At 36.8% G+C, this 72,089-nt stretch overlaps 2 protein-coding genes across 4 annotated transcripts; one reads left to right on the top strand and one right to left on the bottom strand.

Moving 5' to 3' along the window:
• Positions 1 to 14,525: 14,525 nt before the first annotated feature.
• On the top strand, positions 14,526 to 50,593 carry LOC120539277 (histone acetyltransferase KAT5). 3 transcript variants are annotated; one of them, XM_039769198.1, is made up of 15 exons: positions 14,526 to 14,627; positions 14,739 to 14,808; positions 20,707 to 20,775; positions 22,380 to 22,516; positions 33,117 to 33,191; positions 36,613 to 36,654; positions 38,624 to 38,794; positions 39,995 to 40,069; positions 40,716 to 40,964; positions 41,477 to 41,566; positions 42,219 to 42,359; positions 42,540 to 42,633; positions 47,344 to 47,503; positions 47,666 to 47,747; positions 48,850 to 50,593. In XM_039769198.1, exons 1-15 carry the CDS (start codon positions 14,616 to 14,618, stop codon positions 48,982 to 48,984), a joined length of 1,602 nt encoding a protein of 533 aa, XP_039625132.1. In that variant the 5' UTR covers positions 14,526 to 14,615; the 3' UTR covers positions 48,985 to 50,593. The 3 variants fall into 3 exon arrangements, with proteins under 3 accessions (XP_039625132.1, XP_039625130.1, XP_039625131.1); XM_039769196.1 differs by having other exon boundaries at positions 36,586 to 36,654; XM_039769197.1 differs by having other exon boundaries at positions 14,601 to 14,627; positions 14,742 to 14,808; positions 36,586 to 36,654.
• A 2,489-nt stretch (positions 50,594 to 53,082) lies between these two features.
• On the bottom strand, positions 53,083 to 67,701 carry rnaseh2c (ribonuclease H2, subunit C). Its single transcript, XM_039769194.1, has 5 exons — positions 67,594 to 67,701; positions 64,641 to 64,798; positions 63,978 to 64,090; positions 61,427 to 61,546; positions 53,083 to 53,220 (listed from the first exon to the last, which is right to left on the bottom strand). The coding sequence occupies exons 2-5, from the start codon at positions 64,789 to 64,791 to the stop codon at positions 53,197 to 53,199; spliced, it is 408 nt and encodes a 135-aa protein (XP_039625128.1). The 5' UTR covers positions 64,792 to 64,798; positions 67,594 to 67,701; the 3' UTR covers positions 53,083 to 53,196.
• Between the last annotated feature and the right edge of the window lie 4,388 nt (positions 67,702 to 72,089).

Here is a 72,089-nt window from a genome sequence, read left to right as displayed (position 1 = left end):
TCAATGAAGCCTTCGGGCTCTCCGGATGATGTGGTGCCGTCCAGACTGCTGAAAGATGTGTTTCCTGTGATTCGATATGATGTCCTAAAGATCATAACTAGTAGTCTATCCTCGGCTATAGTTCCTCGTGCTTTCAAACATGCAGTTGTACATCCAATTGTGAAAAAACCTGATCTTGACCCTGCCATTCTTTCCAATCTTCGTCCAATCTCCAAACTACCTTTCTTGTCAAAAATACTAGAAAAAGTAGTTTATGAGCAATTAACTCATCACCTACAGGACCATCAGGTAATGGATCTTTTTCAGTCAGGCTTTAGGCCCCAACACAGCACAGAAACCATGCATTTACGTGTCCTAAATGACGTCCTTTTGGCATTGGACTCAGGACTCCACGTGGTTATGGTTCTTCTCGACTTACCTGCTGCTTTCGACACAATCGACCACGACATCATGATCTCCCGACTCGAATCCTGGGTTGGTGTATCTGACTTAGCCCTTGACTGGTTCAGGTCATATTTCTGCAACAGGACTCTCAGAGTCATGCTAGACGATTTTTCATCTGAATCAGTCCCACTCCCATGTGGGGTCCCCCAGGGTTCCATTTTAGGGCCACTACTTTTTTCAATCTACATCCTGCCTTTAGGTGCAATTTTTAGAAAACATGCAATTTCATATCACCTATATACTGACGACTGCCAAATTTATTTCTCCCTCAAGCCAACTGACTCCACCAAACCTCTCCTCGACTGCCTAGCTGACATTAAGGACTGGCTGGCTGTAAACTTCCTTCACCTGAACGATTCAAAACCGAGGTCATTGTTTTAGTCCCGACTGCAAACAGGCTCCACCCCTTGGCCTCGTTTCTCTTCCCATTCCAGTAACTTCGTCTGTCTCCAATCTTGGAATCAAAATGGATACGTTCCTGAAAATGGATGCTCAAGTCAACAGCACAGTAAAATCCTGCTTTTTCCATCTAAGGCGAATCGCCAAACTCAAGCCTATTCTGTCTAACCACCTCCTGGAATCAGTAATCCATGCATTCATTACGTCCCGGCTTGACTACTCTAATTCCTGCCTTTTTGGTATCAGTAAGGCCACTCTTTATAGACTCCAACTGGCTCAAAATGCGGCTGCAAGGCTTCTAACTGGAAGTAGCAGAATCCAACACATTTCACCGATTTTAAAAACCCTACACTGGCTGCCGGTTAGATTCAGAATCGATTTTAAGATTCTCCTCCTCACCTATAAGGCATTAAACGGTCTAGCCCCCAACTATTTGAGTGTCTTGCTCCATTGTGACAATCCCCCTCGTGTTCTTAGATCCGCAGATCAGCTGCTCCTAACCGTTCCCAAGGCACGTTTTAAAGCTCGTGGTGAAATGGCTTTCTCCGTCTGTGCACCCAGGCTCTGGAACTCCCTGCCCTTAGTGGTTAGGCAAGCCGCTTCAGTTGCCACATTCAAATCTCGCCTAAAAACGCACTTCTTCACATTGGCTTTTAATTCTTAACCTGTTTCATTTTCCACTTGCCTTTTGCTATTTTCTCTATTTTATTTGGTCCCCTGACCTGTTTTTAGTATCTCTGTTTTAATTCTCTCTTAATGATTGTTTTTAATATTTTACTTTTAGTCCTGCTTGTTGTAACTGTACAGGGCTTCGGTCAGTTGTAATGCTGTGTTTTTAAGCGCTCAACAAATAAATATGGTATGGTATGGTATGGTAAGAAGATAGAAGTTTTGAGGTAAAGTAGTTCAGTTAACTAGACATAGTGCCAGAGAGTGGTGATTTGTTCCATGTAGATTAGAACATTCAAGTAAGCATTTCACCTTATTCTGTACACATGTCAACAGTGATCCTACAAATCTGTAAACCTAAAAGCAGCCCATGCCAATTATAGCCATAGCTTCACAGACTGGATTCCTTGTAAAAGATGGATGTGCACATTTTGAAAAATATGCATCTATAAACCTAATGACGGAGGCACACTGTCAGCCATACATGGAGCTTCAGTTTCAAAGATTAAGGAAAAGACCAAACTTGAAGAAGTTGCCAGTCCTTTCCTACACTGAGCCAGTTTAGGGTTGCCAGTTAACATGCACCTCTTTGGCATATGGGAGGAGACCATTGTTCTGAAGAAAATGTACACACGGGATATCATTCAGGTGCATTCGGTGACAAAATTAACTGTAATTAAAGTCGGAGCATTTCACATTTTTTTAGATAATTCATCCTAGAGTTAGTAATCATATTTTTGTTTGTTCGATATTTTTGCAACAGTATAGTAACAGCAGTAAAAGAATTGGATTGCATGTGTTAGTCGACTATAAAAAATACATGCTTTTAACAGCACTTTACAATGTCATGTAGTTAAAAAATTAGCTTAAATAGACTTCTGGCAGCTCAACATAGCAGATTCCAAGTCAAGTAGTATAAAAATGGTATCAACTGTGTGTTGTTACTGAAGGGGCTGTGACTAACTATTGTTCAATTTTCTTAAACATAACAATTTTGAGAGTATAAGCAATACAGTAGTGTCAAATAATTACCAAGTGGAAAAACAACTATTAATACAAAACGTTCAATGCTAGCATAAAATAAGTATCAATATTACCCTATGAAAGGAGAAAAGCAAATTAAATAAGTTCACCGTCTACTGTAGCTATTAATATTAGTTAAAACCAAGTAATTTATTAAAATTACAGTGGGATGTAAAAGTTTGGGCAACCTTGTTAATAGTCATTATTTTCCTGTATAACTCGTTGGTTGTTACGATAAAAAATGTCAGTTAAATATATCATATAGGAGACACACACAGTGATATTTGAGAAGTGAAATGAAGTTTATTGGATTTACAGAAAGTGTGCAATAATTGTTCAAACAAAATCAGGCAGGTGCATAAATTTGGGCACCACAAAAAAGAAATGAAATCAGTGTTTTATCTTGGTAGAGTAATATATGTATTGCTCTACTTTCCCCTATTGTATTATTAATATGTAGCCTTAGAATGCCTAATCTCACAGACTTACCACTGTATATAACTTATCCCCACCTTCCCTTCTATATCTATAACCTCAGGCAATTAGATGTAGTAAAAAGACAAGCAGGAGTTAAGTTACACATAAAATAATGTATTACTGATAATATTCATAAATAATAACAAAATGCAAAGTACATTTGAATATTGGCAACCATACAACCTGATAAAATGGTGGTGTGTAATTCAGGTGGCACACAGACTTGCAGTTACTTAAAATGTTTCTAGTTAAGGCATCGTTGGTGCTCAGCTTTCAGCCACATGTCTGTTCAATATGGCTGCTGAGCTGTGCTCTTCATTGTGTTGTCTTCATCCTCACAGGTTAGCAAGAGAGATGCTTCTTTCATCATATGTTGGTGAGAGAGAAAATGTGGTTGAGCAAGTACATTTATAGATGTTCTCTCCAATTCCTAGAACCAATAGGACATCATGGTACTTAAAGGCCTCTGAGACAAGCCAATTCCAAACAGCCATATCTCAGACCAATGAGAGAAATAGTACATTTAACACCTCAGCCCCCCCAAGACCATATGTTAAGCTAACCTGGCTTTGTGTGGGAGATCAAACTGGTTTAAGACACATCCCCCCAAATCCTGTCATAAAATTACAAAGAGACAGTCGTAAAAAGGGGGATGGGGGAAGGCAAACATGAATACCTCTCACCACTTGGTTTGCCTAAATTATAAATAAAGACATACAAAACATTTATCAAGTTATATGCAAAATCCTACATCACAACACTCCACCCCGATGAATGTTTTGTACAGTATCTTTATACACAATGTCTTTAAATTGTTTCAAGAGTCTGATGCATAACTTGTGCATTGATTTGCAGTATTTGCTCTCCCAGTGTTAAAAGTTGTCCGTGACCATTTGTCCATTACATATCTTCTTTATTTCAAAGACAATCTGAAGAACTTGGAAGCGCTCCCGATGACTTGTATCTGCTCCAGCTTGCGTCAACTCTTTCTGCAGTCTCCATATGTCATCAGATCTGGTGGTTCAAAATGAGACAAGTCCACACCTTCCACTAAACTAGCCCCCTACAATTGAGTCTATTGTGTGAATTTTTACTCTGTACTTGTTCTCTGTCTAACTGCTAATTAGACCCATGTCCCAAACTATCTAAGCATATGCAACTGTACAATTAACATCAAAATTTGAAAGGTAACATGCCACAGGTGCCAGTACAACCACTTCTGCCCAAGTGACAGCCCATGTGCCACTGCATAAGCTGTTCACAAATCAACATCTGTGGTCCGTCTGCACACATTTGGGGTTGACTTAGTTGCCTCTTGTGCTTTTCTACCCATGGTGCAACTCTTGACTGCCATCAGCCTTTACCAGTATAGGCTGGAATCACCACCATGAGACATCAAAGCTTTGCAACTCTCATCATTCCCCCCGTAGGCCACCCCTAGAGTTGTTTGCTCACCATATGCATACTCATTGTGCTAAACACCTCAGGTTAGAATTGGCCCACTGGTCCTGTGCCTGTACCACAGCCGACAATCTCAGCAGGGCTTCCGTATTTTCCCAATTAGACTATACCTAAACATCGGAGCCCATATGTCTTGCAAATGTATCAGCTGCACCTGCTTTCCTGAAAAGTTCACCAATTTTCTTAGTATACATTTTCCTTACTATTATTAATTATATTAATTATCCCACTTAATTAATTAATACCCAGGATGTATACTTTATGAGCCCAAAATGAATCCCCTTATTTTTGACATTCCTAAATGGTTTGTTCAGTTTCCACCCCTTGGAATATAAATTTGCTGCAGTATTGAACAAACCTTTCCTTTTAACATGTCTTTGTCTTTGGTCTTTGCATGTTGTCTTTTCTTCATTCTGCTATGTAGGCAGGTCTGCAAAATGGAAGGTGACAAAGCAGTTTCTGTCCATCTCATTTTCTTGGCTGTCGACCTGGTGCCAAAACTCAAACTTTGCTTCCAGGCATTCATTGGAACAGCTTGGCACTAGTGCCACGCCACTCCAATGTGCCAATGGTAACCCGATCTCCTGCATGGATTTTACTCTGCTAATTGCCTTCACTATTTATTACCTGCACCAAACCAAAGTCCGTAAAAACCTTACAATAGAAGTAGCACTATTGCACAAGGCCAGAAAATTGAAATAGAAATAACTATTTTTCCTTTCCTGTCTTCCTGCGCTACCCTTCTATTTTTTTCATTTCATTGCCCGTGTGTCCTTTTTTTATTGTATGGTAACTGCTACCTGAAAGTGTGGGCTGAAGCCTCTCCAGAATCCAAGTGCTAAATCCAGCATCGCTTCTAAAACTGACCCGTGCTTTTTACTAAAGACCAACTCACTTTTCTCCATTTTATTGCATGGAGATTCATAGGCTGTCTTTTTAAACAACTGGTCAGTCAGGTTTTGAATTACTGCTGGCCCTAGCACAGCTGTTAGGACCCTCACACCCCTGTGCATTCCTGACTTCCTGCTGAGTTTGTAAAACTTCCTGCTGCACCATCCCCAATCCTTTGTTCTTTGGCTTGTCCTGTTTCATTCAAACCAACTCCTAAACTGGTGCACTTTCTTTCCAACTCAGCCATTCTTGCACTAGCACATTCAGACCTTTCACACACAAGCACTTGAATTCCTTTCATTTCCATTGTTCTTTGTTTTAATTCCACACTTTCTTTACTCAGTATCCTTAAGCCAATATCCAGTTCATGCCCTCTAGTCAACAATTGCCATTCACACTCACCAGCTCCTCTGCCTTCTATCTGATCTCTTTGTCCTAAATCAAATTTCAATGCAGCACTGGTTACCTTTCCTAACAGTGGTGAAATATCTATCAGTGTAGCATGCTCTTTAAATACTGGACAGGCCTCAGAATTACTTGGAGATTGTGGTGCAGTGGAGAATAAAGGAAGAAAACACCCTTGCTGTTTTCCTTCCTTTCATCTCTCTCCTTTTCCTCACACTCACATTCCCACTCTTTATCTGAGCACACATCTGTCTCATGTAAGTCACCCACCCATGTTTTAGGGTTCCAGTCCGATCTGGTTACTACTGCCCTAACTTTCACCATGGGGGTTTACATTTCTTTTTCCACTTCTTTCACTGCTTTCTACTTTAGCAGTGGGTGTTCTACATGCTAACACTTCACAATTATCACACCAACTGTTACATCTTTCAAAACTCTCACTCAACATTCCATAACTTTCATTCACTTTGCTATTTTCTTCCTTATCATGATCTTCCTTATTACCAATAATACAAGCTAGTAAACCTCTTATAACAGCAGCTGTCTTCTTTAAACCTGATCTCTGTTTTCTTGCTTTTAATCCTTCCAGCCCCTTCCATTTTGTGGCACACTCAGCTCAGCTTCTGCTTTCTCTACCTGAACTACAGGTTTCCTAGCTTTAGCCTGCTTGCCTCTGCCACTCCACTGGAAGATGGCTGACTTTAAAATGAACTTAGGCATTTCTAAGTCTACAATTCTCTCTAATACAATTTGCCAAATTCGTTATGGGTTGGCCTACTTTTGCCCCTGTAAGCAAACATACACATACATACACAAAGATTCTAAACGAATAAGTACCGTATGAATGACGAATGCATGTCCCATCACTCCCTAGCACTTTAACCACTTAAATGCCGTATGAATGACGCATGCATCTTTCACCACTCCCTAGCACTTTAATTAGGGACTCACTACCACCAGTACTAACAAACATGCGGGTGTCCTTGTGACACACATGAAGTCTCTACACTTTGTTGGTTATATTCCATTCAGCAACCAAACAATGTTTTACTTCCACCGCATTTGTACACTGGGTGCCCTAAAATTCACATACATAAACAAACACATACATCAAAACAGTATTTGCAAACAGGGTGCAAAACTTGGTTACCCCAAAATCCTGCCGACTACGCCAATTGTTTTATCTTGGTAGAGTAATATATATTTGCTCTACTTTCCCTATTGTATTATTAATATGTAGCCTTAGAATGCCTAATCTCACAGACTTACCACTGTATATAACTTATCCCCACCTTCCCTTCTATATCTATAACCTCAGGCAATTAGATGTAGTAAAAAGACAAGCAGGAGTTAAGTTACACATAAAATAATGTATTACTGATAATATTCATAAATAATAACAAAATGCAAAGTACATTTGAATATTGGCAACCATACAACCTGATAAAATGGTGATGTGTAATTCAGGTGGCACACAGACTTGCAGTTACTTAAAATGTCTCTAGTTAAGGCATCGTTGGTGCTCAGCTTTCAGCCACATGTCTGTTCAATATGGCTGCTGAGCTGTGCTCTTCATTGTGTTGTCTTCATCCTCACAGGTTAGCAAGAGAGATGCTTCTTTCATCATATGTTGGTGAGAGAGAAAATGTGGTTGAGCAAGTACATTTATAGATGTTCTCTCCAATTCCTAGAACCAATAGGACATCATGGTACTTAAAGGCCTCTGAGACAAGCCAATTCCAAACAGCCATATCTCAGACCAATGAGAGAAATAGTACATTTAACACCTCAGCCCCCCCAAGACCATATGTTAAGCTAACCTGGCTTTGTGTGGGAGATCAAACTGGTTTAAGACACATCCCCCAAATCCTGTCATAAAATTACAAAGAGACAGTCGTAAAAAGGGGGATGGGGAAGGCAAACATGAATACCTCTCACCACTTGGTTTGCCTAAATTATAAATAAAGACATACAAAACATTTATCAAGTTATATGCAAAATCCTACATCACAACAATCAGTATTTAGTAGATCCGCCTTTTGCAGAAATTACAGCCTCTAAACGCTTCCTGTAGGTTCCAATGAGAGTCTGGATTGTGGTTGAAGGTATTTTGGACCATTCCTCTTTACAAAACATCTCTAGTTCATTCAGGTTTGATGGCTTCCGAGCATGGACAGCTCTCTTTAACTCACACCACAGATTTTCAATTATATTCAGGTCTGGGGACTGAGATGGCCATTCCAGAACGTTGTACTTGTTCCTCTGCATGAATGCCTTAGTGGATTTTGAGCAGTGTTTCGGGTCGTTGTCTTGTTGAAAGATCCAGCCCGGCGCAGCTTCAGCTTTGTCACTGATTCCTGGACATTGGTCTCCAGAATCTGCTGATACTGAGTGGAATCCATGCGTCCCTCAACTTTGACAAGATTCCCAGTCCCTGGACTGGCCACACAGCCCCACAGCATGATGGAACCACCACCATATTTTACTGTAGGTAGCAGGTGCTTTTCTTGGAATGCTGTGTTCTTTTCCTCCATGCATAACGCCCCTTGTTATGCCCAAATAACTCAATTTTAGTTTCATCAGTCCACAGCACCTTATTCCAAAATGAAGCTGGCTTGTCCAAATGTGCTTGAGCATACCTCAAGTGGCTCTGTTTGTGCTGTGGGCGGAGAAAAGGCTTCCTCTGCATCACTCTCGCATACAGCATCTCCTTGTGCCGAATGGCTGAACGATGCACAGTGATTACATCTGCTGCAAGATGATGTTGTAGGTCTTTGGTGCTGGTCTGTGGGTTGACTCTGACTGTTCTCACCATTCGTCGCTTCTGTCTATCTGAAATCTTTCTTGGTCTGCCACTTCGAGCCTTAACTTGAACTGAGCCTGTGGTCTTCCATTTCCTCAATATGTTCCTAACTGTGGAAACAGACAGCTTAAATCTCTGGGACAGCTTTCTGTATCCTTCCCCTAAACCATGATGGTGAACAATCTTTGTCTTCAGGTCATTTGAGAGTTGTTTTGTGACCCCCATGTTGCTACTCTTCAGAGAAAATTTAAGGAGGTGGGAAACTTACAATTGACCCCCTTAAATACTCTTTCTCATTATAGGATTCACCTGTGTATGTAGGTCAGGGGTCACTCAGCTTACCAAGCCAATTTGAGTTCCAATAACTAGTTCTAAAAGTTTTGGAATCAATAAAATGACAACGGTGCCCAAATTTATGCACCTGCCTGATTTTGTTTGAACAATTATTGCACACTTTCTGTAAATCCAATAAACTTCATTTCACTTCTCAAATATCACTGTGTGTGTCTCCTATATGATATATTTAACTGACATTTTTTATCGTAACAAACAACGATTTATACAGGAAAAAAATGACTATTAACATCAGAAAGAAACTGATTTATTGTATACTCTGAAAAAGAAAGGTGACACTTATCTTAAAGTAGCTGTCACCTGCGGCGCTGCCCATGTATTAGTGAAAAAGGACAAACTTTACAAATCAATTAAAAAAAAGTAACAAACATCTAATTCTGGCCAAGCAGAAGATAGGTACACTTCAATGTCAAACGCTGGCACCGTATCTGACTCACATGCTTCTGACTAACTTGCATTGTGCAACTGAGTGGCTGTCAGACAAGTAAATGTGGAAAATACACAAATTGACATAACTACTTTAAATTCATTAAGTTGCACAGAATGTTTCTCTGTTTTAATACAGATGAGTTTGCAGATTCACCAATGCACTTGCAAGGGATTTTGAAATTTCAAAACTTCGTACAGCACAATGTTTGAGAAATGTCAATGAAAATTGAACCATCCCATCAAATTTCTTTAAAGATGTGTGCCAAATTTCAATTAAATTGGTCAGCAAGTAGGCCGATTAGTTTCACATGTACAGACAGATAGACAGACATGGCTATCGCAGTAGATGCTTCTCACATTACTTGCAAAAGCACCTAACAAGGCAAAACTGCAATCTACACAAACACAGTGACCTGGCCAGTATCAAGTTGTAGTCTCTAGCACTGCAAGACAATTTACCACAATGCTATCCTAGCACAAAACATTTTCTTTATTACAAGTGGTTACATTGCAGGAATGTATTTTACTCTTCGAATTATTTGGGAAGGCATCATATTGAAATTTGTAAGCAACATGAAACATAAAAGCAGTGCCATTCAAGATGCAGTATGATGACGGAACTGATGATAGGCTAGAGGCAACACAAAACAAATTAAGCCTATTTTAGTTACTGGCTGTGGTATGTTTTGTGTGGAGTCAGTAAGTATTCCTATTTGCACGGGCTAAATCCAAGACGCTCCCTTGCCTCCAACAGCCCACACATCACATAGGCTAACTATTTCCCAGTTTCTCAGTGTATATAATTACGCTGGAGTGTGTCATGAGTAGTACATAGATCACTGTAAGCCCGTTTTCAGTAAGCAGTTAAGAAAGTGAAGAGCAATCTTATCTGTGTTGATACTAGCATTTTTAGTGATGTGCACCTTGGATTTTAAAGGCAACACGAACTTTGCATCTTTTCATGTTATCCAGAAGTCCTGACATCCTTGAATGTCCTATACTCGTTCCACCACCAACCTCTATCTTGGATGTTGACAAAACACTTCTTAAAAATTGTGAAATCACTTTTCAACTTTATGACCTGTGGTTTAAGCACCTTTATTATTATTTATCTATAAAGTGGCTTCAACATGTTTTAAAATAAGCACCATCTCTTTTTGTGTAGAAAACAAAAATCAACTTGTAATACGTCCATAAAACGCACTTTCAAACAAACATATGCAGTGGTCAACAAAACTGTCATAGAACAAGTTAGAGAGGTTTTAAGAGATGTATTCATGTGGATTTCAGAAATGTACTCAGAATTTTTCTATCACCCATTGTTTTTCAGTTATGTCTTTTTTAGGCTGTATATTTAATATATAAATCCTTATTAAGGTTTACAGCATTATTTTTGTTTGTGAACATTTTATAACCAAAACTGCATAATGTAAGTCTGTTGTGCCAGAGTTTTCAAGCTATAACACTTTTGGATTTGCTGAGATAAGAACCTGCTCTGTTCCCAGTCTGATGCACAGATCCATGCCAGTCGAATACCATGTCAGTATGCAAGTTTAAACATCTGTGAGTTTACATCTTTAAAAATTAATTTCTTGGATTCACATCTCAATTTATTCTCCTGGAAATCTTAAAAGCAGTCAGCAATGGGCATGGTGAATGGTTCCATCACAACTTTTCAGAAATGGAAAAGTGATACCAAGCAGAGTCCCTGTATGTTTGCTGACCACTGCTGGACCCTTAACAGGGATATTCCTGAGGTTAAATACTGCTGAAAATTCTACTCTTATTGCCCGTTAGGTGACACACTGCCAGCATGAATATAGAGTAAATACACTCACCTAAAGGATTATTAGGAACACCATACTAATACGGTGTTTGACCCCCTTTCGCCTTCAGAACTGCCTTAATTCTACGTGGCATTGATTCAAAAAGGTGCTGAAAGCATTCTTTAGAAATGTTGGCCCATATTGATAGGATAGCATCTTGCAGTTGATGGAGATTTGTGGGATGCACATCCAGGGCACGAAGCTCCCGTTCCACCACATCCCAAAGATGCTCTATTGGGTTGAGATCTGGTGACTGTGGGGGCCATTTTAGTACAGTGAACTCATTGTCATGTTCAAGAAACCAATTTGAAATGATTCAAGCTTTGTGACATGGTGCATTATCCTGCTGGAAGTAGCCATCAGAGGATGGGTACATGGTGGACATGAAGGGATGGACATGGTCAAAAACAATGCTCAGGTAGTCCGTGGCGTTTAAACGATGCCCAATTGGCACTAAGGGGCCTAAAGTGTGCCAAGAAAACATCCCCCACACCATTACACCACCACCACCAGCCTGCACAGTGGTAACAAGGCATGATGGATCCATGTTCTCATTCTGTTTACGCCAAATTCTGACTACCATTTGAATGTCTCAACAGAAATCGAGACTCATCAGACCAGGCAACATTTTTCCAGTCTTCAACTGTCCAATTTTGGTGAGCTCGTGCAAATTGTAGCCTTTTTTTCCTATTTGTAGTGGAGATGAGTGGTACCCGGTGGGGTTTTCTGCTGTTGTAGCCCATCCGCCTCAAGGTTGTGCGTGTTGTGGCTTCACAAATGCTTTGCTGCATACCTCGGTTGTAACGAGTGGTTATTTCAGTCAAAGTTGCTCTTCTATCAGCTTGAATCAGTCGGCCCATTCTCCTCTGACCTCTAGCATCAACAAGGCATTTTCGCCCACAGGACTGCCGCATACTGGATGTTTTTCCCTTTTCACACCATTCTTTGTAAACCCTAGAAATGGTTGTGCGTGAAAATCGCAGTAACTGAGCAGATTGTGAAATACTCAGACCGGCCCGTCTGGCACCAACAACCATGCCACGCTCAAAATTGCTTAAATCACCTTTCTTTCCGATTCTGACATTCAGTTTGGAGTTCAGGAGATTGTCTTGACCAGGACCACACCCCTAAATGCATTGAAGCAACTGCCATGTGATTGGTTGATTAGATAATTGCATTAATGAGAAATTGAACAGGTGTTCCTAATAATCCTTTAGGTGAGTGTATAACTTAAATTTGAATTGTGTGTCACTTAAAACCCTTGTGTGATGAAGTCTAATTATATATCAGAATTCATCATTAACAATAATTTAAGATTCACCTCCTATATATTTATTCACATGACAAAAAAGTTTTGTTGCCCAGTACTGTTACTAATACAATAGCGTTAAGAGAGGCATCCCTTAAACTGAGTTCCACACCATCTATGAGTACACACGTTCACACATAAAAAAATCATTTTAGAATGGCAAATTAAAATTACTCAATGGAAAAATGCTGAAGATGATGGATTCCAGAATAAACCATTGTGAAAGACGCTATGCTGCAGATACTTATAAATTACTGTTGTATAAATATCTACCTCTAAATGTCTGAGATGTTACTCTAATTTTGAAATATTTAAACAATTTTACAAAACGAATAGTCATATACACATTTTAATGTTTTGATACAGTAATTACTACAACAAATGGACAAATTTACTCTGCTGCAAAACAGATACAGGGCAATTTGAGTGTACAGAAATCTTTATTTTTGGGCAAGTAATAATGTTTGTTATAAATGTTTCACTTAAATGCTAGCAAAGTGGTTGTGAGCTTTAGTTAATAATGTAACAGAATACTATTTTTTCCTTCTTCCCGAAGATACCTATACCCTATAAAAAATAAAGAATAAAATTTTAATACGTCAACATTCTACAGGGTGAGCCAAAAAGAAGTATCACATTTCAAACGTTTATTCTACCAAAAAAAAAATCACAAGTAAGGGTATACAAAATATATTTAAAAATGATGTCTTCAAGGTGGTGGCCATCATTAGCGATACACACTTCGAGACGACTTCTGAACGCTCGCATGACTCGCTCGGCCATTTTCATGGGGAATAGCGTCCTTTGAGGGCTTCAAGGTTTTTAGGTCGCTGTGTATACCTTCCACTTCACAAAGCCCCACGGGAAAAAAATCGCATGGAGCGAGATCAGGCGAACATGAAAGCCACCCGACATCGCCGAGCAGGGAGATCAGCTTCCGCGGAAATATCTCCTGCAAAACTTGCATGGATCTCCGCACCATATGAGCTGTTGCTGCTTCCTGCGGAAACCAAGCATCTACCACATCCATTTCTTCCAGTTGGGGCCACAAAAAGTTCTCTAGCATTTCAATGTAAAGTAGGCCCCCCACATAAGGGCATACAATACCAAATTCTGTAACGGCGCACCAAACTATAACACGCTCACTGTGTAGGGGTCTCTGATGAAGTTCACGAGGGTCGGTTTTAGTTCAACAGCTAAAGTTTTACTTATTTACCCAACCATTCAAATAGCAACGTGCCGCGTCGGTACATATATTACGATGGCATCTCAATGAACGGTTTGCAGAACTTTCGCACACAACTCTCTACGAGTCTATTAGTTCCTGCACTACCATTATTTTGTATGGATGAAAATTAAGGTCCTCATGAAAAACATCCTCAAACACGTGTTGGAAATGCCTAAAGTAGAAGCATGTTTGCGCGCTGAACCACTAGGAGCTCGCAAAATTAATGCCCTTACAGCTTGGATGTTTTCAGGCGTTCGTACAGTCCGAGGACGGCCTGGAGATTTTCTCATCAGTGTTGTACCCATCTGTCTAAATTTAGCCGCCCATTGAATAATTGCTTTTCGACTTGGAATGTCACCGTTATGAGTAATGCTGAAGTGCGTTCGAAAGACGCGTTTCGTTGTTTTTGATGAACGCTTCAACAGCTAAAGCACGGTGCCCACCGAACCAAGCGTGTTGCCGACTTAAAGCTTAAAGGGGTCGCCGATCAAAGGACCCCCCAAACCCACTCGACTGCCTGTACCTCGCGCAATGACCTTAAGAAATACGATGCTTCATTTTGGCTCACCCTGTATAATGAATTCACCCTTTTGATTCTTCTAACCGTTGACTGCTTCGAGCTCAGAAAACAACACAATGCATTGCGCGTAACACCTTGGAAACTGTTGGGTCTTTCTGCATTAGACTATATTTATGCCAGAAAAAAAATAGAAAAAAAAAATATAATAAACAATAGACGAAATTCAGACCTTTCGCCAAAAAAATTGTATCTTTGTCTGATTTGGGAAAATGGAAATATAAAGTATATTAATACGAAAACATTTTTTAACAGGCGCGACGCGGCTGCCTCAGCTTCTTCTTGTCCGTCGGATTGTTGTTGTGAATGAAGAAGGAAATATGGCGGAGTCGGTGAGTTTTCATAATCGTGTTGTAATATGTAATGCTTGTTATAGTCAAAAACGGCATTTGGAATACATCGCCGTCGTCGTTTTTCATAAACCAAGATTATTGTTGTTTCAGCAGGTGGAAATAGGCGAGGGTTGTCGGCTCCCGGTGCTCAGAAAGAATCAGGAAAATGAAGACGAGTGGCGTGAGTATGGGAAATAAAAAACCCACCTTGTGGCTGGTAGTTAGGAGTAGCGTAGTGCTGCCGCATGGTGGCGAAAGAGTCACTGTGAGATGAAAACTCTTGAGAGTCCGTTAGATGGTGCGGACATGCACAGAAAAGGATGAACTAATTCAAAACAGTCATAATATAAGCTGAAGTCTTGTACAGCACATAGTATAAGTATGTAAAGTTAGTTTTGTTAAATGACATAAGTGTATGTATGTCAAATTGTAGAAGAGCAAATAAGTAAGTTGTTGCATTTCAGTAGTCGAAAAATAGTGTCTTAAATTAAGTAGTAATGTAATCAAATGATAAAGTGAAGTTTACCCTTAAAAAAGGAAAGCAACAACATTTTAGCAGTACTTAGAATTACTAAACATCACGCCAGGATGTTAAGTAGAGGGGATGTTTTATGAGCGCTTTGTGCCTTAATGGAAATTCATTTCAGTTAATGTTAGTAGTATATTTATATATTACATTCCTTCTGTTCTCAGCACTTCAGAGAATTTTAGGCATTTACAACATTTAATACAATTCACAAACACATAAAGCACTAAATAAAGTTAAATACAGTATACACAAAGCTTTGAATTAGATTAAGAGTCTGTGAACCAGAATAAAATACATTAATACAAATATTTATTACAAGAAAACCCTGAACTAATTACATAATTTGTGATACAAACGCAAATCATACTGAGCATCTCAACAAAGAAGGAAAACTGAAACAACAGTTAGAATGTCAAAGAATGTTAAATGCCTTCCTGAAAAAATGAGGTGTTTTTTTTTTTTTTTTAATGAATGAATGAAGTCCGCTGATCTCATTAATTTAGGGAGGTCGTCCCAAGGTCTGGGTGCAGTGGAGCTGAAGGCCCTGTCACCCACAGAGCGAAGGTTAGTTTGGGGCAGTATGAGACTGCCAGACAAACAAGAGCATAGTGATGGAGGAGGTTACTGATGTAGCCCTGTGCAAAGCCACGAAAGTTTTTTTAGATTAGTAATAGAATTTTTTTTTTAATAAATCCCAGACGACACAGGGTTAGACAACATTGTATCAGCAATGTTATTTTTGTAGCTTTGTTACCTGTATGAAATAGTAAGCTAAGTATTTGACGAGATATCCTTGAATTTATTTTATGGTCTTCTGGTATACAGGATGGTATATTCGGTGCTGTATATTCAGTTCCCCCTGTACATAAGCCAGTGTATTAATGTGTACCACCTTAATCTTGTTAATCAATCTGATCACTGTTTTGCTTTTGTCTTGTTGAGCAGTAGTGCTCACCCGGGGTAATAGTTATAAAATTAGCTGCTATGCTAGGCAAAAGTCAGAATTTATTAGGGGTGGGGAAAAAAGTCAGTTTGTGAATTAGCAGGCTAATTTAAAAAAAAAGAAAGATATTTAAATAAAAAAAATGCTGGCATCCCAATCAATTAAATGTTATTGTGTGCAACCTCGCATAAAGCATACTATGTGAACTTAATTACTATAGATAGTTAAATATGAGTGCATGCAACCAGGTATTTATTGATTGTAATTAGAATGCATAGCACATACATTTACTTAAGCTGCTTCAGTAATGTCCCTGCATGGTTGCTGAATACGGACACAATTTTCTGACCGACCACATGCAATATGAGAGCATGACTGATTTCAGATTTCTGTGGTGCCACTACAATGTAAATCTAAAGCCTGGACTCTCTTTGGAGTTCACAAAATGAACAGAGAACTTGAGATAATTACAGATATATGCAAAGTCTTGTCACAGTAAAGTCAGGTATTGTGGTAATACTGTACCAGTAAGAGTCACATGCATCCCACTCGACACAACTCCAAGATGAACTCTGATGGCGCCAAGCCTGCCACTATGCCAAGTAAACAGCAAACTCTGGGCATAACTTTAAATAAATTCTCCAGCAGCTGTGATAAAGGAAAACCAATGGTGAAATCTATAACATTTTATTTGTATTATATCTAATATTTATGTTCTTACTTGCAAATACCCGCACAGACACTTTCACTGTATGCTGTTTTCTGATCTTCAGAGGCGCTGTGATGCTCTGCTGTGGAGCACAGCCCGATACTTGTGAATGCAGGTGGCAGGGTCTTGATGTGTCAGGAGGGAGGCTGCTCCACCAGCCAATGAGGTTCTGCAGCATCATAATTGCACGAATGTACGAAGTTGATTAGCATGCTCCATGTGTGGTTGTTTCAATGCGGCAGCAAGATGAGGCACATTCACATATGCGCATTTCAGGTTGATTGTGATTTATAAAGGGAAATAGTTTTTATAAATCAGATTTGTTAGAGGTGTATGCTTATTTTTATGGTCAAATCCATTCAGAGTTTATAAATGAAACTCCTGGAGTGCTGCATTGTATAAGATGAGGTTATGTTTCCTCTTGTATATTAAATATGTATACTTAAGAAAGTGCCAATTTGCACAGTTTTTCTAGAAATTTTCAGTGGTAGACTTACAAATCTTGAAGAGTCACAGACAGTCGTAGCACACTTCCGTGACCACAAGTTGCATACTCTGACATCACTAACGTCTCAGCCCAAAGTCAATTAACTCTCTGTGACCAAGTCTGTTAAGTTGTAGGATATGCTCTGTGTTTATATGAGTTGAGAACCTGTGAGCACTCAGCTGGAAGTAAAATGCATTTAATGCCACTACAGTACAAGAAAAGAGAATGTGGGTGTTTTGAACCTCACACACAGAGTAGAGGCTTGTCTACCTGATGTCTTGTTTTATGTACATCGGCTGATTGGCAAAAGGGCTGAGGTTGTGGCAGATCTCAATTTACCTAGAGAAAGCATCTGTTCAGCACCAGCTTTTTGGTTGCGTTGGCTGACATAAAAAGGAGCGTGCTTGCAATGCTGTGCTAGAAAGTCATGGAGTTGCATAAATTGCCAACCGATATGATTTCTACTCAAGTAAGATGACATTCTTTGGCAACAAGATCAACAATGCAATCATCAAGTTTGACATCCCTTCCAACTAGAAGTCAAGTAATGTGCTAACAGCCTTAGGCATATTGATATGAATTGAAAACACTGTGGGCTTCATTCATAATATAATGAGACCTAACCACACAGTGAAAACGTAATTATCTCTCTTTCAAGACAAGTTTTTCTTCTAGGAGGTGTTGCCGATGCATGTACTATCTTCTGAGTACAATGTCAAAGGAAAAGGAGCTATTATGTTCCTCTCTGTGTTCAAATTCTAAACAAAAAGATCCTTCCCTGAGTTTCAGCAGCTTTCCCTTTGATGAGCACATAGTAACGAAAATGGATTCAAACAATTAAGAGATAAAGGATCAATTTTTTTTATATTTCATTGCAGCCCCTTGTATTTGTAGCTGAAACCTTAACTCTGATAAATACATAAAGGTTGTCTAAAGACTGATGCAGTGACATTTTAGCTGGAATTACTTTGGTGTCATACAGACATGGGAATCAGCTTTTGAAAAAGAATACGCTTATCTCTGAGTAAATGTGTTTTGAGTCTACGCTGATGGAAAATTGCACCGCAGGTCCCTTCTCAATTGAACATGACTATGCAGTGACACCAGCTGGTCACTGTGTAGAACTTAATTCTCCTGCAATGCGATTAAAAACATTTTTTGTGACAAATAACATGAAGTTTAATTTTAATGGTTATATGTCCACACATTCCATGGCAAGACCTCAATAAATTGGATACAACAGGAAAAATTTTTGAAAAGGATGCAAAGACAAATGACTGTTAGCTAAATGTAGATCAAATATGGTTATTTTTTTAAGGTGACAGCTATTTGTCTTGGTGATTCAATATTACCATATACTTGCATCTGTTGAAAACAAGCAAGTTAATGTTAATTAATTATTAATTATAAAGAAACTTTTAGCATCCTGCCATAAGAAAGTTAACAGACTTGCTGTGGTAATTATAAAAGTAATTCTACCACAAAAAAATTCTAACCTTGGTTCAGCTTTGATGCCTTTGTTTATATAGTCCTCTTCAACAATACTTATATTTCTAAAAATTGATTAATGGAAGTGAAAGTAGAGAAGTGGAATAAACACAACCATTGCTGGCTAACTAATAGGAATTTGAATTTTGTGAAAACAGTTAATTTCTCCCAAGCTTAATGTGCTCTGGCACAGACTGACTTAAGGCAAGAGTATTCTCAGGATTTAGATAAGTTGCCATTTTATTCCCACTCACACATACACTCATTCTTATTCTCTTTTACACTAATTTGGATTCACCAGGTCACCTAACCTGCATATCTTTAGCGATATAGGGGGAAACCCTATTCTCACTTTAGGTAGACACATGAAATAAGGAGTATTGGTGAGGAAAGGTTCCACAGCCCTTATTAGCTTAGTCCTTCATAGTTCGCTTTGTCATAATAATCGATGTACTTCAGTTGTGCATAGTTGATTTCAAATTTCTTGTCTATGCTCTACTGTAATCTGTAGCAATGGCTTAGGTGCTATTTTTAAATTTATTTCCTAAATTGTTTTCTTCATCAAACTGGCTAAATGTTTAAAAGGTTTTTATTCACATTGCAAGAGTCTGTTTAATTTAAAACTGTTTCTGAATTAAGCAGTGTGATCTGTGCATTTGGAAACTATGTTTCTAGCTTATTATGATTTTTGGAACTTTTACTATTATGGAAAAAGGGAAGATATGTGTAAATAAATATCCTAATTGTAAGAGGTTTTGCTCAATTAAGAAAAAAATAAAATTTTGTACTTTAGAAGTTAATTTCACATCAGGTAAATTCATTTCAAACTTTTTTTGAGCAAGAAGCTGAGTATTTACAGGTTTTGTTTGCACAAGCCAAAGAATGTGTTGTGCTTTCTCAGTGATAAACACTATCTTTATTTCATAGCAGTACTGCTACAGGTGGCAGATATAATTATCAAATGTAAAAGCTCATAAACAGAACTCCTGCAAAAATAAATCATATTTTAGATTATGTACGAAAATGTATGGCACACTTTGATCAGAGTAGTTTTTCACGAATGTCGTATTACAGTGTTGTTCTAGCTGTAAAACCTGTGCAAACAAAGTCATAGATCACTTATAACCACTTCTTTTTAAATTATTTGCTATCAACAGAATTAAAGTTTTCTTACAAAGTCTTTATTTACTTATGGAATAAGAATGTAATTCTGAATATACAGGTCCATGATCACTCAATATCATGATACCCGGTTTGCTTTTACACTTTGTAGGAATAACTTGTCAGTTAATTCAGATATGTTAATTTTTACAAAGCAACCCCTATGAATAGCTGCCAAGAATGATGTAGAAAAAAGGGGGAAAACGCATTTAGACAATTATTTTGTATATTCGAATATATGTTGACTTTGACAGCAAACTCCCTCTCCTATTTTCATGTGTGTTGAAGATTTCTTTGACCAGCACAACAGCTAAATGTTTCATTATATAATGTTTCATATTAATTATTGATGTTTTTTTGAGATGCATTATTATTATTATTTTATAACTCATAGGAATTTGTGTATGGCTATTCTGGAATGTGGTAGAATTGAATATTATTTTCTACTTTCCAAAGGACTGGTTAGTACAGAAGTAACTGAAAGAATCACAGTGAGCTCAGTTTATACTTCTGGGCCCTTTTGCAAACTGTAAATGGTGGAGGTTAGTTACTATGAATACAGTGTACTGTGCTCACACTATCTTTGTGCTGAAAGCACTTTGCAAAAAATAGATTTTTATTTCTGTTGTTTTAAAATGCTACTTTAATAAAACTTAATTATTTTATATTAAGGCAGTTGGAGACAAGTATAATAAAGCATTTGCTAAAGATCTATACTTATAAGCTGCTTTAATCTTTTTCTTTTATTGATTCTCTCTATAGCGTTAGCAGAAATCCTCAGTGTGAAAGAAGTGACTGGAAGAAAGCTTTATTATGTTCACTATATTGATTGTAAGTATGGAAGCATTTTGGTTTTTTTTTTTTAACCTCTAGTTTATTATTTTTCATCTGTGAGCCTTTTCAGTTTTCACTGTAACTGTTTTTCATGTACCAAAGTGATTTCTTATTAAATTTCATGTAGTTCACATTTTATTTGCACATCAAAATCTTTTACATAGAGTTTCACTAGCATGATTCACATTCCTTTAGTTAGCTGAATTATTGTGCAGACACATTTTATTTATGCTTGTACAGTATCTTGTTGCATATTGTATATATAGCAGGTGACTCTGATGAAACAAGCTTTTGTTGCACAAAATCATGGATGAATTTGGAAGTTTGCGGTCTACGCTAAAAAAAGGACCACCATTTTTTTTTTCTCTGTAAATAATACAGAAATACATTTCTGTAAGTCTCAACTGTTGGTTCCTTGTGTTTTATGTAAGACATGAGTTGATGCAACCAAATACTCTGTAAAAATGTAGACTGTTGTTTCATTGGTTTTATTTTCTTAACTGAAAGACGTAAAAGATGATGTACTTGACAAACTCTGCTACCTTTCCACACACATATGTGGAGTAATGTATATGAGATGAGTATCTGCTTGCACTGCTTTACTTTTTCTTGATGTTGCTTTAGGTCTGTCTTTTTCCATTTCATCTTAATCTAGTTCTGCTTTTAATTGGACTCCAACCTACTGCCTATCATAAAAATACAAAATTGGGTTTATTAAATATTTATTGAATTGTAAGAATCATTTATGTATGCTACATGTGGTTAAATCAGTTTTTTGTTTTCATATTTAAGATCTTTATCATTATCAATGTCATCATAACTTTATTTTTGCCTTTCCAGGATTTTTGGTTATTTATGCGTTTATTAATGAACTCACTATTAGGTATAATATAGATGTAGCTTTAGCTTTGATTTGGCCGGTAAAAGTAGAACCTGAAGTAAGACTGGAAAATATAGAGAATGATCAGATGGTTGTGTGGAGTGTCATCAAGTGAGAGGGGGCAGAATGTTGAGTTAAGAAAAAGACTTGGGATTGAGAAGATAGGGATTGTACTGAGGATAAACAGGCTAAAGTGGTTTGGGCTTGTGGAGTGAAAGACATATAATGACTAGATGAAGAGATGCACCAAGACAGAAGTAGAAGGTATGAGTATGAGGCCAAGAGGGGAGGCAAAAGAAGACATGGTTGAAGGTGTTGTTAGATGATATGGAAAAGAATGGTTCTCGCTCAAAGGGATACCCGGGACCATGGAAAGTGAAGGAAAAAATTTGGGGGAGAAGCGGCTTTTATGGGTAAACCCCAAAAATGCCAATTAAAATGGTGATTATGGTGTGTATTTGCATTGCTTTGTTAGCTATATATCTGAAGGACATTCTTACTTATATTTTGTTCCTGAAGCAAAAAATATTGAATAAAAGGAATTGAAGGTAGACTTTAAAGAAGATAGTAAGTTGTGAAAATTACTGCAACACAATCTGTCACTAAACCTAGAGCAAGACAAAAGTTTGATGTACCAAATTCAGATTTTGACGTTATTTTGGGTAGGTTTGATTTACTACTATAATGTATAGTGATTAATGTTTTTTTTTCTACACATCAGTTAACAAACGCCTGGATGAATGGGTGACACCTGATAGGCTGGATTTGAAGAAACTTCAGTTTCCCAAAAAAGAAGCAAAAACACCTACAAAGAATGGACTTCCCACCTCACGGCCAAGTTCTCCTGAGCGGGATGTGGTAAGCATTTATAAATTAACTTAAATACTTCATAAAGGTATTGCATAAAAAGGTACTACTGTTCAAACTGTGATAGGACTCAGTATATCAATTGCCCTAATGCACCATTCAAAAATTAAAAAGTGCATCAGTAAAAAAAAATTAACAGTAATTGTATATGTCTGGTGGAGTGAAAATAAATATTCATAATAAGCTCAGAGTAATGTAAATAAACTTAAAAAGCTTTGGAAAAAGATAGCATATTTAATATATGTAAAGTGCCCAAACATCAGTCTTTTTGCATGAATTCAAAACTCCATTGAAAAGTAAAGCAAATGCCTAAAGGAATGTACAGTTTCTAAATTTCTTCTCAAACTGTCTACTGCTTACTTTTGTTTGTATTTCTTGCACAGTGTGCAAAAATCCCTGCAGTTGATAGCAAAAATCAGTTTCTTACTTTAAAAATTATTGAACATGGGGGAATCAGTGTAGTTCCTGTCTGACTTGTACTGGATTGCTGTGAAGTATAGAATTCTGTATTTTGAGTCAATAGACTGAATTGGCAGTAAAAACAAGGTATTGCTTGACTACAACAAGTTTTATTAAATACTTTTTCAGAGACTAGCAGAGTTATTAGCTAACTAAAAATTTAATCAAATACGATCATCTACTAAGAGCTGGTCAGTAAATCAGTAGGCAGTTTTTATCTTTACATTAAAATGTGTCTGCACTAGGTTTTGTAAATCTTTTGTTTTTCTCCCAGCATATATATTTTCCTGTTTTTTGACATTCATATATTTTCAGGATTAAAGCCATGCAAATTTTTATAAATGAGGCCCCAGGTCTCCAACCAGTACTGAAGGAAACCGTTATAGATTGTGTCTCTGCCACCTGACTTTATTGTGTCTGGATCCTTATCAAAGTGGATATTTTTTTCTTTTTTTCCATTTTTGCACAGATATTTCCTTCTTTAAACCTCATGTTACTGCTGCTGGCATGGTAGTAAAGTGGTCACCTTATCAGATAGAAAGTCCAGTTTAATCTCAGTGTTGGTACAGTAATATTGTTAGCCGGGAGGCATTTTATTTTAACTATTAGATTTATATATTTAGGACCGTTCTGAATTAGTCTTATTTTCAACCACATCAGACTTACTACTGAGTATTTGCTCTGGGTCTAGATTTGAGACTTGGTTGGAGTAGAGGGACTAAACTTTGACTTCTTAAGACCACCCTGTCCTGCTGTTGCCTAATTAGTGCCTCTGACTTTGGCCATGCACTGACTACACAGAGGCCTGGAGAGACTGAAGCTAAATCCTGAATGGCTCAACAAGCCAAATCAATCCAAATATTGTTTTTTTAGTCTTCCATAGCACATATTTCCCCCCTAACTCTTAAGTTTACTGTACATTTTTGACAAGTATAAATGTATTTACCTTTGGCAGAAAAGCTAAGCTGTGCTTATTGCAAGACACATAACATTTCCTGAGTTGGAAGAGAATAAATACAACTTGTGTTTAGCTCAGTGTCTATCTTAAGGTAATGTTTGGTTTGCATCATTAAGGAATTTAATTTTAGGGAAATAGTTAAATGACATTTAAACATATTTTGCCATCATGTCTTTGTCACTTTTAAAAACTTCAGTATTGTTTAAGAATATAGCCCAGTTTTTCCCAAGTGTAATTTTTCTAAGCATATTAAATTACTGTATTATATACAGGGGATGAGTTGCCCTTTAATATTTTTGTCTGGAACCTGTGCTTCTTTTTAGGAAGGAAGAGTTGTGTTATGATTTCGATTATAATTACCATAATTTGTATAAATTAAGGGATCATTGGAAAATATTAATGTAAACCATTATAATGCAGGTACATGTTTTTTACCATTTTACTTTGTCTATTTTGATTTTTTAATCATTGAAAGAGCTTCCATTTGCATTATTTATCACTTTCTATTCTATAGTAAATATCTTACTACAGAAATTACCCAGGAAACTGCAATAAATTATGTTTACGTTTAGGTAAAATATTAGATCATATTAGATACAAATATTTTCTACATAGAACACTAAAAAAGATAAATATGATATAGAATAAAAGACAACAAACCAGAAAAAATACTAACTTCAATACTAGAAGAAAAGCCTCAACAAACCACATAATTTGTGATACAACACACACATAAATTATCCTGAGCATCTGGACAGAGAGGAAAACTGAAAGAAGCTGCAGAATAGGTTAAGGTAAAGCCTTCCTGAACTGTTCTTTTTTAAAATAATAAATTGAGTCAGCTGATCTAATTAATTTCAGGAGGTCATTACAATGTTGAGTATAATCTGCATGAAAATGATAACCCAGTCCAAAGCTACAAATGATATGGCCAAGGGGAAAACATGTAGATAAAAAACAGCAGAGGGCTGAGGACAGAGCCCTGAGGAACTACTTGTGTGACTGGCATTGAGCTGGATCTTCTGTTGCCAAGACTAACAAAGTCTTGCCTATCAGTCAGATAGGACTTAAAACCTCTGGTGATTAGTGCCAGAAACAACAAGAATGTTCTCCATTCAGGACAGTAGAATGCCATTTTGACAGTGTTAAATACTACATTGAGGTCTAACGGAATTAATATGCTGGTTTGTCCAGAGTCTGCTGCCATAAGAAAATCATTTGTTACCTGAAGTGGAGCAATTTCACAGCTGTGCTGTGCTCTGAAACTAACTGAAAGGGTTCCAACAGTTTATTAGAAGTTCAGTAATTGAGCATGTCATAGCCAAGCATGCAACTCGCCAAGAATTTTTGACAGAAAAGGTAAGTGAAAAATAGGTTGGAAATTGTTAAGATTGTCAGTATCAAAACCAGACTTTTTAAACATTGGGGTTACAGAAGAAACGGTTGTATTTATTATTGTCGTAACCATTGGGATTATGACATGAAGGCAGAATTTAATAAGTGTGGTGGGGATGGGGTCTTGTACACAAGTAGTCAGACTCCTTTCACAAAGCAGGTCATTAACAAATGAAGATGTGAAAGAAATAAATGGATGATGGATTTCTGTTAGTTGAATTATTTAGATTTTTAATTATATTACAGAAAAAGTGGATGAATTTTTCACAGACTTAAGTAGAAGAGGTAATTAGTCCAGATGCAGGTTGAAGTAGTTTATTAACAACAGGGAATTAAACCCTTGGGTTATCTTGGCCACTTTCTGTTATTCTACCATAAAACGTGTTCTTGGCTATATTTAGTGCATTTCTGTAAGCCATTTGATGATCAGGGAAAGCCTGGATGTGCACAGTGAGACCAGTCTTGCGTGAAATTCTCTCTAGGTGTTGGCTAGCTGCTTTCATAGACCATAATTCTGAGCTGTCCCATGGATGTGAATGCTTAAAGAAAACCTCCTTATATTTTAAATGAGCTGTTTTGTCTAGTGCTGAATGAAGGGCTGAGTTATAGTAGTCAACAAGACTGTCTTGTGTGCATGGAATAAGGGAAGACAGAAGAAGATCAGAAATGGATCCAGCAAGGATAGAGGGCCAGATATTTTTAACATTTCTGAAAGAAATTTGACATTTACAGATAAGAGGACGGAGAGTTTATTAGACAGAGACAAGTACTGCTTTATGGTCAAAGAGGCCCAAATCACTACTATAAATGTTGCTGACAAGTAAGCCAGATGTGCATATCAGGTCTATTACAGTTATGCTTGAAAGTTTGTGAACCCTTTAGAATCTATACTAATAAAAGGCAAAGCCCTCACTGACTGACTCATCACTAATTCTCCAACTTCCCGTGTAGGTAGAAGGCTGAAATTTGGTAGGCTCATTCCTTACAGCTTACTTACAAACGTTAGGCAGGTTTCATTTCGAAATTTTACGTGCAACGATCATAACTGGAACCTGCTTACGTACGTATATACGGCCATAGCCTGCAGCTCGGTCGCCGTGTGAGGCGGAGTTGCGTCCCTCATCGTCACGCCTCCCACGTAATTGAGTGCCTGCCCATATAAGGCTGTACATTGACAGCAATCCAGTAGACACGCTGCCGCTAAATATTCGTGGGTGAAGGACTGTGCTTATGCAAATGAAGATGAGATGGTCAGGGATAGACTAGTGTTTGGCACAAGCTCAGCGAAAGTGCGAGAGAAACTTTTAAGTGCCGGGTCTTAACTAACATTAAGTTTAAATTAAGTTCATAGACACGCTGCCGCTGGCGTTCGTCATGCCTACGACGAATACAATATTCGTGAGATACAAGTTTAATGAGAAGACGCATTGCTGGGTCTGAGCTAACATTAAATAAAGCCGTGGACATCGCAAGATTGCACGAGATAGCACAAGCACAGCTGAGAACCTTTGATGCATGTACTCCAAGCGGTTCACGTGAACTGACTTTGCAGGACTGGGAAAGGTAAGCCCGTGCATCCAGTGTGTGATGTCTCAGATAAAGAGGAAGACGAGCTTTTTTTTTGATGCAGTAAGAAAGGAACAACACTCTGACGCTGAACAAGCCTTTGTAGACATATCAACAACAACAACATTTATTTATATAGCACATTTTCATACAAAAAAATGTAGCTCAAAGTGCTTTACAAAATGGAGAATAGAAAAATAGAAGACACAGTAAAAAATAAAAATAAGTCAACATTAATTAACATAGATTAAGTAAGGTCCGATGGACAGGGTGGACAGAAAAAACAAAAAAACTCCAGACGGCTGGAGAAAAAAAATAAAATCTGTAGGGATTCCAGACCATGAGACCGCCCAGTCCCCTCTGGGCAATCTACCTAACATAAGTGAAACAGTCCACTTTGTATTTAGGGTTCTCATGGAAGGACTTGATGATGATGTCAATAGGAAAGCAAGGTGTAAAGCTTAAGTTTAAATTAAGTTCATAGACATGCTGCCGCTAAATATTCGCAGGCAAATCCACAACTTAATACCGGGAATGCCTGTTAAACATCTTAGATTCACGAGTACCGATTTGGGTAGTGAACACTTCGATGAATAAATCCTTTTATCTTTACAATGGTTGACAAACACGAAATATAACTTGAACACAACACATCCTCCAAATACGAACCTGATTGAAAGAAATAATGATAATCAAATCCTTGATGATAGCAACACTCATAACAGTGACAAAACAATTACACTGACAATCATGTTACATTATTTTTAAAATGTTTCTTTTTCTTTTTCATAACTTCTTTAACACACTACTCCGCTGCGAAGCGCGGGTATTTTGCTAGTTTTCTATATTTCTGCATAAATATGACCTTAAACATTGTCAGATTTTCACTCAAGTCCTTAAAGTAGATAAAGAGAAACCATTTAAACAAATGAGTCAAAAATATTATACTTGGACATTTATTTATTAAGGAAAATGATCGAACCTATATATATTATTCACTAAGGCAAGACACCCATAGAAAGCACTCCGGAAGGGGCGTGGATTCACTATGCCGCCGACAAGTAAGACACCTATGGCGCACACAGGGAGCAGCCACGCCCACCAACTCCAAGACCATTGGATACGACGACAACTCGCAGAGCCACGCCCACCAACTGAGACGCGACGACACAGAAAGAACAGCGTCATTTATATTCATCTGTCGTAGAGGCCTCATGTCCTCCAAGCCACCTTGACTGTTCATAGAGGCATGTTTTTCACGGAGGTGAGTTGCCATATGCAGCGTGTAAAACAGTTTGCGAGGGGTATCCCATGGGATCCTTAAAACAATCCTTTACAACTGAGGTTGAAACACAAAGAAGTAAGCAGTCTTTAAAAACCGAGTTTTCGGTTACGACGCACGACCGCATGCACCAAAGCAAACTGTTTTACACCCTCCATACAGCAATTCGCTTCCACGACAAACGTGCATCTTCTTAGATGCTCCTGCACTTTGTACACACTCCCCTCCAACCTCGCTACTACCGTGGTCGGGTGTCTTGGTGGATTATATATAGAAAGGCAGCCAAAACCGCACAGAGCAATGAAAAGTCTACGTGAGTCACAGGTGCATCTGGACTGTGCAAAGACGACAACGACTCGAGTGACGAGTTGGAGGTGGGCACATGAGCAGGCAGGGCCTACTGAAAGAGAAATCAGCACACTAGCATGACGGAGGAAGCGGAATGGATGTCCTTCTCCTCCCGTTCCACCCTCCGCACCTGAGCGCAGCACGGACGATTGTATGTTGGTTCATTCTGTGCATTGTTACAATGTTGCTTTTCTTGCTGATTTATTACATTACCGATTTTTCAAATGTTAATTTTCTCCCTGTGCTTAAAAATCATTAAAAAACCGGCCTGATTATGCAGTGTATGGTACGCCGCGGGTTGGATAGTATTACATATTTGTGAGTGGCAAAAGTATGTGAACCTTTGCTTTCAGTATCTGGTGTGAACCCCCTTTGCAGCAATAACTGCAACTAAACGTTTCCGGTAACTTTTGATCATTCCTACACACCAGCTTGGAGGAATTTTAGCCCATTCTTCCGTACAGAACAGCTTCAACTCTGGGATGTTGGTGGGTTTCCTCACATTAACTGCTCACTTCAGGTCCTTCCACATCATTTCGATTGGATTAAGGTCAGGACTTGGACTTGACCATTCCAAAGCATTAACTTTATTCTTTAACCATTCTTTGGTAGAATGACTTGTGTGCTTAGGGTCGTTGTCTAGCTGCATCAACCACCTTCTCTTGATATTCAGTTCATGGACAGATGTCCTGACATTTTCCTTTAGAATTCTCTGATCTAATTCAGAATTCATTGTTCCATCAATGAAGGCAAGCCGTCCTGTCCCAGATGCAACAAAACAGGCCCAAATCATGATACTATCACCACCATGTTTCACAGATGGGATAATTTCTTATGCTGGAATGCAGTGTTTTCCTTTCTCCAAACATAACGCTTTTCATTTAAACCAAAAAGTTCTATTTTGGTCTCATCTGTCCAGGAAACATTCTTCCAATAGTCTTCTTGTTTGTCCACATGATCTTTAGCAAACTGCAGACGAGCAGCAATTTTTTTTTGGAGAGCAGTGGCTTTCTCCTTGCAACCCTGCCATGCACACCATTGTTGTTCAGTGTTCTCCTGATGGTGGACTCATAAACATGAACAATGGGAGAGATGCCTTCAGTTGCTTAGAAGTTACCCTGGGGTCCTTTGTGATCTCGCCGACTATTACACGCCTTGCTCTTGGAGTAATCTTTATTGGTCGACCACTCCTAGGGAGGGTAACAATGGTCTTGAATTTTCTCCATTTGTACACAATCTGTCTGACTGTGGATTGGTGGAGTCCAAACTTTTTAGAGATGGTTTTGTAACCTTTTCCAGCCTGATGAGCATCAACAACTCTTTTTCTGAGGTCCTCCGAAATCTCCTTTGTTCGTGCCAAGATGCACTTCCACAGATGTGTTGTGAAGGGCAGACTTTGATAGATCCCTGTTCTTTAAATAACACAGGGTGCCCACTCGCACCTGATTGTCATCCCATTGATTGAAAACACCTGACTCTAATTTCACCTTCAAACTAACTGCTAATCCTAGAGGTTCACATACTTTTGCCACTCACAAATATGTAATATTTGATCATTTTCCTCAATAAATAAATGACCAAGTGTAACATTTTTGTCTCATGTGTTTAACTGGTTTCTCTTTATCTACTTTTAGGACTTGAGTGAAAATCTGATGATGTTTTAGGTCATATTTATGCAGAAATATAGAAAATTCTAAAGGGTTCACAAAATTTCAAGCACAACTGTATATGACCACCAGAGTTGGTTGGAAAATCAACATGTTGCAAAACAAACTTAACAAGGACAGGAATTAATTTCTCAGTTTACATGTAGGAATGTCAATATGGATGTTGAAATCACCAAGAAAAATGACTGTCTGGGAAAAGAAACTTAAGTGGGTTAATACTTCAATCAGATCAGATAAGAAAGACCCATTGTATTTTGAGCAATGACCAACAAGCAAGATAGAACCACATTTCGTTATTAGTTTAAGAGCCAGACACTCAAAAGACAATGGGCCATCAGTTGGGATTCTTTTGATGTTTAACTCAGATCTAACAATTACTGAGCCCACTCTGCCTTGTCTTGAGCTGTGAGACTCTGTAAAGTAAACATATCCAGATGGTGCTGCCTCCGTAAGAAACGTCAATTTGTTTGTTTTTTGCCAAGTTAAGTGTTAAGTGCCTTGAGCATGGGAAAGGCGCTATATAAATAAAATGTATTATTATTAAAGCTTCTGTTAAGTATAGCATAATAAGGTTGAAATCTTTAATGAATTCTGATAGCACCAATGCTTTGACAATAATAGATCTTATATTAAACAGTGCAGTGTTAGCTAATGAAGGTTCATTGTGCACAGATCCATAACCAGAATTTATTTAAACATATTGCAAATTTGGCACACTGACTCTCTTATTTACCAAGCCATGAATAGGATGGCATATACCTGAACAAATGCTGCTGGCGAATTTTCCATTCACAGCTTAGTGGTGGCGGCGACCTGACCCACGAGGTAAATATTTTGTGAGTCACACATTAACAGAATCTTTTAGGACATCCCAGTCTAACCATTTGCTTTGGACAAACTGTTTAATATGCAGGAGTTTATCGCAAGAGTATTTCAGAATAGTATCAAGCTAATATTTATCTGACAGTAGTAGAGCACACTTATAAACAGTGCAGCACAGTGGTGAAGTTGAGATGGGTAAGGAGGGTTGTTGCAAATGAGTGGCGATAGCAATTCAGCAAAAAATCCAGTAGAAGCATAGACTGATGCTACTGGATGAGTGATCCATTAAAAAAGTAGGAGATATTATAAATTGTGCATAACCAGAATTTAGAGGTTCCACCATATAACTATATACTGTACTTATAACTGAGGGTATTACAAGTGTGATTGCCTTAGCACTGCAAGCCAGGTGAGTGAGAACATCAGATCATTTCTCCAGTTGAAGCACATATAGAAGGCATTGACAGCAATCCAGTATATCTATTTTAATTAAGAAGACAGAATTGTCCCAGTATCTAGATCTCCATGCTGCAAAGAGCAATATTCACAGATCATGCATTAGACAGGAGCCGGCAGTCAAAGTTTTGTCCCGTGAACCACAAAAAAAATTCAAATCCGTTGGCAAGGCAAAGTCCATAAAAATAAATCCAAAGTCAATAAAAATGTAATCGGTTGCATCCATGAACTACACATACAGTAATAGAAGGTGAAAGAAGTGCAAAATGTGCAAAGTTCAACAGATTTTAGCCATAATTAATGTTAACAGTGAAGAGCAACATGCATTAGCCAGCATTCCCTCCACCATTGCTAGTGGTATTATCCAGCTAATTTTGTTGGAAAATGTTGTGGTACCTAGAAGCTCAACATAACAAGATGTTGATTAATGCACTCCACTAGGCCATCGGTTTTTACTTTAGTCAGTCTGCAGCATGCTCAAAGTTGTGGCTTCCATGAGAAGAGATGCATTAGCATTTGTCGTTAGCAGGTAGGTTTAATTGCATATTTCAGTTTCTTGCAAAAATAAGTCATTTTAATGGGTTAACCTAGTATGTCTTTTTTAGTTACATCATTTTATAATTAGCGTTATTTTATAAGCAATTTTATAAGCCGAATACTACTAAGTTTTGGAAATAATATGGGACTAAAAAATGCTTTCGAATTAATCAGTGTTGCCCTTTAAAGCATAATTGTGTGGGTAAAAAAATGAACGTAAAGTATGTGTGTGGGTAAAAAAAAATGAATGTAAAGTATATGTAATAATTGTAATGTTTTATTAAGTATGATTGTCACTATCATATTAAAACTTGGCCTAGACACTCTAATTCTATATAATGTTACGGGTTTTATAGGTGCCCCTTTCCTGCCTTTTTATGCTGATTGTGCAAATGCTGTCATTCATGAAGTTGAACACCTCCATATATGACACCTGTTCCTGCAAAACTTGCTGCAGAAATAAAGAACAATAACACCACCAATAGTTGCCCAATGCCCATATCTGTTAAATGGGTCCATCCACCAATCATTGAAAACTGGAAGATTGCTGCGAAATAAAAATGTGTCCTGAAAATATCTGCCAAATGCATTGCAAAACTTGCCAAGCTTTTCCTCATAGTAGCTGCAATGCTGATATAAATCTGATTTTTTTTTTTTAATACTAATAGTTCAGTTTATTTTTGAATAGCACTCGTCACATTGTGCAGTCTCAGAGTGCTGTAACAAGTTCACATGCAAATGCAGTTACAGACTTTATACATTGCAAAATGCATAGTGTGCACACCTAAAGATACAAATTAGTAAATTAGTGCTATGGTTGTGATACGGCCAGTTGACAATGGAGTATTGGAATAAAAAAATCTGGTTAGCGGTATCCATGGAGAAAATAAATCTCTAGGGGGTCCATGGTCAGTTGCAATGGAATGTCAAAAGACAAAGTCAGACAGTCATTGTTCTGAAGAGCTAAGCCATCTGACCGCCTACTACATCCTGGGTAATTTAAAGTATAAGTTTGTGTTGAACAGTCTAATAAATTGACAGAATCTTTTGATCGTTGCATTCCAAGACTCTTAGTATCTCTGGTGTCTTTCCAATGGACAGGAAAACAACTTGGAGGTAAAGCAGTGGCACCATCTTCCACAGCCGGACACCAAGAAGAGAAACAGAATAGAGGAGGTTCAGTAATGTTTCTTAATTATTGTAATACTTAAATGTTTTCTACAAATGACTAACAAACAGAAATGCAATGTCCATAGATAATCAACATCTTTAATCAGGGTATGCTACACTGAAATAACGAATAACAGTCTAACATTAGCCTCTTTGCAGAAATCAAGGACATTGGCAGTTAGTATTAATGTGCTAATCATGTTTTGTATTAGATGTATGGCTACAACAAATAAGGGTTTTAATAAACTACTGTGATAGGATTTATAGACATTGATATAACAAGAGTATTATAGGCAGAGAGATTTGAATGGAAGATACACTTTTAATAGTATAGCCAAGTTTTTAAATATCTATGAGACTTTTCTGAGGGAAGTGTTCTTTTTTTTTTTTTTTTTTTTTACATGTTTTAATAGTATGCTGTTTTATTTATATATATTATGTATGCAACATTACATCAAACGGACAAAAAATAATGATGGAATGTGTACAAGTGTAAGCTTTCAGAACTATGAATAAATCAGTCCTTAGAATAAAACAGGATAATAAGACCTTAAAAACATTTAAGTGTAATTCTGAATTATTCAGTATCTCCAACGTATTATGCCCAAAGGCTGGAAGAGGACCGGGAGGTGAAAACTAATTGAAACAAAAAAGATGAAACCTATTGCACCAAAGCCTAATCGCTAATTCGAAAGCAACATCAGAGGGAAAACCAAATGTTAAAATACTGGCAATTTTAAGAAATTTGCAGTACATTTTTTTATTTATTAATTTATTTTTTTAAATCTAAAGTACGAATGAATCATTGCACCTGTAGTTAAGAGGTTGTGATGGTGACATAAGATGCTGAGTCCTCCGAAACCACATTCCTTGGCATCTAGGTGTAGTATCCCAGTAAAGAGAATCTTTAATAGGCAGCACTTGTATGTAAAACAAACAACATTGCAGAACCGTGAAATAAATAATCCCTGAGATCAGAAAATATTATAATGGAAAAATAGCTGCACATAAATGTTCCAGAAATAAAGAAACACATATTCCTATGCATACTTTTGCTTGTAAATATTTATTCTAGAAGAAGAAACCATTTTCAAAGTAAACATCTAGTAACAAAGCCAGCCTGTGAACTTGTACAGAACCAAGAAAAAAAAACAGTGATATAACATTATTGTATAATAGTTCATATATAATCCTAATATTTAGTAATCCAACAGAGTGGTCAGCACTTTCCGTAAGAAATCATAGTTTGGTCATTCTCATTGATGTGTGGGGAATAAAAGGGAGATTAAAGAACTAAACTGTGTTGATGAACTTGCCAAACTGCCGACAGAAATAATTTACAGTGATGAGAGAGAATGGATGCTTTGTTATTTGAAGAACATCCCTCAAATCATTCGTTTAATTGAGACCTTATAAATTATAGGTATCAAGTCTTTGAGTCCAAAACGATTCGCTGCGTACAATTGCTTGAACCCACCTCAGGTTAGGGACTTAACTATTTCTAAAACTGTAAATTTTAAATCGGCACAGGAGTGATTAAATAGCAAGAAGTGGCAAGTTACTGAGTGCCCCTATGTAGCATAGACATGTGTAAGGGTTTCTGTAAGCCAGGAAAACTAACCAGCTGTTGCTTTTAAAATCATGGCATATGCTTGTAAAGATTGTGAAAGCATCAGTTTGTACCTCCTTTATGTGATATTCTACATTTCATCTAAACAAATGTTTTTTTGACATTGATGACAACATGCAATGTGTCCTTGTTGGAAATTTTTCCTCCCACAGAAAGTTCTCCTTATGTAATTGGGAACAATATTGTTTCTCTTTACATAAGTGAGATGCTTTTTAGTTACTGCATAAACAACTGTGTTCATAAGTTTACATACCCTGGCAGAATTTGTGAAATATTGGCCTTTGTTTGAAAAATATATGTAATGACGCAGAAACATTTCCTTTAAATTAGGGAGTGTGCTCAGGCAGGACATTTTATTATCACATAATTTAATATAAACCAATAAAGTATTTAATATTGCACATTATACGACTACAGTTAAGATTGACAGTATTGTATGAGCTAGCACAATTCAGCATGTGACAACATAGTTTATCAGTTAAATAATGTTCTCAAGATAACACAGGCATTTGGAATATTGGATAGATATGCAATTCCTTTCATAATAACCACATTTCTAAATGAGTTGACTAACTAGTATTTAACCCTCTCATATAAATACTAGGTGGGTTTACACAACACAGATTTAAAGTCCAGGTTGAAAAAAATGTTCGAACAAAGCTGAAGTTAAAGCATCTGAGTTCATTTTAGGCAGTTTCATTGAGTATCTATCAGTTTAGTTTTACAATTACTGATGCTTGTTATTATTTTTAAAATCTTGTTTGTTTCTACTTAAGATATTAGTATGGAATATTTGTTTATAGGTATAAACTTAACTCATCGTAATTCTGTGTTTATGTTGTCACTGATTTGTTTTTGTTATTTGTAACTGTTCTACTAAGCTTTCATTTGCAGACCATAGTAGCATGAACTCCTTTAATGTTTATTACAGCAAAAGTTTTTTTTATTTACTTTTGATGCCTCATTGAATTGTATGTGTGTGTTGTTTCAGTATAGTTTTGTGTTTGTAAGATATTTATATATTATAATTCTTTGTTCACATAGTTTTGAGCAAATCGGGTAGCTAAGTAGCATCTGCTATTGTGACATATTATGTTTGAATCTAGCAAAGGCTTTATGTACTGTATATAAATCTCTCCGCATCACTTGGATATTGCCTATCTGTTTAACATTTACGTCCACTATTATTCTTTACCCTGCAGCCCTGAATTGGATTAAGTGGGTTTGAGAATATTATTTCTATTTCACGCTAGTTACAATGATCAGTGAATTATAGGTTTTCTGGCACCACCATGTATTACTTTAACCTTTCACATGTTGGATGAGAGCTAACTCCTCTTTACGTGCTTCTGTAGTATGATCAGGCTCGTACACAGCTTATTTTACATACATTTGCTTGCATTCCGACTATAGTATGTTCCAACTAGTCAGTCTAATTTTGAATTTAAATGTTGTATATTTGGCTTTATGTGCACAGTGTTACACAGTTAACTCTCTTCACAGTGCACTCCTTAATAGAGTAGTATTTTCAACATATCTTTTTCAACCTTTCATTGGCTATTGAAATATAACATATAAATATCTAGCAAATGCACTGTATTGTAAACTACTGTATAAAAATAGTTTAAGTAAATATAAGCTAAAATAATCTGTTTCCTGTTGCTGTGAAAACCTTCTGCAAGGTCCATTGGTTGCAGCTACTGAAGTTTACTAAATATAGTATTTGATGACAATGATTAATAGTAATGCACCCTTTTTGTTCAAATTCAGAGGAAGAATCTATATCTCGCTCTACAGACTGCCACAACTCCTTCCAGAGGCAAAACTGTCCCCTCTCCGGTACAACTTCATTTTACACTTGAGAGAGAGAGAGAACTGACTGCATATTGCTAATTCACTGGGTGTGCCAGAACAAGATGGAAGGATGAGAAATGACAGGGGATGTTCTCAGCAGTCAACGTCACTTTGAATGAAAAAAGGGAATTGGGGCAGTTTCAGCTGATTTTGAAACTGTTGTTATAGTCAATACATTGGTGTAGCTCATTATTGCCAGCTTAAAATGGCATTTGATTTTGAGTCAGATAATAAATAAATGTATGTTTTGAATGTTCTGTTTGGAATAATTCTAACCTGATGCACTTCAATTTAGTAGTAAATGAAAGGCATTAATTTTCCAAGAGATGGCTTGATTAACTTCTTTCTTTACATATGAATATTTGACATATTTTACATAAGTAAGTAATCAAGCAGTTTTTAAAGTTTTATATATATAATATATATAATATAGTGTAATGTGCATTATGAAGCTGTAGCCAATAGTGATTGTTTTACCGAAAGTAGCATCAAACAGTGTTTGGTGCAGAAAGCATGCATTTAAAATTTATCACACATTAACTTAGCGGGAAAACAGTGAAAAAAAATAGTAAATTTTGGTTGGTGGTTAACCCTTTTTTATTAATGTTCAGTGTGTAGTAATGTACAGTTGTATTTTTTTTTGTTAACAAATAATTCCCACAGTACTTAAAATTTGATCTCCATAGTTCATTGCAGAATTTCATTTATCATTCATATTCTTCATTATTATAGTGCTTTATTAAATTGTCCAAAAATTATGAAATAACTTTCAGATCTGTCCCTGCTGTTTTTGATGTTACCTGTAAATTACGTATTGGTAATAAAATTAATCAAAGTATATAATAAAGAATTATTTACTTAATGAATTTAAGAACAGAGGTACATTTCAGAAGCACCTTTAATAATAAAAATCTATTTAATGGAATAGTCTGGTCTTGCTGTTGAGGGATAAAATACAACTCATTCAAGGAAAACAGTCTTTTTGCACTCAACATGTATAAACTTGACATTGTTTATTTAGCAGACACCTTTATCTGATTTATAAAAACAAGACAAATAATTATAGCGATTAAAAGTTACAAAGCAAGAATAGGTGTGTATTCTGGAAAACCTGTATTTTCAAAAAACTTTGTATTAACATGTTTTTTTTGTCCAGTGCTTTCATTAAGTGTTTTGATAGAAGTGCTTTGTATCTTTAATTGATGGTACATTACAGTCCTATCATTACATCTGTTTACACATTACATTTTATAGCACAACATCACACAATCATCCAATATTCCAGTACTTTTTGTTAGCAGTAGAGTGCTGTACCGTGTTAGCCATAGATTGATACAGGAGAAAGTAGGGTGAAATGACACCTTTTATTGGCTAACTAAATAGATTACAAATGCAAGCTTTTGAGGCAGCTAAGGCCCCTTCATCAGGCAAGGTGTAACACAGTACTTTTTGTTTCTATTGATCTCCAAAGAATTACATTTCTATTCCATTTATTCCCAAGTCAGCATTGAATCCATGTCTCGCTTGTACTTTATCTGTTTTTGATTGCTAACAATATACAGTATATTGTAATGAAGGCGATTTCTGACATTAAACTTAAACACATGTAGCTTAAAATAACTTTAAATGAGGTTAAGCATAAGCTGTCTGAAACAGTAATTTTGTAGTGTATGTACACAAACAGAAAAGGATTCCTAAAAGTGAGTCTTCAGTTATCAGTTTAGAAGTATGAAATATTTCTACCCATCAGCTATTTACTTAATTATTTAGATACACTTAATCAGTACATCTCTCTGTGCATTGCTGTTTATGTTTTGCATTGGCTTTATCAAGAATCCTGATATACTAATTTGTAAACCTGTATGAGTTATTAGGAAATTAGTTGCTCTGCTGTAGGGATGTTTTTGAAATCTTAAATAATAATCAGTTTTGACATATCTCTGATTGGATACAGAAAAGAAAAGTGGAGGCTGTCTCTCTGGCAACGCAGGTGTCTCCAGCTACACCTGTGCCTTCTCTTCCTGCCTCTACAGAAACCAATCAGGCTTCTGTTTACCCTCAGATGAGAGAAACAACCTTTCCTCCTAAATGTGTTGTACGTGAAGACCCTGATCAACTTGCCACAGTAAGTCATATATAATAGATCAAATGTGGCCATTATATATTTATGTGAACTGTTTTGTAGACTGCTTCATGCATCCTTTGATTTTAGAATATGCATGACTAATTTTAGTTATTTGTTTTGCATGAAATTCTATTGTTTAGGTAAACCTTTCTATAAGTCTTTGCTTTGTCAATACCTTTCATATATTTGAAAATATTACTATTTGAACAAACTGAAGCAATTATTCAGATTTAATGAAGGCACCAAATAACTGTATACTGAGTGAACAATCACTTATAAATTTGAAGGTGTTATTTTTTTTAAGTGATGGAAAGTAGACAAGCCATTAGTTTGAATTTGAAAACAAAATCTCAGATTTTCTGCATAGCTATACTTAGGAGTTATTCCATGCTTCATTACTTTTCATCCAATTTCAGTATCAGTTTATATATATTTGCCAACCCAAGATGAAATGCCAGTCCATCACAGGGCATGAACATGTTCATACCCACAATAAACAGAACTTAATGCACACTTCTTTAGCATGTCTAAAGAAAAGCCATGTAGACAAAAAAAGCCTGCAAAATATTTTATACAAAGCATGGTTTGGGCTAGGAGGAAGGTGGATTGTGTTTTAAAATGTATGGTTTTGTTCCAATTTATATATTTCTCTTTATTTATAAAAAATAAATTGGTTAAATTTTGCTTGCACATGGTGGTACCAATTGTTTGTTTGTTTTTTTGCACTTCACCCCAGGAAGATGCTCTAGCAATCCCTGACTCAGATGGAAAATTCACAAAATTAAATTTGAGTCACCATGGAAGTCTTAGGCTTTGTCAGAGTTAAAGAGTAATTCAAATTGTTGCATTATTAATAAAGTTCGAAATTTTGTAAATATGGTAGTGCTGGTTACTTACAAAAATAGCACCTAAATTTCACTACTTTACACCAAAGCTCAAAAACTACTTGTCAGGATTGTTTTTTCATTTTCAAAATTGCTGCTTTCTAAAATATTTTTTTTGTTTCATGACAAGGTTTTTACTAATCCAATCTTTTGACTCTACTAAATCGGCTACTTTTTCAGAAGTGTCCTAAATTAAATTCTTATCAAAATAATATAGTCACGGAAATACTTGTTTGCTGAATATGCCCTGGTTGACTGTGAGAAATCTGCCAACAAACACACTTGCATTCAACATAATTCTTTTTCCTGTGTTTAGAATGGTTCAGCCCGACGTTTAATTCCAACTCAGCCTGGAAGGAAAAGAAAAGCCAACTGTCTGGGTACAGATGAGGTAAGCATAGGTTTTATATCGTTTTAGAGCTGGGAGAAGTTAGAGTAGTGTGTTTATTTTTATAGGTTTTATTAATTTCCCAGGCTGGTGATTCTCTGTCAGTGGCATGGCACACCTAAACTTCGTTTTATTTGGGATCACAATTTATAGGATGGTAGTGTCATACAAGAACAGTTATAAATAATCCAGCATTTAAACTTATCAGATTTTCAGAAAATCTTTCAAAAAAAATCTGCATAGAGAAACATTTAAAAAGTTAGGAATACCAAAACAAATCAATAGATGTATCTAAATAAAATAGTGTAGTGAATTTGATACAAAAAGAAGGCCTATTAGAACAACTGTGTGTAACTTCATTTTTACAAAAGTTATTCAAGCAAAATAAAGATAGTAAAGAGGATTGATTTTTGAGAATATAAAATGTTTTAGACTGTTGCTATTTCAATAGATTAATAAGAAGAAAAACTGTTTCAGCTTCACTTTAATGATAAGGCAAGGTTGTGTAATTAATTGTAATGGATAATTTATTAAGTGTAATAATTGTTGGATTTCGTTATTTACATCTATGTGTGCTAAACATAAAAGGCATCCAAGCTCATTTGTTGGTATTTACTGAAGCAATTATAGTTAACATGTTACTTTACAGGACTCGCAAGACAGTTCAGATGGGATTCCATCAGCACCACGTATGACTGGTAGTTTGGTGTCTGACCGTAGTCACGATGACATCATTACACGAATGAAAAATATAGACTGCATTGAGTTGGGTCGACATAGACTCAAACCTTGGTACTTCTCTCCCTACCCTCAAGAGCTTACTACATTGCCAATCCTATACCTCTGTGAATTTTGCCTCAAGTTTGTGAAAAGCCTCAAGTGTCTACAAAGGCATCTGGTGAGTCTTTCCAATTATAACATTTGCCTTACTAAGATGTTGCATTGTTTTCACTTTCCAGACAATTGCATTTTCATTAAATAGAGAACTCAACCATCTCAAACCCACTTAAGCAGGCCCAAGGCAGCAGCCAACCCTTGTCTGCGAACAGTTTTTAATATCCAGTTAACAAAACTTGTTCATGTTTGGCATGTGAAAGGACAGGAAAAGTACCAAAAAAATGTACACCCAAAGAGAATGTGCGCATTGCACCCAGTGCCTAGGTGTGGTATTTAAACTCTGGATGGAGGATCTGCAAGGTAAGCAGCACTAACTGCTACATTGTGCTGCCACCAAGTTATATGATATACTCAGAAAAGAAAAACAGTCTCCAGCTATAACAATTATATATGCTTGCATTTGCTTGTATGTTTGTCTTCTGTCTTCTGTGCTTTATTTAATTAGATTTATTAATGCAATAAATGTTTTTCTTTTATTTGCAATTTGGAAATTTGACTGAGTTTTATTTTTAGACAAAGTGTAATCTACGTCACCCACCAGGAAATGAAATATACAGAAAGGGGACCATTTCCTTTTTTGAAATTGATGGAAGAAAAAATAAGGCAAGTGTGTGTTTGTTTTAATATTTCTGTTTCACATTTCATAAATACAGTACAAGTATTTAATAAAGGTTTTTATTAATAGAATTTACTATAACCACACTACTTTTAACTTTGACCTTACCAAAACATTGTGTATTGTTGTTTAAGAAATACATTTTTAATAAAGGTTAACTGAGAGTTGAGTATTTTGGTTTGTACTTTTTGTTATGAAGTTCTGTAAATGAAGAACCCTCTAAATAAATTTAATTAATTTCTCTTTTAAATTTATTGGATTTGGTATAAGTTAGATGTGTAACTACTCCATGCAGGTAGTGCAGTGGTAGCGCTGTGCCTCAAAGTAAGGGGATCATGGGTTCGTGTCCCTTGTCCTCCCTGTGCGGAGCACAAAGTGCTTCGAATAGTGAGAAAAGTGCTATATAAAGGTAAAGAATTATTATTATTATTACATTATGAGAATTACTTTACTGATAATATTTTTCAACTTTTTCAGAGAGGTTTATCTATGATAAGTGGTCCAAATACATATGAGGAAGTTAATGCAGTGTTTTTTAAAAAAAATGTGTGTGTCTTTAAACTTCCCAAATCTACAAGTACAGTACATATTTGATAACATTCTATTTAATATTTTATTCTTTATTTTTTTGCAAACCAGACATACTCTCAGAATCTGTGCCTACTTGCCAAGTGCTTTCTAGACCACAAGACACTCTACTACGACACAGATCCATTCCTTTTCTATGTTATGACAGAGTATGACTCCAAGGGCTTTCATATCGTTGGGTACTTCTCAAAGGTACCTGTTTTTATTAAAATTTTGTTGTGTAGTTTGCATTTCTGATGTGACATGCCTTTAGAGGAAAAAAAAATTGCTATTTTTTTTTTTTTTTGGCACAGCTAATTCTGAACAGGGAAGAGCTTATTAAGTCATTTTATAAGACTCTTTTTTTCATCAAATGTTTGTGTTTACATTTAGGAAAAGGAATCAACAGAAGATTACAATGTTGCGTGTATCCTGACACTTCCACCTTACCAAAGGAGAGGTTATGGCAAACTTCTCATTGAATTTAGTGAGTATTATCTGTTTGTTCTTGTGTCTTCTTTATTTTAACATTGAACTGTATTTTATCTTGCATTTTAAATACCTTGATTGTATTTTACATAAACCATAAATAAGGTGTGGTAAACTGGAAGTTGTACATTACTCCATTTGTTGGAGTAGGTTAGTGGAAGCAAATGTACCCTTGTTAAAGGTATTACAAGGATACTATGGGCTAGATACTACGCTGCAGTTTGTTTAGAGTCCAGCTGGTATGTACCAAGGCTTTTAGTCCAGAAAATTCAGTTACATATTATCTAGGGTAAAGATTGTTCATGTTTACATGGGTATGGCACTTTTCTATCACAGGTAACCCTTCAAGGCAAACACCTTAGTATAGCAGAAGACTAGGTGAAACTGAATTATTTTAAACCTGCTATGTCTTTTCTATGTACTTTACATAACACATGCTGGAGTTTGTCCTCCTGGTTATGCATTTTACTTTTAAAACAAAAAACGTTGCACTGTGCCTGACTTATACAAAGTTTTCAGCCCCAAGCCCTTTTTTTTACTTAAATGCTTTGTCACCTAGTTTTTTGATCAATTTCAGTGTGATTTTATTTTTTTATCAGTAAATCTATTTTTCAAAGTGCTGCACAAAAAAAAAAGATTATATAAAAATTAAGTTAGAAAAAGCTGGAATGTCAACACCTTGTATGCTTTTGCAAAGGTAAAACGTTTAACTTAAGTCTTTATACCACAACATTCTACCACATCTTTGCAGTGCCTTCCCAGTGACATACTGCACTTATGTATTACACTTATATGTAATATCTTGGAGATTGTTGAGCCATTCACATTTTCTCCAGTTACAGTTGCTGACTTCTGCAGCTCAGTCAAGTTGAAAGTTGGCGCCACAGTTACTTCTCTGGCAGGTGCCATTGGTGCCTGGCTGGTAAGTTCAGATGGGAAGCCTGACCAAGGGAGCGTATCTGTTATCTCATATTTTTTTTTCCACTTCTGTATGATGAACTGCACTAGGCTGCAAGGTGTGTTCAGTACTTTTGAAATGGTATTATGCCCTTCCCCAGAACTGTGCCTCTCTATATTTATTTCTTAAACTTAAAACATTTTGGTTTGTTTCGTGGAATATTTTCCATAGCGCTGGATCTTAGTTGGGTGGAACTTATCTACATAAATTAAAGAATAAGTTTATTTTTTTAAATGAAGTTACTTGTTCACAGTCATGGCATATATTCATTGGCCAAATGAAATTGTGTTGTAAAGTGAAGCATTCTTTATAAATCTAAAAATAACACCTAGCCTGTTCTTGCATTTTATAATGGAAGTCATGGGGCATGGGTCCTTATTTGAAAACAATAGCCTTAAAACTTCTGTAACAAATACATATATATTTCACATACTGCAAAATGGCATATCCATGTCACTTCAGAAGGGAAAGAAATAGAAAAGCGAAACATTTTTGTGAGATTCAACCAGTTTCAAAGGAGAACAGCTGTGCACTTCACCATGAAGATAATTTACCTTCACAACAACCTTTTAACCACAGAGGTGTGGTTTCACTTCAAAAAGTTATCTCCAAGCCTGTTATTGATGTTATTGTTCAGAGTTCTGTGCCAGCACTCAATGAAGAGCGCTGTACAAAAAAAAGTTATTGAATGTTAATCTTCATTTTCTCAGTATTTGTTTTATCTTTTGCGCACATGATATGCCATAGAAAGTATTTAATATTGAGTGTTGATTGGCTCTGTGAACTTAGTATGGACTTACTGGCAATATTGGCTCTTTCAAAAGTCTTAAGACTTTTGCAAAAAAAAAAAAAAAAATGCAGTGTAATCAGTTCAGTTCAGATTTATTGTTAAGTGTACAAAGCAAAATGAATCTCTTATGTGTACTCTTCACTAGAACGCATAATGTGAGTCTTGCTCCATAGACTATGTACAACTACACAGATGGGAAATGCTGTTTAGTAAAGAATAAAATGATTTCAGTGTGCACCTGTTAACTGACTATGTCTGTGTGTAATTCAGTATATGTACAGCATTGACTATAAAAATTATGATTACAGTATACAGGGCATGAGCAAATAATGTGATATTAGAATGTATGTGCCAGTGGAGTCACAGTGAGTCAGAGGCAGTCAGGGTGGCACATTCCCAAGATTATTTAATTGAAGGCTATAACTGAAAATCACTGGAAAGTCAGCAAAAGACAAGGCCTAATATTTACAAGGTGTAGGAATCCTTTTTAGCAAATTCATGAAATGGTTTCAGTTTGCAGTAAACCGAGACCTCCATTGTGCATAGTCGTTTACCATGGTATATAAAGAATTGTATATTTTTATATATTTTATTTTCATTTTATATATATTAGGGCTGTCAAATCAACCAAAATAAAAGGTTTGAATATTCAGATCCTATTCCAACATCAAAAAAAAAATAAAAGGCAGCACTTGAGTAACTCTTATTTAAATATAAGTACCTTCAAAATCCCCATCATCTGCACTGACATTTTTTTTTCTTTTATTTTTTTTTATAACTTTGTACTGATGGCTAGATGCTAAAGTCCTTCCTAGAACAGCGAGCCATAAAAGCAGCTGAAATCTACATGTGAAATCCATACAAGTCAGACACACTGGCTCGCTATGTTACTATGAACATTTTTCTTTTCATGCATCTGCACAAGGTGAAGCACTTAAGACACTGTTGCATGGGTTCTGCTTGTAACACTCAGCTGAAGTCTTGTAGTGCAAACATGTTACGATATTTCTTGCTACCAAACATGCACTGGCAGAGTGATTTAAAATCAGGTGGAATACCGGTTAGTTAGTAGGACAGCAAACAAAGTGACAAAGCAACCAGTAAGCAGACTTATTTTATTATCTTGTACCCTGCTGCTGCTCATTGTTTATAATTAATATCACGATATTCAGAATAAAAAGACAATCCATCACCTGTGGACTCGCCAATAAAAACGGGATCATCATATTATTGAGTAACTGTTCACACCTGTTTACTTTTTCCTCCTTTACTGATGCAGCAATATTTTAAATAAAAGGTGGCCTGAATATTTTTAATTACACCTCATTGTTTTAGGCATTATGTGTCATGCTAGCAGCCACATCATATGAAGAATAAATGGGACAAGGCATGTTATGTGACAAGACTCTTTAAAGTTCGTGGTTTTAAAGCATTGTAATAAAATGAAATATATATAATTATATATATATATAATAAAAATAAAGAAATCACTTGGCAGCAACTTAGGCATGTAGATATTGTCAAAATGTCCTGCTAAAGTTTAAACCGAGCATGAAAATGGGGAAAAAAAGGTGATTTAAGTGGAATGGTTGTGGGTGCCAGATAGGCCGGTTTGAGTATTCCAGAAAATGCTCAGCTACTGGAGTTTCTAGGGTTTACAGAGAATTATGTGAAAAAGGGAAAATATCTAGTGAGTGGCAGTTCTCTGGGCAAAAAGCCCTTGTTGATGCTAGAAGTCAGAGGAGGATGGCCTGTCTGGTTGGAGCTGATAGAATGGCAACAGTAACTCAAATAGGTATGCAGGAGAGCATATCTGAACACACAACATATCAAACCTTGAGGCAGATGGGCTACAACAGCAAAAGACCACGGCGGGTGCCACTCCTGTCGCCCAAGTACAGGTAACTGAGGCTACAATTTGCACAGACTCAACGAAATTAGACAACAGAAGATTGGAAAAACATTGCCGGGTCTGATGATTTTAGAAGTTCATTTGTGATATTTGCATGGTATGGACAAATAATGGCGTCAACAACATGAAAGCAAGGATCCATCCATATTAGCAGTTCAGGCTGGTGGTGTAATGGTGTGGTGGATGTTTTCTTGGGACACTTTCGGCCCCTTACTACCAGTTGAGCATCATTTAAATGCCTCAGCTTACCTAAGTTTTGTTGCTGACCGTGTCCATCCCTTTATGACTGCAGTGTACCCATCTTGCGATGGCTACCTCCAGCAGGATAACACGCCATGTCACAAAGCTTAAATTATCTCCAACTGGTTTCTTGAACATGACAATGAGTTCACTGTACTCAAAAAGCCTCCACAGTCACCAGATCTCAGTCCAATAGAGCACCTCCAGGATGTGATGGAGTGGTAGATTTGCCTCATGGATGTGCAGCCAACAAATCTGCAGCAACTACATGATGCTATTATGTCAATGTGGACCACAATCCTTGATGAATGTTTCAAGCACCTTTTTGAGGCCATGCCACAAAGAATGGAGTTTGCCGGTTATCCAGGAGTCCATGTTGGTTTCCTCCCACAGTCCAAAACTATGCAGGTTACATTAGACTGGCAATGCTACATTGTTTTGTGTGTGTTTGTGTGTGCACTCACCCTGTGGTAGACTAGTGCCCTGTCTAGTGATTATTCCTGCCTTGTGCCCTCTGGGATAGGAAAATGGATGGATGAAGTATATAACACCTTGAGAAGTTTGGAAAAATCTGGAATCTGCTGTTGTTCTTAATAGTTCTGTATACAGTGTTTTGTTCAGTCTAATACTATTCTAGTAATTTAGCAGAGAATCTAATGTATTTGCAGTTAATAATCTTGCTTCCATCTTTACACAATTAGAACTGTATGTTTCATTATTTCTTAATGATAGCGAATAAGTTCACACATGCATATTTTGAATGTTTTTGTATTTTACGCTGGCTTAATTGCCTCTTCTCTGCATGTAGGTTATGAGCTCTCCAAAGTTGAAGGAAAAACGGGAACACCTGAAAAGCCACTTTCTGATCTTGGCCTTTTGTCGTACAGAAGCTACTGGTCACAGACAATTCTAGAAATCCTTATGAACCTTAAGTCAGAGAATGGGGAGAGGCCGCAGATTACAATCAAGTTTGTACCTTTTTTTTTTTTTGAACTAGACATTTTCTGTTTCCCTTGAGGTAAAAAGTAAAAGGCTTTTAGTGTATTTTGAAGCATTATATATTTGACTCAAAATGACATCCCTTTATTTAGTTATGTTACAGTTATGTTTTTTTTTTCTTTGCTGTATAGCGAAATCAGCGAGATAACAAGCGTCAAGAAAGAAGATGTTATCTCCACTCTCCAGTACCTTAATCTAATAAACTACTATAAGGTAAGGGATGATTAAAATGTAAAATAAATAAATAAACAAATGCTTAAAGTGTTTACCCACTAACTAAGTGAATATATCTAAACATTTTGTCTATTTTTGGAGTTTAGTGTGGAAAAGCATAACGCCCAAAATCTGACTTTTACAGAGGGATGAACAACATGAGCATAACAGAACACTTTGACCTCTAAAATAACAAGTTTAGGAAATTAGGCACAAGTGTTAGTTTTTCTTTAATAACAGCAGTACAGTCATTCTTTAGAGTATTGTGCATCTCAAAGCATCTCGGGAAATTAATTTAGCCTGTTTTTTTTTCCCCCAGTTAACTTATATGCTTTCTCCTTCCTTCTCCTTATGATGAAACTAACTTAGGGCTTTCAGCTTTTGTTCTCCATGTTGCTGCCTGCTTACAGAGCAAATGTTCCTGGATCGGCATCTGCCCAAGCATCTTTCATTCTTAAAGTGAAAACCAAAACATACTGTTATGAATCCTTACACAAGTAGCATGGGCCACAAATGAGAAGAACATCATTAAGCCTATTACATAGTCAGTCACATTTATATAATTTTACCCCTTCCTTCCAAACATAACCCTAAAGCGTTTTGAATGGATGTCATACATTTCAGAAATGCCTATTTTTAAACTTTGGAGCAAAACATTCATTGTTTGGCTTAAGGTTACAAAGCAAGTAATTTGTAAGAGACACAAAATTATCAGCTTTCCAAAAAAATGGTTTAGCTTTGTTTAATAGTGATGTTTTCTAAAGAAGTAATGTCAAAGATATTCAAGTTTTACCCCCTAGTTTAAAATGTAAGGAGAGAAAGGCATTTCACCAGCTTTGCCCAGTTAGTAGTTCCCCGACTGTCACCGTTGCTCCTTTCACAGTTTCTCCTGATTAACTGCCTGGTTTTTCTCTTTGGAGATAGGATAGTATAAAAAATGATGGAATTATTTGGGGCTCAAAATAAATAATTCAGTGTATTTACTCCTGAAGATATAATTAAGTTTGATTAAACAAAATGCAGTTGTGTTCTGTGAAATGAGTTTGTAAATCTTGAATTTGTTATCATTTTAGAAGTGTTGGGCATTTTTTTTTCTCTCCAGGGTCAATACATTTTGACACTTTCTGAAGATATTGTGGAAGGTCATGAAAGAGCCATGCAAAAGCGGCATCTTCGCATTGATCCCAAATGCCTTCATTTCACCCCCAAGGATTGGAGTAAAAGAGGCAAGTGGTAGTGCTGTTTGGAGGGCACCTGCTCTTCTTGAACACTACCGAAAACTGCAGGATTTGCTTTGGCAATCGGCCTTGCCACCTCCCATTTTACCATTCTTGCTCAGGCCACAAAACCCCTAAGCCCTTACGTGGGTCATGAAGCAATAAAAAAAAATCCTTTAGTAGAATAGACATTTTTTTGCATTGCCCTACAACATTTAATTTGTCACATTATCTTTGAACCCTACTCAATGTTAAGATAATTACATAGCAGGCTTGATTTTTCACCCATTGATTCAGAACTTTGTGATTAACTATTTCATCAGGAAGAGCAAATTTCTGCCTGGCTTATTTTCATCCAAAATATGTGATGTTATCAAAACCAAACGTCAGTGCAGCACTCTTTACCGTAACTGACAAATAGTTTATCATTTTTACTTTTCAAGAAAGTGACATGGCTTCATTAGAAAGTAAGCTGCAAAAGGACCAAAGCAACCCAGTAGAGTTATTACAGCATATGAAGCTGGTTTCTGTGAGCGACTTCAGAATTGTTTCATCAGTGTCTTAACTTCAGCTTTTGCTCAGTCCAGCAAATAACCAGATACAGACTCTGAGCTGCAAACCAGTTTTATGTTGTCCACTTCAGAGTATGTCTCCTCACTCAGCCATGGCAATTGCCAATACTGACCTTTCTTTATCTCAGTCTAACGTCTAGCACCATTATTGCTAACTAAGACCAAGAGAAATATATTTTTGAAAGCCTGAATTTTCCAGAGAGGTCGAGACACTGCAGCGATGATCAGGACACAGATTGTTTTAACTATAAATGAGGAAGACAAAAATCATGGTGTTTATTGTTTCACAAGTGATTTTATGAACTTCCATTTTAAAAACAACTCAGGAAATTTTTGTGATTCTTGTAAAATAACTTGTAATTAGAACTGTTTCATATCTCAATGTTGGTTTGAAATCAGTCATTCCACAAGATGTGATTTTTCACATTAATTAAAATAATATATTATTGTGCAGATGTCTCATTGTTGGCAGACCATAAACAATGGTGGTTTTAGTTTTTTTAATATTTCAGACTTGGACAACTATTTTGGCCACTTGTTTGGTAACACTGTGCCTGTGTTTGGAACTGGTAAAATAGTTTGACTTAACCCGAGATTTATTTAACTATTTCTCCAATTTTCCACACAACCTCTGAACACCCACACAGGGTCCAGTTTATGACAGAACTATAGAAACCTCTCCCCTAGCCTTAAAGCCACTGACACATGGGCATTGTGTGTGTGTGTGTGTGCGCCCCCATATCGGAAATGATGAACAGTGTAAATATGTTCACAGTCTCAAGCATGTTTGCAGATTTACCTGGAATTTCCTTTTTTATTGTTATTATTATTAAAAAGTGAAGCTAAACATGATACTTTTTATAGTTTGGTGCATCATTTCCTATGTATGCCTAAAAAAGATTTTTTGCCATATATTCATGAATTATGATACAACTAATTTCAAAATCAAATGTAGGTCAGTATTTTTGACAACCTCAATTTTAGACCATTTTTTCTCTTTATCTCTCGTCTAGTTGAGCAGTAGCATACAACGATGAATGACTGTATCAACAAAGAGCACACTCTTGTAAATATTAATTTATAAAATGTTACATGTTGTATTTCTGTAACTGTTAAATAATGAAATATGGAAATATTTGCTCTGTTGAAAGCCATGTTGAACTGTTACGGATGTAAATTTTAATGAAACTGTACAGATATTCTTTTGTAGATAACAAAAACAAATTAAATATGAATTTACAAATTTGGAATGTTGTCTTTGTGTTGTTTAATTAAGCTTTTGGGTAAAAGGCCTGAATATGGTCATTTACCTGCCTTATAGCTACCATTTGAACACTTGTGCCATTTTTTGTGTATTTGATAGATACTTTATTCATCCCAAGGGGAAATTCACATACTCCAGCAGCAGTATACTGATACAAGAACAATATTAAATTAAAGAGTAATACAAATGCAGGTAAAACGGACAATAACTTTGTATAACGTGGACGTTTACCCTCCTGGTGGAATTGAAGAGTCGTATAGTGTGGGGAGGAATTCAGTCTGTCAGTGGAGCAGGACAGTGACAGCAGTCTGTGCTGAAGCTGCTCCTCTGTCTGGAGATGATACTGTTTAGTGGATTCTCCATGATTGACAGGCGCCTGCTCAGCGCCCATCGCTCTGCCACGGATTTCAAACTGTCCAGTTCTGTGCCTTCACTAGAGCCTGCCTTCCTCACCAGTTTGTCTAGGCATGAGGTATCCTTCTTTATGCTGCCTCCCCAGCACACCACTGCGTAGAAGAGGGCACTCGCCACAACCATCTGATAGAATATCTGCAGCATCTTATTGCAGATGTTGAAGGACGCCAGTCTTCTAAGGAAGTATAGTCGGCTCTGTCCTCTCTTGCACAGAGCATCAGTATTGGCAGTCCAGTCCAATTTATCATCCAGCTGCACTCCCAGGTATTTATAGGTCTGCACCCTCTGCACACAGTCGCCTCTGATGATCATGGGGTCCATGAGGGGCCAGGGCCTCCTAAAATCCACCACCAGTTCCTTGGTCTTACTGGTGTTCAGGTATAAGTGGTTTGAGTCGCACCATTTAACAAAGTCCTTGATTAGGTTCCTATACTCCTGCTCCTGCCCATGATAGCAGTGTCATCAGTGAACTTTTGCACGTGGCAGGACTCCGAGTTGTATTGGAAGTCTGACGTATATAGGCTGAACAGGACCGGAGAAAGTACAGTCCCCCGTGGCACTCCTGTGTTGCTGTCCACAATGTCAGACCTGCAGCTTCCAAGACGCACATACTGAGGTCTGTCTGTAAGATAGTCCACGATCCATGCCACCAGGTATGAATCTACTCCCATCTCTGTCAGCTTGTCCCTAAGGAGCAGAGGTTGGATGGTGTTTAAGGCGCTAGAGAAGTCAAGAAACATAATTCTTACAGCACAGTTAGTACTGTTAGTGCAGTGAGCAGTTGCAAAACTCTCAATCCAGACTGAACCTGGGGAAATGTACTTTCACTCAACTTCCTGTGCAGTATGGCAGTACAGTGAGTTCCATTCCTACACCCAGTGCAAAGTTTGCTCGTTCTTCCCATGTGGGAGTGTAGTTTTCATCTAACATTTTCAAAAACTTGCAGGTTAGGCTAACTGGTAACTCGAAATTGGCTTCTTTGTGAGCGGATGTTGTGATGGCTTTGCACCTAGTGCTTCTTGGATATGCTCTGACTGCCCACACCCCTGAGCTAGATTGAGGTTTTATGAAGGATATCAACAGTCAATTCAAGATTTTGTTAATATGCCTCCATTTTCATCTTTTCAGGTATCCTTAGAAACTCTTTTTACTGGGAAATTCAATTTAATATTTACTAACTAGATTAAATTACTTACACTATTAATCACATTAAGATACATACACTACATGTAAAAGGATGATACCGAGTATTTCAAAATTTATTGTAATTTATGCTGCTCATCTAGAAAACACTGATTCAGCTGGATTGATGTTAATCTGCAGTGCACATGGTATTACGTCCTTTATAAATTATGTAAAGCCAATACTAGCACTTGATGATCTTCCAAACCTGATACGCAGAACTACTTGTAAATGGGTCTTTGAAAATGGACAAAAGGCACAATGCCGATAGGCCACAAAACACTAAATATATGGTACAATATTGGAGAACACCAGCAGCTAGTATGAACAGAATTTTTAAATGAAAAATATTTTGACAATAAGTAAAAACGCAAAATGGCAAAAAATGTTTAATATGTTCCTTATAATAAATATGCATACTAACCCTACTGGTAAAGTTTTGCTATCATTTTGACTTCTACTGTACAGTAGTTTGGCTATTGTGAAGAGTCCTATTTATATCGTTAGACTTCTGAACAGTAAGCAAGATTTCTAATTTCTTCTTTACTGTCATATATTGAAATTAGTTCTTTTTACCTCCTAACCTTCAATTGAAAATTCAAGACTGTCGAATACAAAACATTCCCTCCCCCTTCCTAGTCAGTTTACCATCAGGTCAATAGCCATTTTACAGAAACAACAGACACTGAAAGCTGAAAAAAAAATTCTATATTAATTATAAAAGCAGATTTCAGTTTAAACAAAGCCTAAAAATGTAGTTATTTATCCATCTTCAAATAACGGCATTCCCTGGTGATGTTCTAATCTTCAACTGCTCCATGAATCTATAAAAATGACAAAAAGACAATTCCAGTATTGATTCTTCACAGAACATGTAAAATTAATTAACTTATACTGGTAAATATGCATTCCTAAAAGAAAAAATTATCTAGCCAAAGTCGATCAAATTATTCACAGTTGCTACTCCGCTGATGAATAGTGTTGATCAGCCAAACTGTTTCGCACTGCAAATATGCTGTTTGCCAGTCACCTCGTTCATTGAATATTCTTCTAGAAATTCACCATGCAGCTGGCCTAGACAAACTTTTTTTTTTTTTTTCCCCTCAGCACCCCATGATGCATCATGACATCACAGAGCTATAGTAATCAAAGTTGGTTTTGACGGCCCATCTCCCCCTGCCTCCCCCGTATATGATGCTGATCCTAATAGTGGGCTAATATTTACCGGAAATCATGCAAATACATTTGAACTAAAACAGAAGGAAACAGGAAATGTGTATGTATTCGTGTCTTAAAGGTAACCGCAAAAGGTAGCCACAATAATTGATCCATCAGACACTTAAAATACATCTGCACCATTGTAATCCACTTAAAACTAGTTCACTTTCTTGTTTCCCATAGAATACTGTGCATTTCAATGAGTTCGGCGTAGTTCCCAAATATTGCCATGATTTCAACAAATTCACTGAGGTTCATTCATCACTATTTAGGAGTCACCACCAGTGCAGATAACAACCATATAATTGCATAATCTGTATTTAGAGCAAAGTGCCCTTCTCATATAGAAATACACTTCCTACCACCTTTCATCACATAACATTATATACAGTCATGGCCGAAATTAAAATCGGCACCCCTGGAATTTTCCCAGAAAATGCATCATTTCTCCCAGAACATTATTACAGTTACAAATGTTTTGGTATACACAGGTTTATTTCCTTTATGTGCATTGGAACAAAACAAAAAAACATAAAAAATGCCAAATCTGACATTTCACACAAAACTCAACAACCGGGCTGGACAAAATTATTGGCACCCTCAACTTAATATTTGGTTGCACGCCCTTTGGAAAAAATAACTGAAATCAAGCGCTTCCTGTAACCATCAACAAGCTTGTTACACCTCTCAACTGAAATTTCCAACCACTCTTCTTTTGCAAACTGCTCAAGGTCTCTCAGATTTGAAGGGCGCCTTCTCCCAACAGCAATTTTGAGATCTCTCCATAAGTGTTCAATCGGATTTAGATCTGGACTCATTGCTGGCCACTTCGGAACTCTCCAGCGCTTTGTCTTCAATCATTTCTGGGTGCTTTTAGAGGTATGTTTGGGGTCATTGTCCTGCTGGAACACCCATGACCTCTGAAGCAGACCCAGTTTTCTGACACTGGGCCCTACATTGCGCCCCAATATCTTTTGGTAGTCTTCAGATTTCATGATGCCTTGCACACAGTCAAGACATCCAGTCCCAGAGGCAGCAAAACATCTTAGAACCTCCACCATGTTTGACTGTAGGTACTGTGTTCATTTCTTCGTAGGCCGTTTTCTATAAACAGTAGAATGATGAACTTTACCAAAAAGCTCTATACCTTGGTCTCATCTGTCCACAAGACGTTCGCCCAGAAGGGTTTTGGCTACCTCAAGTACATTTAGGCAAACTCCAGTCTGGCTTTTTTATGTTTCTGTGTCAGCAGTGGGGTCCTCCTGGCTCTCCTGCCCTAGTGTTTCATTTCGTTCAGATGTCGACGGATAGTTCAAGCTGACACTGTTGCACCCTTAGTCTGCAGAACAGCTTGAATATGTTTTAAAGTTGACTGGGGCTGTTTATCCACCATTCAGACTATCCTTCGTTGCAGTCTTTTATCAGTTTTTCTCTTCCATCCACATCTAGGCAGATTAGCTACAGTGCCATGTTTTGTGAACTTCTTGATTATGTTGCGCACTGTGGACAAAGGAACATGAAGATCTCTGGAGATGGACTTGTAGCCTTGAGATTGTTGATATTTGTCCACAATTTTTGTTCTCAAGTCCTCAGACAATTCTTTGCTCTTCTTTCTCTTCTCCATGCTTAGTGTGGCACACTCAGACACACAACAGAAAGGTTGAGTCAACTTTTCTCCATTTTAAGTGGCTTCAGGTGTGCTTGCTATATTGCCAGCACCTGTTTCTTGCCACAGGTGAATTCAAACGAGCATCATATGCTTGAAATAAAACGATTTACCCATCATGTTGAAAAGGTGCCAATAATTTTGTCCGCCCATTTTTGGAGTTCTGTGTGACATGATGTCAGATTTGGCTTTTTTTTCCTGTTTTTTTTTGTGTTGTTCCAATGCACATAAAGGAAATAAACAAGTATATACAAAAACATTTGTAACTGCAACAATTTTCTGGGAGATATGGTGCATTTTCTGGGAAAATTTCAGGGGTACCGATAATTTCGACCATGATTGTACATCTCTCTTTGCCTTATAAATGATATGTAGCTTGAGTATGCAGCTATTTCAATGGATTAAACTGCAACATTTAAATAATACAAATGTTGTGCGAAAGCTGAACACAACTTCACCTTTCTTGGTTCATTTAGATTTAAAGAGCAAAACAGGAGAGATCAATAATATGGGCAATAGAATTTGCTGCACGTGTCATTGAAAAGTACGGCTGATGACTGCTGTACAAAGCCGATTTTAAAAACCATTCACGCGAGATTGCGTAGGTTTGGACATGTGCAGAGGAGAGATGCTGGGTATAATGGGAGAAGGATGCTAAGGATAGAGCTGCCAGAGAAGAGGAAGGCCTAAGAGAAGGTGTATGGATGTGATGAGAGAGGACATGCAGGTGGTGGGTGTAACAGAGGAAGATGCAGAGGACAGAAAGATATGGAACAAGATGATCCGCTGTGGCGACCCCTAATGGGAGCAGTCGAAAGAAGAAGATAGAAATGTAAGTGACAAGCTGGAACCAAGATAGGTGGATTGGCAGATAATTGGGAATCCGCTGAATCATTACAGCGAGACTAGGACAGCATACAGAACTGGATGGATTTGTGGCAGATGAAATTTAATGTAAGTAAATGTAAAGTATTACATATAGGAAGTAAAAAATGTCAGGGTTGCATACACAAAACTAAGAATTTAGGAGTCGTAGTGAACCGGACAGTGTTCAGAAGCCATTAGGAAGGCAAACAGAATATTAGGTTATGTGGCACAATTTTTTGGAGTATACGTCACAGGATGTTATGCTCAAGCTTTATAATGCACTGGTGATGCGTCATCTGGAGTACTGTGTGCTGTTTTGGTCTCCAGGCTACGAACAGGACATAGCAGAACTGGAAAAAGTCCATAGAAGAGCGACTAGGCTGATTATAGGGCTACAGATGATGAAATATGAGGAAAGATTAAAAGAGCCGAACCTTTTCAGTTTAAGCAAAAGAAGTTTAAGAGGTGACTTGACTGAAAATTATGAAGGGTATTAGTATAATATTGTGAACTTCCCCTCGGGATTAATAAAGTATCTGTCTAATTGATTGAGACTGTTATTTTTAAAATGAGCTCTTCAAAAACACGGGAACACAGCTGGAAAATTGTTAAGGGTAAATTTCAAACAAACATTACAAAATTTGTCTTTACGCAGAGAACCATAGACACTACCAAGTAGCCTGGTAGACAGTAAGACTTTAATGATTTTCAAAACTAGAACATGTTATTTTAGAAGAATTAAGTGGAAAGGTATGGCAAGTTCTGCTAGGCTGAATGGCCTGTTCTCGTCTAGATTGTTCTAATGTTCATTTAAGGGTATTTCTGTACATTTTGGTCACACCATGTAGAAATACTGAGCTTACCAGTGGGTTCTTTCTTCTTAATGATATTCCAGACAGCTTATTTAGGTCATCCTAGTTTTCATCAATGCCTCATAATGGCTTCTTTGACTTTCACTGGCACAGCTCCTGCCCTCACATTGAACAATGGCATCTGTAGACTCCAAAGGGTAGACGCAAGCCTAGATATTTTATGCCTGAACTAATGAAGCAATGAAACACACCAGAGAAACCACAAACACCTGTGACACCAATTGTCCCAGACATTATGGTGCCCCATGTAGAAAAAGCATCGGAATTTGTACATGCTGTTACCAAAATGTAGGTGTAGACACCTATAAACAAATGTCTGCAATGTGCACTTTAAACACATGTGAATGTGTTTGATTTGCAATTTTAAATGGGTAGATCAAGGAAAAATGTGTCTCTGTCCCAAACAAGTATGGAGGCTGTGCATGCATTTGTGAAGCAAGTCCTGCTTCTGCGAGGATTTTCAGCATGGCAGACAACATTAAAGACCAAAACTTCTTTTGACAAGGTCAATTTGTTATAAAACTACAGTAGCACCCACTTTACTGGTAAGTCTTGAATATTACAAATGAAGAGTAGGATACTGCAGAGAAATTCGACGGTATTACATTTTTATTATAACACCATACTGCATACTTCCATTTTTGTAAAATGTTTTAATTCCAGGCTGATCTACTTAAGTTACAAAGCCCTAAATAGCATGCATTTTAAATTTCACTTAAGTATACTTGTGAACTAATTTCTTGACACCCTGGCAATTTTACATTATTTGCTTAGCAGATGGTTTTATTCAAAGTGACTTGGAAAAAGAGGTCAACATAACTGAACAGACATCACTCTGGGAGACTGTTTGTGGAGAAGCATCACAGGAAAATGGTAGAAAATTGATTTTGCAAGTGAAGAGCTCAGAACAAAATGTAACCTTGTTACAATTCCCAGATTTACAAAACCTAAGAGCTATCACTTAGAAATTCACAAGACAAGAAAGAGAGTCTTCAAATGTTTCAAAAACACATTGAGAGAGTCGACAGTTTGGAAGGAGACGGGCAGCTCATTCAAGCCATGAGCTACATCAGCAGATCTGAGTTGTTGAGAAGGTACATAAGACCTCATAAGTGTCTCCATATGTATAAGTGCAGACTCCCCGACTACTCTGTAGGCAAGCATCAAGGATTTGAACTGAATACCTGCAACTATAGGAAGCTAGTGTAGGGATCGGCTGGTTGAACACCTGCATCAGCTTGGCAACTCATGCTGGTGGTCCTGCTAACAGAGTTGCAGTAATCCAGATATGACAAGACCAGAGCCCGGACCAGGAGATATGCTATATGCTCTGTGAGATACAGTCTGTTCTTATGGATACTGGCGGTGAATCAATCAATTTTAACCATTTTTAAATAAACAAAAACTGAAAAACATGCCTGCTTCAGTATTACGTTTATTTACAACTTTAAAGAAAGGGAATGATTTTTTTTAAAAAAAAAAAAGTCAATTTTGATAACATATTGTGGACTCTAATTTCTTAGGTACATTATATTACCGTATATACTCATGTATAAGTCGAGTCTTCAAACACGAAAAATTGATCATAAAAATTAGACCCCGACTTACTGTATACGTCTGTTCAAAAATGTGACACTTCATTTTTTCTCCATCTTCTAATCATTTTCTCAGACAAATTGAATTTTGTTGCAGCAGCACAGTTACCAATTTCTTTTGCCCCTTCAACGCCATTTAATTTAAAACCAGCTTCATATTTTCTTCTGATCAAACGTTCCATCATAGATAAAGTACTGTTTTTGCGATAAAGGTGTATGAGGGTGTGAGATACAAAAAACACAAATCATTGCAAATGTCGCTTCAGAATAGTTTGGGTATTATCGTGTGGTCACATAGGCTCAATAGAGAGAGTGGTTAGGAGCACATGCTGATACAGCGCATTGCCACACCCCCATACACCGTGTTCCAAATTATTATGCAAATTGTACTTAAGTGTCATAAAGGTTAAAAATTTTGTTTTTCAATTAAACTCACAGATGGTATTGTGTCTCAGGGCTTTTCTGATCACTGAAATCAATCTCGGACACCTGTGATGATAATTAGTTTGCGAGGTGAGCTCAATTAAAGGAAAAACTACTAAAGAAGGATTTTCCACATTATTAAGCAGACCACCATTTTCAAGCAATGTGGGAAAGAAAAAGGATCTCTCTGCTGACGAAAAGCGTTAAATAGTTGAATGCCTTGGACAAGGTATGAAAACCTTAGATATTTCACGAAAACTTAAGCGTGATCATCGTACTGTTAAAAGATTTGTGGCTGACTCAGAGCACACACAGGTTCGTGCAGATAAAGGCAAAATGAGGCAGGTTTCTGCCAGACAAATACATCGGATTAAGAGAGCAGCTGCTAAAATGCCATTACAAAGCAGCAAACAGGTATTTGAAGCTGCTGTTGCCTCTGGAGTCCCGCGAACATCAAGGAGCAGGATCCTCCAGAGGATTGCAGTCATGCATAAACCTTCAATTCGGCCACCCCTAACCAATGCTCACAAGCAGAAATGGCTGCTATGGGCCCAGAACTACATGAAGACTAATTTTCAAACAGTCTTGTTTACAGATGAGTGCTGTGCAACCCTGGATGGTCCAGATGGATGGAGTGGTGGATGGTTGGTGGACAGCTACCTTGTCCCAACAAGGCTGCGACGTCAGCAAGGAGGTAGCGGAGTCATGTTTTGGGCTGGAATCATGGGGAGAGCTAGTCGGCCCCTTTAGGGTCCCTGAAGGTGTAAAAATGACCGCTGAAAAGTATGTGGAGTTTCTGACTGACCTCTTTCTTCCATGGTACAAAAAGAAGAACCATGCTTTCTGTAACAAAATCATCTTCATGCATGACAATGCACCATCTCATGCTGCATCATTGGCTGCTAGCGACGTAAAACAAGAGAAACTCATGGTGTGGCCCCCATCCTATTGAGAACCTTTGCAGCATCCTCAAGCAAAAGATCTATGAGGGTGGGAGGCAGTTTGCATCCAAACAGCAGCTCTGGGAGGCTATTCTGACATCCTGCAAAGAAATTCAAGCAGAAACTCTCCAAAAACTCGCAATTTCAATGGATGCAAGAATTGTGAAGCTGCTATCAAATAAGGGTTCCTATGTTAATATGTAACTTGACCTGTTAAGATGTTTTTGATTGAAATAGCTTTTGATTTCAGTTAATATGACCTCCTAAATGTGCAAATTCAACAAATGACCATTTTCAGTTCTTTACAACCTATAAAATGTTTTGAAACTCTCTTGTGTGTAATAATTTGGAACAGTGCATTTTAAGTTTTTTTTATTTTTGAAAAACATACCGTTATCATTAGGAGGTTTGTTCAGTAACATTCTAATTATACTCTAATGGTTGATGACTCAAAAATTATGCTGACTGCCACTTGCATAGACTATTTAGGAAAATCAGAGAAAAATTTCATTTGCATAATGATTTGGAACGCGGTGTAGAAAAAAACGCTTTGTGCGCCATGGTTACTCTCTCAGGTGGGCGTTAGCATATCAATCTCTTGTACCAATAGCGTGAGTTTTACGCATTTGATTTATACGACCGTCATTATAAAATACCACAAATTATACTGTAAAATCAAGTCCCGACTTATCCGTGGAAGAACCTATCCGCAAGTATATACGGTATTTATATTAAATGCAGGCACCTTTAAAATAATCGCTTCTGTTTGTGAACTCCTAAAGTAACATCACAAGTGATATTCTCTCACGCTCCTCTGTGAAAATTGTTATGAGAAAGGAAATGTCTTCAGATGTTGGAATTAAAATGCTTTGAGACTACCCTGTCAGTCCAAATAATACAAAAGTAGAAGGCATATGTAAAAATTGGGTAAAATTTAAATAAAAACAGAATGCAATGATTTGCAAATCTCATAAAACCTTATTTTATTCACAACAGAACATAGAAAACATATCAAATGTTGAAAGTAAGCCATTTTACTATTTCATGAAAAATATTAGCTCATAGTCTTTTCTTAAAATACATTTTCTCAGTTTAAACATTTGATTTGTTTTCTATGTTCTACTGTGAATAAAATATGCAAATCATTGCATTCTGATTTTATTTACATTTTACACAGTGTCACAACTTTTTTGGGAAATTTGGGTTGTACATTTATTATATGGGGACAAAAACTATACAATAATTTATTTTCTGTTTACAATTAAAATATACTATTTGAATTGTCAACTCTGGGCTGTGCAGTATTGTTCATCCCTAAAAAGGAAAGCGGTTCACAGCAGGGTAAAACACACAGCGCCCAAGTGCCTAATTGCACATATTTGCGATATGGGAAGGAAAAATAATTTGTTTTTCAAAAATGATTATTAAGCAAGTTTAAGAAAAATTACCGCTTCAGCAATATCTGGCCAGTTCATTGCCATGACGATTGTGTCATCTGTTGTAGGCTGCGTCTCCAGGTTCCAGTACGTCAAAGAAGTAAAGGTGGATTTGACTCTTAGTGTCCTGTCCTACAGATGGATATAAAAAAAAAATCTATAAAAAATGGACTATTAAAACAGTAAACACCTTCAATGTTTTACACATCCAACTAGACTCATTATAAGGAAAACTACGATTGATTTCACCAGACATACATAATACACCTTTCCCTGCTTTATGAAGTTAATCAAAAAAATAATCATTTTGCAATACAAACACCTTATTAATACAGTCATTTTCAAGTCAAGCTGTGAAAAATACTGCTAAATTATTTAACAAATTAGAGAATTACAGTAAATACAAAATCCCACAAGTCATTTACAACACATCACAATCAGTATGGCCTGCAGGAGGTCACCATGATGTTTTGTATGCTTCACAAGACAATTTAAGGCTCTGTTAACAAGTGGACAAATCAGATTGATATGCTCATTCAATTCCGAGCAAGATTTTGCTACTTAGCCAGGAAAGCTGTGGGAATTCAGGACCCCGTTTGCAGGTATGTATAAAATTGGATTGAACACTGGGAACAAAGGGCAAGTATCCATGTTGGGACCACTGCGTTTTCTAATATTTATATTCTAGTCCAGTTTGCTTACAAACAACTAGCTGGTTTAAGTTTGCAGAGGATACTAAACGAAGTGGAAGGGCAGATAATATAAAAATAGCCAACTTATTAGAGGAACCTAGGCAGATCACAAGATTGGACAAATTTGTGGCAGATGAAGTTTAATGTATTACATATACTAAGTAAAAATGTTACATTTCAATACACAATGGGATGTTGGAAATTTGACAATACACTTTATGAGAAGGACTTTGGAGTCGTAGTGGATTCATCACTATCTACTGTATATTCAGACAGTGCACAGAAGCGATTAAGGAGGCTAAGGGAGTTTACACTTAAACTATATAATGCACTTGTGTGGCCTCAACTAGAGTACTGTGTACAGTTTTGGTCTCCATGTTAGAAAAGAAAAGAAAAAAAAAAAGGACATAGAAGTCCTAGTGAAAGTCCAAATCAGAGCAATTCCAGGACTGCAAGATTTAAGCTGTGAGTTAAGAGTGAAGGAGATCAAGAGATGTCATAACTGAATTGTTTAACATTTTTGAAGGGAATTAGTACAGTAGATCCCTACTGTTGTTTTTAAAATGAATTATTCAACAGGAACATGGGGACACAGTTACAAACTTGTTAAGGGAAAGATTTTCCACTAACATTAGAAAGATTGTCTTTACGTTCAGAACCACAGATGTGGAATAAATTACTATGTAGTGTGAAAGACAGTAGGACTTTAGGGACCTTCAAAACTCAATGTTATTTTGGAGGATGAATCGAACTGAAGAGCTGGCTTGGCTGAATGACCTGTTCTGGTCAAAACTGTTCTAAAATTCTAGTTTCCTGCCATACTCTATTCTGACCTTTTTCATTAATGCCATAAACACTTTAAATCTACCAGATATCCAGTACATAAAGAAGGGACTGCACTATTTTGAACATCTAAAATGAGAGAAACTGGAGATATGACATCTTTTGTAATGCGTCTGATTTAGATGGTGTATAGGAGTGTTAATAGTGACTCCAAAATCTGTGGGTTAAATCAGATATTCTAGGTCAAACTTAAAATAAGAAAATGCTTTAGGTTGAAATGAACAACACTTAAGTTAAAAGAGACAGCTGAAAAATGAAGTAAAGATACAATACAATAAGTGTTAACACACCCAAGGTCACGGTTCAGATTTATTAATTGTGCAAATACAATGCCAAATAATGGTGATAAGACAATAACATTCTTTAAAAATTACACTGGCATCAAAATTTGTATTTGTGTCATTAGCGTTACCACAGTAGTATATACTGTATTTGGCTTCTAATCACCTACCCAACACCTATGAAATTGTAATGAAGTGGTGGAAATGACATACAACAACAGATCTGCTCTAATTGTCTTTTTAAAAAATGCATATGATAAGACTGTTGCTGGAAATGTAGGAATCTCTGGGAATGGAGTGAGACACTTTTCTGTTGAAATGCTGGGTAGAGGTGACAGAAGAAACTGGAATAGAGACTTCTGTCTAAAATTAATTAGCATAAACACCTTCAAATATATTTCATACAAACTTTACACAGATGATGACTACATTGGGTTTCTAACGCAAACGACTGGAGCTGTGAGGTGACTGAACTAAACACTGTGACACTGCCAATCCTTTCTTGGCTCTTCACCTGGAACATGAATTTGAAATCTTTGGGTTACAAAAGTCACTCTCAAAAGCCCCATGTCATGCTGAATGACGAGAGGAATCTTCTCCTTCTGTGGATGGGACAGCATGTAAGCTGTTCGTATCTGTGTGCGACATCAGGTTGGGCTTATATCCAGCCATCTGCTCCTAGGTGTGCTACCAGACATTTAAAATACTGTCAATGAGATTTGCTAAATTACGCAACTTTCAACTTACCTCTTCATCAGAAATTGGCCTGTGATCCTCCTTTAACACCAATCCAGTGTAACCCTGAGGCAAGCTTATTTCTTGCCCTTTCAAACCTCGGCCTCGAAAAGACACTGTCATTTCTGCACAAAACAAAGTGTATTTAGTCCAATGCTTATCAAAACTGTTTTTTTTCTTTACCTACAACAGAGGATTTTAGCTTTACAGCAATCATCAGTTTAATTCTGTTTTGAGACTAGAAAAGTCCAGTAACTTTAAGATTAAGCCTTGCTCAATGTTTCAGTTTCATTACTGTTGCAGATGTAAATGAACACATTTATAAAGAAAGCAAAACCTGAAGGTTAAACTGTTGTTAATACTCTACTCATAACACAGGGTTTGCCTTTTATGATACTGGGTGGTGAGAGGTTGAATTTTCTAACAATGTAAATGCAAAAAATACACAGGAAAGAGCACTACTGATAGAAGAGCACAGTGATGAATGTACTGAAGCTGCTTGTAATTCACTGCAAAATAGAAGAAAAAAAAAGACGATCCACTGTTCTGTTGTTTTTGCTTTGCACATGATGTTATCTACAGTAGAACAGTTGTAGCGTACTGTGCGTTTTCTAGCAATAGTAGTGGTATAAATTAGTATAATTTTACATATTATTACAAAACTGAAAATTTTACCACTTTTGTTTTTGTTGATGGCAGGAGTGAAATAGCGGTCAACATTCGCCTCTCTGTTATGCTCAATCTCACATGGTAGGAAATGAACTGGATGTTTTTCTGCTTGTGACAACGTGCTAAGCTTCAATGTTGTCACTCTGCTTTCAGACATTCTTAAGCTTTGAAAAAAGAAAAAAAAAATTAATTTAGCTCATAAAAGTTTCTGGCCAACAGATTTTGTTTCATATTTTTAAACCTATTACTTCATCATCTCCTCAATTAACAATCTTCTACTCTTAATAATTTCTCAAGATGCAGCTATAGATTTTAAATACCTAAAACAAGCAATATTTTCACTGAAGTATGACAAAATAAAAAGCTTCTGATATTATACATAACGGCCAACAGAAGGAGCCAAATGATTATTTGGCATGGCATTTATTATAACTTAAACACATGAGCCATGGCCATTCTTTGAACCTGCTTAATTCAACTACTGTACTGGGTCAGTAGAAGCCGGACTCTATCACCACTACACCATATACAAGACAAGATGTGGTATCTCATTACAAGACATTCACACTCAATCATACTAGGCCAGTTTAAACTAATTAACCCAACCCGAATATCACTGGAACAGTATGGGAGTACTGAAGAAACCGCATACAAAAAATTAGCAAAATGGGAAAAACCATAGGGACAAAACAATCAGAGTGCCCTGCAAAACTATTCTGTCCCTTGACCAATTCTCTAATTTTACCAAATAGTATATCCTACACTGAAATTTTGTTCTCTGTGACATTTTTGCTTTAATGCACTGAAATTCACTTTTTATATATATATATATATATATATATATATATATATATATATATATAAATACAGCATTGTTTCAGGTCATGAAAAAATTCCAAAGAAGAAAAAAAAACATCTGATTTTGCATAATCATTCAAATCCTATATTTTAATATTTTGTAGAGCCATCTTTTATAGTAATAACGCTTTGACACCTTTAAGTTGCATTCCAGCTTTGCACACTTTTTGCGGATGATTTGGGCTCATTTTTCCAGGTAGGCTTTCTCCATTTTTTCAGGTTAGTCCAATAATGCTTTTGCACCCCAGTGTGAAATAATAGTAATAATTAATCACATTTACAGTACATTGCATTTTTCTTGCTACTCAAAGCATTTGGATAGAGAGGAACCACATCAACCACCACCAATGTGTATCATTACCATTACTGCGCGAATATGGTCACCACACATTAGCCATTAGGTGGTGAAGTGGTGAGAAAGAGATTAGAGGGCCAGAATCACTAGACCATGGAGGGTAATTTAGCCAGGACATCAGGATAAACCCTACTCTTTTCAAAAGATGCCCAAGAATCTTTAATGACCACAGAGAGTATGGAGCTCAATGTTATGACTCATCCAAAGAATGTCATTTTTACAGCACAGTGTCGCTGTCAGTGCACTGGGACATTGGGATCCACACACAGACCACAGGGTACATGCCACTTGCTGGTCTCGCCAAAGCCTCTGCCAGTAGCAACCCAAGCTTTTTTTTTTTTGACTGTCTCCCAACCAGGCCAGAACATGCTTAGTTTCAGGTGGATGACCTGTTCTCAAGTGCATGTGATATGGCTGCGGTTAGTGATACATATTCTCAATAAGACTGGACTACTGCAGGTCATGCAACTTTTGTCTTTACGCCATGCCATGTTTTCTTTGGCACTATGTTTGGGACCACTGTCCTGCTGAAAGATGAACTTTTACACAAGCTTTAGTTTATCAAACTGAAGCAGTTCTCTTGCAGTACTTGCTCTTTACCTGCTCTTTTTGCTCTAGAAAAAAAATAAAAGTTTAGTTTAGGCTTTTTATGCGACTCAAAATAGACAAATGATCAAATGCCTGAAAACTTCTGCAAGGCACTATGCAGGGGGGGATGTATATTATTTTTCATATAAACACACATAAATGTCACAATACTGACAATCCTATCTAATTCCATACAACTGTCTTTATTACATTCATTATTTAAATATAGAACTAAAGCATGTTGTACCGTACTTTTCTTCTCACATGGCAGTCATAAATGAACATCTGACCTGATAAGCACTCCCGATTATCAAGATTTGTTTTGAAAAAGACCCTGTAGTTTGAGTTACACTATTCTGTGCATTACTAGTATGAATATGGCCCGATTTTCAACAATTTTGTCTAAATTGTTATATTCAGTATTATTAGTATGATGTTTATCCAGTATATAACGCATACATTTCTACTCAATGCTTGTTGTAGGTGACAACAGCAACAACATGGTGTCAAAAACAGAAACAATCTAATGAATGGGCAGGATAGAATACTATTATATAAAATACGTCCTTATGATGGGGTAGGCACTCAGTCCAGTGTCGTTTCCTGTCTTGAATCACAAATATACTTATAAACCTAAAAACAGTCTCTAATAGTTACTTCTGAATGTAGCAACTTTATTATTTACATGTATTTAACATGACATACTCAACAAAGCATTAGTCGTTAATAAACCACAAGGTTAACTCCAGTCTTCAGTCCACGCAACCGAGATCACACAACAAATATACGTACTATAAAATGACAATGCTGCTAATCTAATTTTCAGTTTTTTAAATTTATCGCTTTATATATTTATTGCGATCTGATCTCTAAGTTTAATACATCTAATCACTGATATATTAAATAATAAACCACTGAAGATGACCAGTTCTCCACAAGATCGCCGTTCCAATGTAAAGATGCATAATAACCACTTCTATTATAGATGATATATCATAAGAAACTGATAACCTGGAAAAATGGAAATTAAAAACAACCGTAAAATACCAGTGGAGAAAAATGTTAAATACTGGGAAAAAGTTAAGCCCCTAGACAAATAATCGTCGGTAGTAGTATGCAGATTTTCCGCTAGTCAATCATATTCATAAATATACGTACCAAAACTTCCCAAAATAAAAATTTTATTGAATTCGACGTGCGCATCCACTGTTCGTTTCCGCGCGCTACAGATTTCCTTCTGTCGGCGCACGAAAATGACGTTTATTGAATTTGCCGCAATGCCTTATGGGGTTTGTAGTATTACGGAACGCCGTGATTGAATAATGTAAAGAAACGCTTTGTCTGTTATTATACTGCACACTTATCTGCAAGCAACTTTAAAGCGTCGCACAACTGAATACTTTATCAACTTAATTAAACAATGAATGACCTCACCCACAGCGTCCACCTCAGGTCTTCGCGCTGTCTTGCGTCCTGCCTTTACGAAGGCTCGACCCTCCGTCGTCACTTGATCATTACTGGCTTGAGCATCGTATATTACAACAAATTGTTAAGAACCCGAAAATGTGGTTTATTCTGTACTCTCGTTTTTATTGCGCTTGATTACTTGTTCAAAGCGACTTACCCAGAGTACTTTTGAATAATAAGAAAGTAAAACGTTACGAAATAGAGAAGAAAAGATGAAGAAGGTTAGTACAACATTTAGTTCCAAGGAAAGTGAAATTTAACAGTCTTAACTAAAGAACAGTTAACTGACTTTTGGTAGTGTCTGTAATAAGCGCGCGCGAATATTGGATCAACTACGTATTGAAAAACAAGCCATTTGATATTTTTGTTTATGTAGTTTAAACTGCCCTTTCAATTAGTTTTCAGCAGGTCACGCAACAAAAAGACAAGTTTAAAAAATTAAGATGAATTGACAGAACAGCTTGAAGCTGGATTGCGTCATGTTTAATGTGTACCAGTGTATAAATCTTTTCATGCCTATATTTAGAAGTATGGCTGCCCCTATTTTAAGACGATTGCTACAGAAAGGACACTGAAGTTTTGAAGCTGCACATTTTCTTCTGAAGTACTTACTAGAGACCAATGTTGCTTTACTACAGTTAAATAGCCCTGCAGTGATTGTGGGGATTACAGTTTTTTTCTGCCCCAACACCCTGAAACTTGCTTGAGCTTAGAATACTAGACAGAGAACTAGTGTTATTGTTCATGCATATATAGTCCTATTGACATTTGTGTTGTTTCTTATAGGATGTATTATTTTTTTGAAGAAACAATAGATAAAATTGACCAACAGAAATTTTAAATGGTGTGCTTGTCTGTGGTCATCTGGCCTCCTGCAACCTTGATTTGGGTTAAGTAGATCTAAGACTGTATCTGGATATCATCACAAATATAAAAGCTAGTGAAAAATTTAAATAATATAGACATCACGTAAATGATGAGTAACTGTCAGATGAGATCATCTGAAAAATATATATTGCGCATACGGTTGTTCATTCTAGACACAAGAGGCACTGTTAGTGATGTAAAGAATTTTGAAGGATTAGAAAGAGAGTAGCCCATGCAGTTATTTGAGCAGAGTACAAAAATGTATGGAAAGGTGACACTTTACCAAGTTTATGTCTGGTTTCTGGATTTGTCTCGCAGCATTAAGCTGTCTTAATAAATGAGTCATAAATGTATTTACTGGTCAGAATTGCTAGCAGCCCTTTCCACTAGGCACAAGGCTGCTGTCAATGCTTCATTATTTTGCTACACAGGGCACACTCACAACCAAACTGCAGTATAGATGTTAGACTAAAGATGTCTTTGTACAATGGGATAGAATCTAGAGCCCATCAAGAAATCCTTGGCAAAGATACTGTAGGTTGAAAGTCCAAACTTCATGCATTGGGTAATAAGTCCAAGAGCAGAAATGTGATAACACTTCCTTCTGTGACACCAGGTCATGCTGATCAATCAAATAATTAGTCTTTAAATTATGTTAAATGTATACTGCATTTCCAGGTTAAAGAGTTTGGCTAAATGAATGGCAGCAGTCAGGCAAATCATGACACTTTTTTGTTTAAAGCATTCACCTGATGTTGTCACAGAAGAGCAAAAATTGACTGAGATGTTGGTTCAGGCAAATCCACAGCAAACAGAAAAATAGAAGACAGCCAGGTCATGGGTTACAAAGGCAAGCATGCTGTTTTTTTAAAATAAGTCATGAGGAGCAACCAAAATGTTAAACAATACAAGAAGCATGCAAGAAAAGTGACATAAGATCTAATTGTTAAGTGAGTGATCAAGGTTCCTGGAGATGCTAACCAAAAAATGAACAGCCATGATGCAAGGATTATGGCCAAGGAAGTGAAAGATGCAGTTTGCTGAAGCCTGAGCAAAAACTACACAGAGTATTTCAGTGGTGAAGATAAACTTTATGTGGTTTATTGCATTTCTTAAAGTTAAAAGTAAAATCAAAAAGGAAACAATGACACCAGGTCAAAATATGCCATCTAGATCATAGATACCACATTGTTAGGCATCTTTAAAACATGTATTGTCAGAAGTCTGCAATCATCATTTTTTAATACTCAGGTTGTATTTTAATTGCATAACCTTGACTGTCCAATTGCACTACTAGTGAGCTGTGTGCTGTCCACTGATTGCTCCATTCACAGAAGCAAAACCCCTTAACATTAGGAAAAAGAGTTTTCAAAATGTGAGGAAGGGTATATAATGCTAAAAAAAACTGTCAAAAACAGTGGAAAGGATTAGAAGCTGCATAACAAGTGTGTTACTCAAAAGACCTTTCCAGACATCCAAAAATGAATGCACAGGTAAGCTATAGAAATTTCTAATCTATGTTGAAAATTATTGGTACATTTTTGTATTTTTTTGTTGATTCAATAAAAATCAAGTTTCTTTGCTGTTGAATTCTTGTTAAAGATGTTCTGTGGTGGTCAAATGAATCCACGCTGGATATTGGAGGGCTTCTTATGTGTTTTTTGCCTAGGATAGGCTGTAGACTCTTAAGGTTTTCCATTTCTTACTGTTCCCTTTATTTCCGTATATTTTTTCTTTCTGTCTTATCTAATCCCAAATACACTTCCCATTCCCTGGGGCTTCTGTTACGTTTATCAGAAGAGAATGTCCACGTAGAACTGGTTCAGTTTCTTTGTATCATCTTGATTGCAAAGACAAGTGCCCTCTTTTTTCCAGTAATCTGTTGCAGTTCATTATTCTTAAAGATCCTAACTGATTTTTTCCATTCATAACCACTTCTAAATTTTAAATACCTTTCATATTTTCTGGCCTTTCTTCTTTATTATCCATATTTGCCACACCTAAATATAACTCCACACTTGTGCCTTAATAAAGCTTTTCTATTTAGCACACCTCTAACAATTTCATATGTAAAGTTCATTTTTCTCCTTTGCTAATCTTATTTTTATTTTTTGTGCCATGTAGAAGATTTTTGGGTGGCACAGTGCTGTAATAATTAGTAATGATGTCCCAGCTCTGGAGTTCTGGGTTTCTTTCACATCATAAGCACTGTTCTATGAAGCTGGTACGTACATTTTGTCTTTATTCTAGTAGGTTTGCTTCCACACTTAAAACACATGCAGCTTTGTGTGATTCTAACAGGGTCCTGTGAGGGAAAGTGTGCAGTGTTCTACACTTCTGCCTTGCCCACTGCTACTTCTTGCCTTTTATTCAGTGTTTTTGAGATAGGTTCTGGTACCACACAACTTTGTGTTTGAAATCAGATTACTTAGGAAATTAATACTTTTAGAATATTGTGATTAGAGTTACAAGGCAATATACATCCTTTACTTATTGCTTATTTTCCTCTGTAAATCATTACTATACTGTTATCCTCCCTGTTTTGCTCAGTTCAGCATTCTTTGATTTCTAGATATAACTTTTCAATATTATCATTAGTACATGCTGCACATGTGGAAGTAGCCCATTAGCTTTCTAAATATTAATCATTACTTGCCAACATAGCCTGGTCTTGAGTAAAAGTTGTGACTAAACTGCAATGTCATTAATAATGTTTCTCCTGCGTTTACTTCCTTGTTTGCATCTTCTGTTGTTTACCTAACCATCTCTTTTATATTAATATTGAAAAGTAAAAGAATGTATCCTTTCCTTATTTTTTCCTCCCCTCTTCTCCTCTCCTGACTCGCAAAGTTTTGTTATATTGTTATTCATAGAACATTGTCACAACATTTGCATCAGTCCTCAGATGCTGTTGTGCTTAAGCCCAGCCTAATACTGTACCATTTTTACAAGGCATTTAAAGCTAACCCATACTGAAGCAAACTGTGCTATGCCTATCGGCATAGTTCTATCATCTTAATTAATACAGTAACATTGAAGTAGGGATGTGGAGACCTTGTAGTATTGGCATGTATGGCACTTCCATGCCCATGTACCACATAATCTATCATCTTGTTTAAAAACTTGCTTCAGGAAAACGTAATTATTAAATTTAATATTAAAAATAATATCTAGACCCAGTCATGGATCTATATTTTTTAAATCTATTTTCTCTAATGAGCATTGTATGCGAAAAAATTAACAGCAAAAACATTCTAAGTTTTACATATCCTGTACATTCTAAAATATATCATATTTGCATAAAATAAAAAATAAAATGC

This window comes from Polypterus senegalus, chromosome 11, assembly GCF_016835505.1.
Source record: "Polypterus senegalus isolate Bchr_013 chromosome 11, ASM1683550v1, whole genome shotgun sequence".
NCBI lineage: Eukaryota > Metazoa > Chordata > Cladistia > Polypteriformes > Polypteridae > Polypterus > Polypterus senegalus.
This window is presented reverse-complemented; position numbering and strand designations above follow the sequence as displayed.

Excerpts from the sequence above, each read along its gene's own strand:
- LOC120539277 (XM_039769196.1), top strand. Across the intron at positions 33,192-36,585 it reads AGAGAAACAGAATAGAGGAG|AGGAAGAATCTATATCTCGC; the intron begins GTTCAGTAATGT and ends GTTCAAATTCAG. Across the intron at positions 41,567-42,218 it reads TTGATGGAAGAAAAAATAAG|ACATACTCTCAGAATCTGTG; the intron begins GCAAGTGTGTGT and ends TTTGCAAACCAG.
- rnaseh2c (XM_039769194.1), bottom strand. The coding sequence starts at position 64,791 with ATGTCTGAAAGCAGAGTGACAACATTGAAGCTTAGCACGTTGTCACAA. Across the intron at positions 64,091-64,640 it reads CATCAACAAAAACAAAAGTG|AAATGACAGTGTCTTTTCGA; the intron begins GTAAAATTTTCA and ends TGTTTTGTGCAG. Across the intron at positions 61,547-63,977 it reads GGCCAATTTCTGATGAAGAG|GACAGGACACTAAGAGTCAA; the intron begins GTAAGTTGAAAG and ends ATCCATCTGTAG.